The sequence below is a fragment of the Phoenix dactylifera genome, unplaced genomic scaffold, assembly GCF_009389715.1.
Source record: "Phoenix dactylifera cultivar Barhee BC4 unplaced genomic scaffold, palm_55x_up_171113_PBpolish2nd_filt_p 000502F, whole genome shotgun sequence".
Classification (NCBI taxonomy): domain Eukaryota; kingdom Viridiplantae; phylum Streptophyta; class Magnoliopsida; order Arecales; family Arecaceae; genus Phoenix; species Phoenix dactylifera.
Window position 1 is genome coordinate 12,570 of NW_024067919.1, and position 72,089 is coordinate 84,658.

At 45.4% G+C, this 72,089-nt stretch overlaps 1 protein-coding gene and 1 long non-coding RNA gene across 2 annotated transcripts in view; one reads left to right on the forward strand and one right to left on the reverse strand.

The window, feature by feature from the left end:
• Window positions 1-11,282: 11,282 nt before the first annotated feature.
• On the forward strand, window positions 11,283-13,801 carry LOC113462759. Its single transcript, XR_003385830.2, has 2 exons — window positions 11,283-11,852; window positions 13,036-13,801. It is a non-coding gene; the product is annotated as an uncharacterized LOC113462759 (long non-coding RNA).
• A 57,848-nt stretch (window positions 13,802-71,649) lies between these two features.
• LOC103707681 (50S ribosomal protein L3-2, mitochondrial) overlaps window positions 71,650-72,089 on the reverse strand; it is a 9,336-nt gene continuing 8,896 nt past the window's right edge. Inside the window, exon 5 of the mRNA XM_008792263.4 lies at window positions 71,650-72,089. This exon is cut by the window's right edge and continues 123 nt beyond it. Coding sequence (XP_008790485.1) covers window positions 72,039-72,089 — 51 coding nt within the window. The 3' untranslated portion in view covers window positions 71,650-72,038.

Below are 72,089 nucleotides of genomic sequence, written 5' to 3' on the forward strand. Positions count from 1 at the left end.
GCATCAGATCCTCTCCTCTGCAAGGCCTTCCCAGCGACCCTCCGTGGCCCGGCAAGGGCGTGGTTCGCCGGCTTGGAGGCTAACTCAATCCAGTCCTTCGACCAGTTTACTCGCCTCTTCATCACCCATTTCGCCGTCAGTAGCCGACGGCGACTGGTCTCCGACTCCCTCTTCGATATCCGGCAAAACGAGGGAGAAAGCTTGCGGGATTATCTTACCCGCTTCAACAAGGCTACGCTGGAAGTCCGGAACCTGAGCCAGGAGGTGGCTCTTTCAGCCCTGAAGCGTGGCTTCCGAAAGGACAGACTCACCTTCTTCCTGGACAAACGCCTGCCGCGGAGCCTCCCGGAGCTGTTGTCCCGGGCGAACCAGTATGCGGACGCCGAGGAGGCGGCCGCCCACCGGAGCAAGGAGGCCGCCGAGATCCCTCCAAAGCTCGGGAAGAAAAGGCGAAAAGAGGCACGCCAGAGGAGGAGCCCGATGCCTCAACGTCGGCGCAGAAGCCTGTCGCCGGCGAGGAACCACGGCGCCCTACGCCCTCGTTCTCCGCCCCGACGTTTCAACCGGTACACTCCTCTCCTGACTCCCCGGACCCAGATCCTCATGGAAATCAAGGGGCGGGAGGACCTCCCGGTCCCGAGACAGATGAAGAAGATCCTTGGGAGGAGGCCCTCTCGGGCGTACTGTGAGTACCACCGGGACCACGGCCACGACACCGAAGACTGCTTCCAGCATCGGGACGAGATCGAGGCTCTCATCCGCCGAGGGCGTCTCGGTCGATATGTGAACGACCGACGTCCCCCCGCAGACTCGCGTCCGGCCGACCCGGCCCCTCCGGAGCCTCGGGAGCAGAATCGACCCGTCGCGGGCGTGATTCATACTATCACTGGGGGCTGCCCCCGGCCCGAGAGGAACGCAGGGGGCTCGATTGAAGCATCAGGGGCAGCCGTCGCGAAGAGGCAGAGGGTCGGTAATGTAATCACTTTTTGTGATGAAGATGTAAAGGGGGTTCAGACCCCCCACGACGACGCCATGGTGATCTCCCTCACTATGGCAAACTATGATGTAAGGCGTGTTCTTGTGGATAGTGGAAGCTCAGCTGATATTTTGTTTTACGAGGCCTTCCAAAAGATGAGCTTGTCCAGACAATTGTTGCACAAAACATCCACCCCCCTCATAGGATTCACTGGAGACGCTGTCTCGGCCGAAGGTGTCGTTGAGCTGCCTGTGACTGCGGGCGTTGCACCCGCAGAAGCCACGGTGCGGCTCGGGTTCTTGGTCGTCCGTGTTCCCTCGGCCTACAACGCTATCCTCGGACGACCCGGACTGAACGCCCTTCGCGCGGTGGTCTCAACGTACCACTTGCTCATGCGGTTCCCCACGGCGGCCGGGATTGGAGAGGTCCGAGGTGACCAACTGACCGCAAGGCAATGTTTCCTAGCAACTCTCAAAGGGAAGAAGCCCGTAGAAGCCTTAAGCGTCGAGTCCCTCGACGCCAGAGACGAGGTGGCCTTGCGGCACGGGGAGCCGGCCGAAGGTGTGATCGAAGTTCCCCTCGAGGAAGGTCGCCCGGACCGGACGGTCCGGGTCGGCACCAATCTCGACCCGGGAGCTCGGGCTCGGTTGGTGGAATTCCTCCGAGCCAACGCCGATGTATTTGCCTGGTCGGCGGCCGATGTACCTGGGATCGACCCGGAGGTCATTTCTCACGCCCTCAACGTCGACCCAACCCACCGACCAGTAAAGCAGAAGAAGAGACACTGTGCCCCGGATCGGATCCGAGTGGTCGACCAGGAGGTAGACAAGCTCTTGGAGGCAGGATTCATAAGGGAGGTCAGCTACCCCGAATGGCTGGCAAATATCGTACTTGTCCGGAAGGCGAGCGGAAAGTGGAGGATGTGCGTCGACTACACCGACCTGAACAAGGCATGCCCCAAGGATAGCTTTCCGCTTCCGCGGATAGACCAACTGGTCGAGCGACTTCCGGATATCAGCTGCTGTCTTTCATGGACGCCTTCTCCGGCTACAACCAGATAATGATGGCTCCACAGGACGAGGAGAAAACTGCCTTTATAACAGACCGGGGGCTGTACTGTTACAAGGTAATGCCCTTCGGTCTGAAGAATGCTGGCGCCACTTACCAGCGCCTCGTCAACAAAATCTTCAAAGAGCAAATCGGCCGGAACATGGAGGTGTACGTGGACGATATGCTGGTGAAGAGCCGCCATGCAGACCAGCACATCGCGGATCTGGAGGAGACTTTCGCCACCTTGCGGAAGTTTTGCATGAAGCTGAACCCAGCGAAGTGCGCCTTTGGCGCTTCGGCCGGGAGGTTCCTCGGTTTCATTGTCAACCAGCGGGGGATCGAAGCCAACCCGGACAAAATCAAGGCCATCCAAGATATGTCCCCTCCGACCAAAGTGAAGGAGGTTCAGGAGCTCGCTGGGAGGGTCGCCGCGCTCGGACGATTTGTGGCAAAATCGGCCGAACGCTGCCAACTTTTCTTCAAGGTGTTGAAACGCCCGAAAGACTTTCTCTGGACGGCCGAATGTCAAGCAGCATTCGACCAGCTCAAGGAATACTTGGCGTCTCCTCCCCTGCTGTCCAAGCCGCAAGAAGGGGAGATGCTCTACCTCTATCTGGCGGTCTCCCCAACCGCAGTCAGTGCGGTACTGGTTCGGGAAGAGGCAAAGCTCCAGAAGCCTGTGTACTACATCAGCCGGGTCCTACGGGATGCCGAGACGCGGTATACGAAGGCTGAAAAGATCGTCTTCGCGCTGCTGACCGCGACCAGGAGGCTTCGCCCCTATTTCCAGGCCCATTCTGTCACCCTCTTGACCGATCAACCGCTGCGGCAGATCCTCAGCAATCCTGAGAATGCGGGACGGCTGGTGAAGTGGGCAGTAGAACTTGGTGAGTTCGACATCCGCTACCAGCCCCGACCCGCCATCAAGGCCCAGGCGCTCGCGGATTTCCTCGCTGAGTGCACGGTGCAGGAGGCGGAACCTAGGTCGCCGGAAACACCCAGCCTCGACCTCCCGATTTGGACGCTTCACATCGATGGGTCGTCAAACCCCGAAGGTGGAGGGGCCGGGCTGGTCCTCACCAGCCCTGATGGAGTGATAGCCGAGTATGCCTTGAGATTCGGATTTCCAGTGACCAACAACGAGGCGGAGTATGAGGCCCTAGTCACGGGACTCAAACTCACCAAGGAGCTCGGCATCCGGCGCCTGAAGGTCTTCACCGACTCCCAGCTGGTGGTCGGGCAGGTCCGTGGGGAGTTCGAAGCCCGGAACCCGACCATGCAGAATTACGTCCGGAAGGTGCAAGCACTCATTTCCGACCTCGGCAGTGTCGACATCCAGCAGGTCCCAAGAAGTGAAAATGCCAGGGCCGACAGGCTGTCCCGCTTAGTGAGCGCAGACGCGCACAACTTGTCGAGGGCGATCTACCTGGAGACCCTGGATGCCCCGAGCATCGGCGAGGCTGGAGCGGTGATGGCGATTGATCCGGAGCCGTCTTGGATGGACCCGCTTGTCGCCTACCTCGCCGAAGGGATCCTCCCTGAAGACGAAGATCAAGCTCGGCGACTTGTTATGAAGTCCGCCCACTACGTACTCAATGAAGGGAGGCTGTATCGGACCTCGTTCACCGCCCCCCTCTTAAAGTGCCTCCGCCCCTCGGAAGCGGCCTACGTCCTCGGCGAAGTCCACGAAGGCGTTTGCGGATCCCACTTGGGGGCTAGGTCCTTGGCGCATAAGATCATGAGGCAAGGCTATTATTGGCCTACCTTGTTGGAGGACTCAAAGGATCATGTACGGAAATGCGACGCCTGCCAGCACCACGCCAACGTCCAGAGAGTCCCTTCTATCCCCTTGGCACCAATCACTGCACCCTGGCCCTTCGCCCAGTGGGGAATGGATATCCTCGGACAATTCTCCATCGCTTCAGCTCAGCGGAAATTTTTGATTGTTGCAATCGACTACTTCACCAAGTGGGTGGAGGCAGAACCGCTGGCCACTATCACGGAGGTGCAAGTCCGGAAGTTCGTGAAGAAGAACATCATTGTCCGATTTGGGGTACCTCGGGTCCTCATCTCGGATAATGGCCGACAGTTCGACAACAAGCATTTCCGTGACTTCTGCGAGGAGTTCGGGATCGAGCATCGGTTCACATCTGTGTCGCATCCCCAAACCAACGGCGAGGCCGAGGTCACAAATCGGACAATCCTCCAAGGAATCAAAGCGCGAATCGGTCGGACGGGGCAAGCTTGGGTCGAAGAACTCGAGAATGTCCTTTGGGCGTATCGGACCACGCATCGGACCCCTACCGGGGAGATGCCTTTCAGCCTAACCTATGGCACGGAAGCCGTTGTCCCCGTGGAGCTCGGACTCCCCTCACCTCGGGTGGCCGCGCACCGACCCGAGGCCAATTCGGAGCAACTCCGAGGGAACCTGGATCTCTTGGAAGAAGCGAGGGAAATGGCGCAGGTTCGGATGGCGATGTATCAGCAGAGGGTGGCCCGATATTACAACTCCAAGGTCCGACCGAAGCTTTTCAGAATCGGAGATCTGGTGTTAAGGCGAGCTAAAGCATCTCAACCTGCGGAAGGTGGGAAGCTAGCGCCAAATTGGGAAGGCCCGTATAAGGTTCGCTGGGTAAACCGACCAGGCTCCTACCAGTTGGAGGCCCTAGATGGTCGAGAAATTCCAAGGAGCTGGAATTCCGCTAACCTGCGGATGTATTACCAGTAGAACGACGATGCCAGAAAGACAGTTCAAAAATGTATAACACTTTGCATTTCAACAATTTCTGGTTACAACGGCGTGCTCGTGTGATTACAAGGAATTCCCAGAGGGGAATTAGGGTGTAAAGAAAGTAAAGAAGAGGCGGAGACTCCGAGGAGCTGAAGATCTGGGATCCCGAAACCTCCATCCGAAGCGGCTGCAATTCCGCCGGAAGTGGGTGCTTCCAACCGGAGGCGCCATCGGCGTCTCACGAAAGAGACGAAGAGCCGGCGCGGATGAAGAAGAAGTGGACGAAGGAGAAGTCCACACTGCCTCCAACCGGAGGCGCCATCCACGCCCCACGAAGAGGACGAGGAGCCGCCGCAGACGAAGCTCCCGCTGCCTCCAGGGGAACGCCACCTCCAAGGGATATTCCGGTCCTCCCCAGTGTTAGGGGAGAGGAGGAATACAAGGGGGAAGAGCATATGGAGGCGCGGTCCCGGATCAGGCACCTGGTGCGGAGCTCAATCGGGAGGCCGAACTTCAAGGAGGGGAGACGTGATCCCGGATGAAACGCCTAGAGCGGGGTTCCGCCGGGGAGAACCTCCTTGTTGATCCCAAATGAAACGGCTAGTTGGCGGAAGTCGCGAAGGGCGCACCTCCCGTTCCTTCGGCAGGGGTCTCTCAACCATGCGCCGGAGAGGAGGCCCACGATCCATGGCATCCTGAACAGCTCCGACTTGGCAGGCTCCATCGCACCTGCACCTATATTTATAGCCAAACTGCGGCCCCCCGGTCGTTCCGATACGGGTGGCTCCAATAAATGCGGGCGCATTGAATCCGGAGCCGATCCGGCTCTCGAGGCGTATCCTCCCGCGATTTCCTAAGCGTCATTCTCCTTAATCGCATTTTTTGTGCAGGACACTCCGGGTGGCCTGTACCCCTAGGTCCACGTATCTCCGCTCGCGCCCCAGGCCGCATCCGCCTCGAAGAACGCGCGTATCGCGGCCGCTTAACTGACACTCCTCGCAAGCAGCAACTGGCGATCCGATTTCCCAGGTAACCCCTTAATTAGCACTTAATGCCCATCTGGTGTTCCCTAGGCGACGCTTGGAGAGGAGGAGAAATACAATCGCAGCTGGCCATGAAGAAATCCCGTCGGGCGGCAAGCGACAGGCGCACGACCAGCGAGCGAAATTTTCCGAGGCTCGGCCCTTGGATGCCAGGCTAACCCGATGATCATCCCGGGAGCAGACTAGCCTGAAGCCCCGACCGGTCGCCTCGGCTTGCGCCAGCCTTGGCCGACCAACGAGCGGAATTTTTCGAGGCTCGGCCCTTGGATGCCAGGCTAACCCGATGATCATCCCGGGAGCAGACTAGCCTGAAGCCCCGACCGGTCGCCTCAGCTTGCGCCAGCCTTGGCCGACCAACGAGCGGAATCTCCCGAGGCTCGGCCCTCGGATGCCAGGCTAACCCGATGATCATCCCGGGAGCAGACTAGCCTGAAGCCCCGACCGGTCGCCTCGGCTTGCGCCAGCCTTGGCTGACCAACGAGCGGAATTTTCCGAGGCTCGGCCCTTGGATGCCAGGCTAACCCGATGATCATCCCGGGAGCAGACTAGCCTGAAGCCCCGACCGGTCGCCTCGGCTTGCGCCAGCCTTGGCCGACCAACGAGCGGAATTTCCCGAGGCTCGGCCCTTGGATGCCAGGCTAACCCGATGATCATCCCGGGAGCAGACTAGCCTGAAGCCCCCGACCGGTCGCCTCGGCTTGCGCCAGCCTTGGCCGACCAACGAGCAGAATTTCTCGAGGCTCGGCCCTTGGATGCCAGGCTAACCCGATGATCATCCCGGGAGCAGACTAGCCTGAAGCCCCGACCGGTCGCCTCGGCTTGCGCCAGCCTTGGCCGACCAACGAGCGGAATCTCCCGAGGCTCGGCCCTCGGATGCCAGGCTAACCCGATGATCATCCCGGGAGCAGACTAGCCTGAAGCCCCGACCGGTCGCCTCGGCTTGCGCCAGCCTTGGCCGACCAACGAGCGGAATTTCCCGAGGCTCGGCCCTTGGATGCCAGGCTAACCCGATGATCATCCCGGGAGCAGACTAGCCTGAAGCCCCGACCGGTCGCCTCGGCTTGCGCCAGCCTTGGCCGACCAACGAGCGGAATTTTTCGAGGCTCGGCCCTTGGATGCCAGGCTAACCCGACGATCATCCCGGGAGCAGACTAGCCTGAAGCCCCGACCGGTCGCCTCGGCTTGCGCCAGCCTTGGCCGACCTACGAGCGGAATTTTCTGAGGCCTAACCCTCGGATGCCTGGCTTAGCGCCGGAAGAATTTTCTGAGGCCTAACCCTCGGATGCCTGGCTTAGCGCCGGAAGAATTTCCTGAGGCCTAACCCTCGGATGCCTGGCTTAGCGCCGGAAGAATTTCCTGAGGCCTGACCCTCGGATGCCTGGCTTAGCGCCGGAAGAATTTCCTGAGGCCTGACCCTCGGATGCCTGGCTTAGCGCCGGAAGAATTTCCTGAGGCCTCACCCTCGGATGCCTGGCTTAGCGCCGGAAGAATTTCCTGAGGCCTAACCCTCGGATGCCTGGCTTAGCGCCGGAAGAATTTCCCGAGGCCTAACCCTCGGATGCCTGGCTTGGCGCCGGAAGAATTTCCCGAGGCCTAACCCTCGGATGCCTGGCTTGGCGTCGGAAGAATTTCCTGAGGCCTAACCCTCGGATGCCTGGCTTAGCGCCGGAAGAATTTCCTGAGGCCTAACCCTCGGATGCCTGGCCTAGCGCCGGAAGAATTTCAAGAGTCGGGAGTCAGCGAGACGCTACCAAGAGTTAAAAAGAAGAAGGACGAAAGTGAAATGAAGAAACTCTATTTGCATTAACTTTCATTGTTTCAGGGCTGAGACCCATACAACTTGGCAAAACGCCAACACACAAAGAAAAGAACAAAATACAGAAGGTCAGCTTGGAGGAACCCCCGGGTCGAGAACGTCGGGCACGTCCGTAGGGGGTAGGGAGACGGTTGGAGAAGCAGCAGGCAATGGCGCCGGAGGGGAGTCGAGAAGGGAGATCCCACTCAGGTCAATTTCGGGGTACTTAGCCGACACCCTTGCCAGGCCTTCCTCGAAGCCTAAGACAAAGGAGTCGGACCCCGCGTCCGACATATCACGGACGAACTCGTCGGACTGACGATAGGCCTGTACCGCCTCCGACATATCACGGGTGAACTCGGCGGACTGACGATAAGCCTGTACCGCCTGACGCCCGATCTCCGCACTCTTCTCGGCCAGCGTCGCCTCTGCCCGTTCCATAATCTGAGCCTTCGCCTCCAAGACCTTCGCCACAATCCGGTCATCCGCCTCGGAGGAGACCCTCAGCAGATCAGCCTGAGCCTCCTTGTGCTTCGCCTCGGCAGCAATGCGAGCAGCCTCAGCCTCCTCCAGGCGCGAATGAAGCTCCTGGTCGCTCGCGCGGAACTTCTCCAAGGCCGACTCCAATTCGCCCAGCTTGGCTTCAAGAGACCGGGTTCGGTTGCGGGCGTTGTCGGCTGACCGCTGGGCCTTCTCCCACCTCTCCCGGTAGTCGGCAGCCTTCCGGGACTGCTTCTCGGCCCGCTCCTCCGCCTTCTTGATCTCGCCCTCGAGACCCGAGGCAACCTTGAGCTGCTCCCGAGCCTCCAACAGTTGCTTCTCGAGGGTGGCGAAGCCGAGTGCCCGCTCTTCGGCCACCTGGAGCCTCGTCTCGAGGTCCCTGGTCGTCCTCCCCGCCGCAGCCTGACCTCCCTCCTCTACAGCCTTCAGTTGGCTCTCGGCCCTCGCCAGAAGCCTCGCCTGTTCCTCGTAGCACTCCTCCAGGCGGACCATGTACTGGGCGAGCTAAGAGAGGAAAAACGAGGGCGTCAGGCGGGGATCAACAGAGCCTATAAATGAGGAAAGTGACCAAAAGAGCACTCACCGACATGAGACAAACGCAGCTGGCAGCCCCAACGTCAGGGACCCTCATCTCTCGGACCCGCCTGCGGTCCTTCTCCAGCAGCACCGTCTCGATGAGGTTTCGGGCGCCGGCGAAAGTGAAGGCCGACCCCGACTTCTCCCCGGAGTCGGACGGTGGTTCTGCAGCCTTACCCTTACCCATCGCTTGGGGAAGAGTCATGCTGACCATGTTCGGGGCGGGGACCGCCCCTGGAATTGACAGGGTCCCGCTCGGCCGGGGCCTCGGCGCGTCCCTCCTCGTATCATCCGGAGCCGACCGAGTCGAAGGCTGGGCTGGGGACCGATCACGTCCGACCCGTCCATCTCGGGCGCGCCCGGGTGATGCCTCCGGAGAAACGGTAGTCTCGGCATCGGAGGGCTGATACAGCGTCAACTCCCGGTCCGCGCCCGCGGCGTCCCCCTGATCGGTGGGTCCGGACCCGTCTGTCGGCGTCGGAGTCGCCTGCCGGCGGGACTTCTTCGCCGGTGGGGCCCCGCTCGGAGGAGCTCGTTTCTTCCTCCGGACAGCTTCCAGTAGGGACGTCCTACCAACAGCCGTTGCCTTGTCCGACCGCATGACGTCGTCGATCTCTGCAAAAAGGACGAGGTGGTCGGAGGTTGAGAAACTGAAGGAAAGAACGAGACGAAAGAGGAGAAAAGAGCTAAAAAAGAAATGGTGGCGGGCTCACGGTCAGCGGGGACCGAGCTCAGACCGACGTTCACCAAGGTATCCTCGGAAATAAGGCGAGCCACCGGGGGGAGCCGGCCCTCGGCAACCAACTCCTTCAAGACGGCGACGCCATCGGATTCCTCCCTTGACAACCTCGATAGGCCAATCGGGGACTTCATCGGCGTCTCCCAGGTTGCCCTGATTCCCCAAGAGGGATCTGCGTCAACGAAGAAGAAGCGCTCCTTCCAGCCGTGAATGGAGGTAGGAGCCTCCTTGACGAGGCCGCACCCTCGCCGCGCCGCAAAGCACCACCACCCTTTATCCTGGGGGTGGCCGCTCAGGCCGTAGCATTCCCAAAAGACATTCAGGGTGGCGGGAACCTCGTGCATGCGGCAGAGAACCTGAAAGGCCGTCAGGGCGCGCCATGAGTTCGGCACCAGTTGCGTCGGCGCCACTCTTAAACCCCGAAGCACCTGAACGACTAAGTCCGAGGGGGGAAAGCGGAACCCGGCCTGAAGAATGCCCTCATTGATGGCAACCTTCCCTGGAGGAGGATGGGACATCCTCTCCTCAGGCCCCGGGAGTGTAACATTGCAGGCCTCGGGAAGGTGGTATCGAGCCACGAACCTATCTAGGTCTTCGGCGACCAACTCCGACTTAATGCGGTCTGCTCTCACTTCGTCCATCCCTAATGGCCAGTGAATCTACGGTCAGGACAGGGTCAAGAAGGGGGAAAGGACCGGAACGACTGGTGTACACTAATACAAAAGGAGAGTATGGAGAGCCTTAAATTAAAGAATGGGGCAACTCACCGGAAGAGAAGGAAGAACGGCTCCGAGAGCGTCAAAGGAGGAGCAAGCGAACAGTCCGACGGCGATGACGGCAGCGCAAAGGAGAAACTCGAAGATGTCTGTAAAGAGAAAGGCGGACGGAGGAGGACCCCCGGTTAAATAGGCGGAAAGGTGGGTGACGCCCCGGTGACGCCAGAGGACGCCTGGCTGCCGAAGGGTCGCTCGCGCCCCAAAGGCGAATCGACGCCATTAAGGAAGGATGTCCGCCGAAATCCTCAGACTGCCAGGTCAACAACAACCGCCATACGCCATAAAGAAGACGGGGAGGCTCGAAGCGCGCGCGCCTCTCCGAGGGATGGCGGCAATCTCGAAGCATCACTTCCTTCACCCGTTCCCCTTCTGGTTCCAGGCTCGGAAGTGGGGGCTACTGTTACGGGGGAACTCAGCCACCATGCCCCACGTGACCGACACGCGCGCCCAAGAAGACTACAGCTGCCCCTTGATCCAGTAACCCGACCCCGAGTCGGATATCTTCGGCTTCGCAGCCCGACCCCGAGTCGGCTGCCCCTTGATCCAGTAACCCGACCCCGAGTCGGATATCTTCGGCTTCGCAGCCCGACCCCGAGTCGGCTGCCCCTTGATCCAGCAATCCGACCCCGAGTCGGCAATCTCTCGACAACGACAGGCTGTTCCCCTGAAGCACGCCACGACCCTCTGCTCCACTACTCCCTGCAACGGTCGTATCCGGCGCTGCTCCACGATCTCCTGTAACAGCCGTACAAAGCGGAGCTCCACTACGCCCTGTCACGGCCGTACCCAGCGCTGCCCCACGACGCCCCGTAACGGCCATGTCAGTGGCAACTCCATCGTGCCACACGATGACCAACCCCCCAGAAGGACCCCCCAGCCTGGTATATATGCTGCGGAGGGTAGAAGGGGGGAGGTAAGCAAGAACTTTCAGTGCATTCTCCTACTACCTGCAATTATCTCTCCTTCTCCTCCAATCTCCTCTGACTTGATCGTCGGAGGGCCCCCACTACCCCAGTGGTGGTGCGAGGCTTGCTTGCAGGTTCTCCGGTGGAAAGTGGAGCGTAATCAACACCAACCAAGGCGACTCAGACGGAACCCCGTTCACATCGCTGTGCCAATCGTTCTCGGTTTGGACCACCAGCAACAGTTTCCAAGTGTCGAAATCTGGCTGGCCCATCATCAACATCAGTGGAACGAGGACTCGCACTGCACTTGGAATCAATATTAATAGTTGATTGCAAAAACCTGATGGAGTTGCCCAAGTTACCCGCATCTTTGAAATTATTGAAGATCCTTTGCTGCCCCAATATGAAGGCCTTGACAGACCAGCTGGGACACCTCCCCGCTCTTGAGGATCTCGAATTTTGGGATTGCTCCAATCTAACATCTTGGTCGGAAGGGATGGAAGGGTTCACTACTATTCAGTACCTGCGCATCGTGAATTGCCCTCTATTGACAACGTTACCAAGAGCCCTACAACAGCGAATCCCCAGCCTTGAGAGACTGGCCATTAGGGGTTGCCCCGACCTGGAGAGACGATGCGAAAGAGGAGAGTATTGGGATCTCGTGTCCCTCTTGCCAGCTTCTGAAATAGGAGAGCAGCGCAGAGAACAACCACCATCCTTCTGCAGAAGCTCTTGCTTGGACTGTTTCTCTCCCATCTGAGTATTCGCTACCATCCCATTACCTCTCTCTCCTATATAATGTTAATTTACAATCTGTAGGCATGGTTAACTATAATAATTTTAGATGATTAGGCCATTTACATAGGCTATTTCTTTTAAGGTATAATGTGTGATTTGTACTGAACAGATGAATGGAAACCCAGCTTATCCCACAAATATGCTTGGATTAATGTCACAACATTTTAAACAATTTCAGATAGTTATTGCTACGGAACTTTTATGAACTATATATTTTCATTGCAATCTAATTGCAGAATATTGTCTAACAGATGCGTTTTTTCCTTTCTCTGAAATATATAGATATGCATTTTTAAAGCATCAGCTGCTCTTTGGAGAAATATATGATAGTTGGAGTCTTGTGTGGCGTACAAGTAGCAGATCACAAGTCCTTATGAATGATAAAGAAACAAAAATAATAGACACATACGCAAACACACGCACGCATGTGTGTACACATACACGTACACACAGATACACACATATATACATATGCATATATACATACACACACAAATATATATATATATATATATATATATATATATATATCACAATATTTTCCTCATTACCAATGTTTATTCCTTCTATAGAGCTATAGTATGAGAATATCAAAGAGCTAAAGTAGCACTCTTATAACTATAGGTGGTTTTCGAAGTAGAAATCATACCTAAAATGTAAGGGTTATATTCATAGCTTCGACAATATCGATCCTAATACTAATTCCTTTATCAAAATGTATCGATTTCCTTCAGTTAATTTCTCAAAAGGACTCTTAGGACTTGAAACACAAAGGGAAACAAATCAAAACAAGCCAAAAATAGGGAAAAAAACTTCATTCCTTCAACAAATGTATATGCAGCCAATTACATTAATAAGCAACTTCAAATGAATTACATACACATATATGTATGCATGTGAATATCAAAATTCCTCGGCACATGTTTGGAGATCATTTTGATTGTTACTGACATATTTTGTCATGAGATTGAGGAATATTGTATTGTATCGATACATCACAAAGCTGGAAACTGTAATGAAAAAGTTATTGCTGGTGTCTTACTAAATATTCTATTTATGTTTGATATTTCTACAATGTACATCAGAAATCTGGTTTCCACAAATTAAGCTTAATTCTATATTTCTGATCATAATGATGCTTGAAGGAACTCAAAGTGCACTTGGAGAATTAGTCATTCCAGGATTTGAAGAGTCAAGGAAGATATGATTGAAAGATGGCTTCTTGGGCAGTGAGCACAATCCCCTATATGTTTTTTATCCCTTGATTCTCAACATTTTCATTCGCATTTACAAACGAATGTCACTAGATGCCATCTAATCCCATTTGGTTTTGTGAATGAGGTTCTCTACTGATTCATTTTGCTTAGTTGTGTGTCTTTATGACTCTCGTAGCAAATATAGTGATGCTCCTATGGAGTGGTGTCACCATATTGCTGGTGTCTGAGGAGAAAGCGGTCAACAAGAAGGAAAATCAGTTCTGTATGCAATCCTCAACACCCTTGTGAAAGGCAACCACTAGAGCAAAAATTTGGGTGGCCCAGCATCTACAAAAGGTGTTAAACAAGCATTTTGCAATCATATCTTCTGAAACTATATTCGTATGGAAAGTTTCAAAGTTCAATTGCTTTGTAAGGACCCTATTTACTAAGTTGGGAACATATCATTTACAAAAAGAATTAAGCTATAGCAATTTTCATCAGTTTTTTAATATATATTTAAGTCCATTTGGCCCTCACATCTTTCCTAATTTATTTTTGTTTGGTCATGGAAATTTTTATCTATTACTAGGTATGTAATTGCTTCTAGCTATTTGCCTATTTGTAGAATCCTACTGGTAGGAATGCATGATTTATCTGGATAGGTCTTATCAACTTGATGGAAAATGCATTCTTATGGACCAAGGATATCTATATGATGCTTCACTTGGCATTTCTCTCCAGAGACCAAGAGGTCAATAAAATGCATGACTATTTTGTTTCAGATGACTATTTCTTCCATGGCTTGTTACTTTAGAACGATGATGCCCATTCACCCACTAGATCCTGAAGACAATCTTTCCTGCTTGCAACATTCAGACCAATCGTGCTTACTTTTGACCCCTATGAACTCATGAAAGGAAATAAAATCACCAGCAAACAAGAAAGATATAGGGGAATACGTTGATTCTAGTTGTTCGTTGGATTTATTTCAATGGAACCCACCAACATAATCTTCATGAAACAAGCTCAAAATCATTAAGCTGTGGTTGCTTCATTCTGGGTGCATTTGATCCCTTCGACGCTCATGTTTTCTTCCAACCTATACACACTTCCTTCTTTCCTATAATTAACTCCCTCCTTACGTCTGCTTGCCCTTTCATATGTGCTCCAGCATCTTCATTTCCTTAATGAAGCATGTGAAATTTGGTTCATCCTTCTTTTCTCAAGAAAAGACTCCAAATAGAACTACAAAACATCAGTGATGATAGATGAAGTTGAACTTGTTATCTTTTCATCGACGTGTATCTCTATATGTAGGCAAGGCTGCAAGTAGGCTGGTCCGGATGAAGGATTAGCAAACCTAAGTATGATTCATACTTGAATTGGGTCAAAAGCTTGAATCCAAGTACAATTGGTTATGAATAGTTCAAATATATACCATAAGAAATACATGTAAATTGATTGCTCAATTACATCTTAAACATAATTATAAAAAATAATCAAATAAAATATAGACTATTGGTTTATTAATTATATATTTAATTAAAATTTTGATGTTTTAGGAATAGTCTTGTAATTAATATATAACCAAACAAAACCTACTTAAAATAGAATCCTTATTTTAGACACCCAAATAACTTGATTTTTTTGAGTAGATAAGATTTAATTTTTATCTATATTTCTCTCTCCTCTATTAAATTTCAATGAACATGTCTCTAATTATTTCTCATGCATTCTATCTTAAAGAGAAATGTAAAGAGACGATTTCTCTCTCTTTTTATGCACTACAAGAATAGTATCTTTTACTGGCGTTTTTTGTAGCCTTTAGCGATGCTTATTAGCGTCGGTAAAACTCCAACCGACGCTAGAGAAAGCGTCGCAAAAGCGTAGCGATACCTGAGTGAAAATTTTTTTTGCCGATGCTAAAAGAAAGAGTCGGCAAAACCAAGGATTTATCGACGCTTATTAAAGCGTCGACGCACATTGTTTTGCTGACGCAAAAACGCGTCAACATAAAATACTACTTGGGCGTGCCGGCATAGTATAGGAGGTTTTTGCCGACGCTTATAAGCGTCGATGGGGGTTTTTTACCGACGCTTTAAAAGCATCGGCGAAAACGTTCCAGCTGAGTGTTTTTACCGACGCTTTAAAAGCATCAGCGAAAGCATTCCAGCTGAGGCTTTTTACCGACGCGTGAAAGCATCGGCAAAAGCGTGCCAGCCCGTGCCAAAGCTCTTTTTTAACGATGCTTTAAAGCGTCGGGAGTGGAATTTTTTTAAAAAAAATATTAAAAAAATGCATATCATAAATCACATTATAGCAATATGAACCTGCATTACATTTATATCAACACAAACATTCAGATCATTCGAAACATTCATATTGTTATATATGATTAAATTTACATAATAAGTTTAGAATTACAATGTACTTTGAAAAATATAAGAAAGATACATATAAAACTCCTTAAATAAAAGTCTAAAAAGTATCAGGGACCGGATTCAGCACCATCATCATCTCTACGAGCTGTTGAAGTATCATGAATCTACAAAAAAAGAAAAACTTTAGAAGTTAGGAATATGAAAATCATTAACTCGTGCAAAATAAGTGATAATTATGTAAAGTCATCAAATATATATAGTTATTTACCTGAGGAAGGAGAAATCGCTGTAACATAGATGAAATATGCTCAAGCTGAGATTACAAAGCTTGTTGGTTCTACTTCAGCTCCGCCAACTCTACCTGATGGCGATCCTTCATATCTTCAATTGTTGCCCGAAGTCTACTAACTTCCGCATTGCTACTACCTTCTCCAGCATTTCTTGTATACATGCCCACTGCAGGCAACTGAGTGGGGGTAACTCCAACGCCATAACCCCTCACTCGACCATAATGCTCTAAGCCCAATAATTCAGCGAGCACCTAAGCTTCGACATGACTGATTGCGTTGGATGATGATGACTCCCTGACACGCTTTGAAATAAAAGTTGTTGCCCTGTCCTATATCTCTTAAAAGAAAAGGTCATATTAATGTATGCCAATAATAGAACTAATAAAAATATCATTGAAAGATTCAAAGATAAATACATATAACTATATCTCTTGACTTCTTCTGAACAAAATTGCCATCTCAGTGGGTGTAAGTCATCTTATAAAACTCCACCTTACCAAGCTCCCTCCCATTATCATCCATCTATAACAAAAAGTATATTTGGCAAGCTAGTTATCATGATACATGCTATATGATAAAACAAATTAAAATAGTTTCAAAGAGTTTCAATATACTTACGAATTCAGCTCTACGCCTAGCATAACTCATCGAGCCTGAAGTTTATTCCAATATTGGAATATGTCTTCCCAAAAAAAGAGTAAACAATATAATATATTTAATGTATAAATTTGTAATCTATATTATTAGTAAATACAATCTAAGGTATTGAAAAAATATACACAACCTGAGCTTTCTCGGAAAACCAGTAAGTGGACAAGCTTCCTCCAGTGATGACGGATTACATCAGGAGGACAAACACTGGCAACCTCCTCTTCTGTCATACCATCGTGCTTCCAGTCCGCCTTTAACATGGCCCTATATTCTTTCCACTTACGGTTGATGGACTGCAGCCCCCAATCATGGCTCTCTTTAGGGAGTAAAAAACTTACACTACACCCAAAGTAATTAAAGAATGTTATAACAATGTTAAATCAAAAAATAAAATTGTGATAGATTTGTGATGAACAATAATACTTTCAGCTTTTTCCAAAAATCTTCCACCATATGAGAACTTGTACACTTCTGCATTCTGTACAATATCATAATTCCTTTGTGGTCGATTGAAAGCAGTTTCAACACCTTCAAGATACCTCGAGCAAAATGTCAAACATTCATCAGCAATATATCCCTCAGCAATCGATCCCTTGGAATAGGCTCGATTGCGTACATATTCCTTTAAGCGCACAAGATACTTTCAAGATTTAATTTTAATGTTCAATATCAACATCAAAAGATAATAGGATACATCCATATTAATAATAAATATGGACTTTCGAGTTTAGAAAAATCACCTCTCAATAGGATACATCCATCGATAGTGAATCGGTCTACCAAGTTTAGCTTCCGCAACTAAGTGAATGAGTAGATGAACCATAATATTAAAAATTTCAGGAGAAAAGATCTTCTCCATATGGTATAGTGTAAGTGCAACATTAGACTCCAATTGATCAAGCTTCTTAGGATCAAGAACTTTGGAACATAATGCCTTAGAAAAGATGATAATTGAGATAACAATTGCAAGAACTTGTTTCTGAGCTGACGATCTTAAAGCCAATAGAAAGATATCTTGCCTCAAAATGTAACCATCGTGACTTTTATTTGAAAGTTTTCGCTCTTTAAGATTAATGCATCTTGAAATATTCGATGCATACCCATCAGGAACCTTCATATTTTTCAGAACCGTTAGAAAAAGATCTTTCTCTTGAGTAGACAGTGTGTAATATGCAGAAGGTATAAAATATTTATCATTAGGAAGTTCATTCAGATTTATCGGGTATATAGTTAATGGCATGCATTTGTTTAGTAACTTCAGTTCCAGTTGATGGAATAGGAGCAGATCGCAACTCTATGGTACCATCAAACTAATTATTCTGAAATTTGAAATGGATGGTTTATTCTAACCATCGACGATGACCCATATAACAGAACTTTTCTTCATATTTTAACCAATATGAACGGGTTGATTCTCCACAAGAAGGGCATGCAATACACTCCTTAGTGCTCCAATCAGATAAATTAGCATATGCAGAAAAATCATTGATTGTCTAGATAAGAGCTGTACGCAATTTGAATGTTCGGCCAGTGAAAGCATTAAATGCATCAATACCCTCCCATAACTTTTTCAATTCATCTATTAAAGACTGTAGAAAAACATCTATATCATTACCTAGGCCCTTATCACTTGCAATAACCATTGACAGAATGAGTGAAGACTGTTTTATCACATCCATGGCGGCAAATTATATGGAACCAAAACAAATGGCCAAGTACTATATTGTAAGAACTCATCGTTCGAAATGGATTAATCTATCAATAACCAAACCCAGCCTAACACTATGAACATCAGAAGCAAATTCGTGATGCCTATCATCAAATCCTTTCCATGCTAAACTAGCTGCTGAATGTCTTAACATTCTATTCCCTTATACGGCCTTCATCATGCTTGTGGAGTGATTGGTTATACCCCTATTTGATTTTGATGAGCTCAAAGCATTTGAGTATATTTCATGTTGTACTAATTGAATTCAATCTAGTGTTTCAGGCAAATATATGTGAATTTATCTTTAAAAGCATCGAGCTGTTGTTTAAGATTATTTGGCTAAGTGTTGAACACAATTAAGCCAAAGCCTGAAGCTCGAGTCGACTCCGGAAGCTTGCGAGTTGGACTCCAAGTGTATCAGAGATTCTGGCACAAGCTCGAGTCGACTCCGGTATACTACGAGTCGACTCCGATTGAGAACAGACAGAAGGACAGAAAGATGAATTTCAGACCCTGTCACCGAGTCGACTCCGACGATTTCGAGTCAACTTTGATGCTTATCGAGTCGACTCCCGACGGTTCCAAGTCGACTCCAAGGAGTAACAGACAGAAAGACAGAGAGTGTTTTTTGGACCCTGTTACCGAGTCGACTCAGAAGGTTACGAGTCGACTACAACGTTTGGCGAGTCGACTCCTAAACAAGCAAGAGTCGACTCTTAGAGGAAAGTAGACTGAAAGGCAGAAAACCAAACAAAGTGACTCTGTGAACGAGTCGACTCCGAGAATATGAGAGTCGACCCCAAGTCAGCCGAGTCGACCCCAATAAAGTACGAGTCGACTCGAGGCAGTGCAGCTCGAAAGACAGAGGATCAGTTTGTGGACTCTGAGAGCCGAGTCGACTCCAAGATAATCCGAGTCAACTCTAAGGCAGTTCAACTCCAAAGACAGAGGATCAGTTTTCGGGCTTTGAGAGCCGAGTCGACTCCAAGATGATCCGAGTCGACTCGAGAAAGAAATGCAGAAATATAGATCTCTGGAACCCTGAGAACGAGCCGTCTCCAAAAGTGCCGAGTCATCTCCGGATATTGGCGAGTTGACTCCAGGTTTGGCAGAGTCGACTCCAGAACGGGGACAGCACTTTAATTCAAATCCGGAACAGTGGGCGAGTCGTCTCCAATGAAGCATGAGTCGACTCCAGCAACAGCCGAGTCGACTCCAGATCGAGCGAGTCGACTCCGACCCCAACGGATACATTGTCAGGAGTTGCAGACTGTGCAGAACGGCCACAAATAGTGTCTAACGGCTAGTTTTCAAAGGGACTGCTTAAATAGCCAAGTGAACAGTAGTAGACACAAGAGAGTATTCCATTCAAACAAAGGTTTTCCACCTACCAAGGTCTAGAGAGAAAGACAAGAAAAGAAGGAAGAACGCATTAACATCAACAAAGTCTTTCCTTCGCATTCAAGGCTTTCCTCTGACATCAGATCTTCAGCACATTCAAAGAGGAGACTCAGAGTTCGAGAAGCCCCTTCTTCCTCTTCCAAAATCTGTTTGAGGGCTTCTAACTCTACTCTTTCATATTGTTAATATTTGCTTATTAAGAAGCTTTCCTTGTAACTTTTTCCAAACTATTTTCTTACTTGATTCAATCAGGGGATTGAATCAAGGGTTGTAAGGTTTGTTGGTGAGCCAAGGTTAAAACCAACGGTGTAAGGGTTCGATTGTGATCCCGGAAAAACAATCGGGTGGTTCTAGTCGGTGAGCCTGTGAAAACCGACCGAGTTCGTTGTGATCTCGAAAACAACAAGTTGGGTTGTGAACTTGTAAAACAACCGGCTGTAATCCGAGGATTATAGTGAACTCCCAAGTGAAGCTTGGGGAGTGGACGTAGGAGCAAGGGTTAGCTCCGAACCACTATAAATTGTTTGTGTTTGTGTTGGTTGCTGCACTCTCTCTCTCTCTTCATCTTTCACTATATAGTTACTTAACGGAATACTTGCAATAGATTAGTTATTAACTAATCATAGTTTTTAATTGGTCGAATTTAATCAAACCCAATTCACCCCCCTCTTGGGTTGTCTTCTTGGGCAACAAGTGGTATCAGAGCAGGTGCTCTTATTTAAGAGTAAAAGATTAAAAAATGACAACCCCTTTTGGATCTTCTCTTAGTGAGGGGCAATCCACCAATAGGCCTCCATTCTTTAATGGAACCAACTACCTATTGGAAGGCTAGGATGAGGATTTATCCAAGCCCAAGACTATGATGTTTGGAGCATCATAGTTAATGGACCATATATTCTATCTATTTATGTAACATTGCTATACCCAAGCTTGAAAAAGATTGGGATGACAATGATAGAAGGAAGGCACAACTAAATGCCAAAGCAATGAATGTACTCTATTGTGCCTTAGACCATAATGAATTCAATAGATCTCTACTTGCAATTCTGCAAAAGAGATATGGGACAGACTTGAAGTGACCCACGAGGGCACGAATCAAGTCAAGGAATCTAAAATAAACATGCTAGTTCATAAGTATGAACTATTTAAATGGAATCTAATGAAACTATCACTTGCATGTTTACTAGATTTACTGATATTGTCAATGGCCTAAAAACCTTGGCAAAAGTTATACTAACAGTGACCTTGTCAGAAAATTCTTCGATCTTACCAAGGTCATGGGAAGCCAAGGTAACGGCGATCCAAGAAGCCAAAGACTTGAACAAGCTGGCACTCGAGGAGCTCCTTGGATCTTGATGACACGAGCTCACAATGAAGCAACACAGTGAAGAAGAGTCCTCCACAAGAAAAAGGTAATTGCCTTAAGTCTACTTCTTCTAACAAGATCCCTCTTGCAGCAGTAGCAGTGAAGAAGAAGACGAGATGATGAGGCTCTTCTCGTGAGAAAGTTCAAAATTCATCAACCGAAGAAGTCCTTTCATCAGAAGAGAGGTTCCTCAAGTTCCTACAACAAGGACAAAGGTAAGGAAAGGAAAGTGAGGGAATCGTTGCTATGAATGCAAGAAGCCGGGACATTTCAGAATCGACTGTCCCTTGCTAAGAAGAACAGCAAATACAAGAAAAGAAAGCTCTGTCTCCACTTGACAGACTCCGATCAATCATCATCATCATCGGATGAGGAACAAGAGGAAAAAGCAAATTTTTTTCATGGCAAATGAAATGAGGTAATATCTGAAACACATTTAGATTTTACCTTTGATGAATTGTATGATGCTTTTAATGAACTAATGGATGAATATAAGACAATAAACCTTAAAAATAAAGAATTAAAACTAACTAATCAATCTCACTCATAAGTACGATAAATTAATTAAGGACAAGGATTCTATCATCAAAGAAAATTTAGAACTTAAAACAAGCAACCAAATGCTAACTCAAAAAACTAATACCTTAATTAAAGATAACGAAAGACTAACTAAGGAAGTTTCAGAACTTAAAAACAGTAACCGAACTCTAAAAGATAACTTTACAAAAGATCTAAATTTACTAAAAACAGAAAAACTAAACTTAACAAAAGAACTTGAAAAGTATAAACCTATAGTTGAGAAGTTTACCTTTAGTTCTGAAAAACTAGACATGATACTTAATAGTCAAAGAGCTGTATTTAGTAAAGCTGGTTTAGGGTATAAGCCTAAGAATAAGCAAAAGTTTCTTAAAAACTTTTTGTAAAAGCTGGAAAAGTAAAACTAAAAATATAACCTTTTTTGCTGTGGAAAAGTAGGACATAAAGCTAATGTGTGTGACCATAGGAAAGTAGAAGCTAAAAGAAAAATTAAAAAGGTTTGGGTTCCAAAAGGAACCAACATTACTAACCTTGAAGGACCCAAGAAAACTTGGGTACCTAAAATTGTATGATTTCCTTGTGTAGGAGTGTCTTGCAGCCAAGGTCACAAAAACTGTTGGTACTTGGATAGTGGCTGCTCAAGACACATGACGGGTGACAAGGAGCAATTCTTCACCCTAGAGCCTAAAAAGGGAGGTGCTGTGACTTTGGAGACAATAACCAAGGTCACATCGTTGGTATAGGTAAAGTACAAATCACCTCTTCAACCTTCGTTGATAATGTACGATTTGTAGATGGTCTTAAGCATAACTTACTTAGCGTTAGTCAATTATGTGATAGAGGTTTTGATGTTCTGTTTAAGCCATCTCTATGCATCATAACCAACTCAATTGACAATAGCTTAGTATTCAAAGGAATAAGACGTGGCAATGTTTATGTAGTAGATCTTGAAGATCTCGCCAATAATAGCCGTTGCCTAGTAGCTAGTGATTCTAAAGTCAATGATGCAAGTTGGTTATGGCACCGTAAATTAGGTCATGCAAGTATGGATACAATATCAAAATTAGTTAAAAGAGATTCGTGATTGGTTTGCCAAAGCTAAAATTTGAGAAAAATAAAATTTGTGAAGCATGTCAATATGGCAAACAATCTAGAAGTTCCTTTAAATCCATAAATTGTGTCTCTACTGCTAGACCCCTTGAACTACTTCACATGGATCTTTTTGGACCAACTAGAACCACAAGCCTTGGTGGAAACAAGTATGGTCTTGTCATTGTAGATGATTTTTCTAGATACACATGGGTCATGTTTTTAGCTCATAAAGATGAAGCATTTTCAGTATTTAAGAAATTTCATAAGGAAGTAACTAACTCAAGAAATGCTTCAGTTATAGCTATTAGGAGTGATCATGGAACGGAATTTGAAAATCATCTATTTGATGAATTCTGTAGTAAAAAGGGATAACTCATAATTTCTCTGCACCTAGGACACCACAACAAAATGGAGTGGTAGAAAGAAAGAATAGAACCTAGAAAATGGCTAGACCATGTTGTGTGAAAGTAACCTTCCTAAGTATTTTTGGGGAGAAGCATTAACACATCATGTCATATATTAAATAGAGTTTTATTGAGACCAATTATAAAGAAAACACCTTATGAACTTTGGAGAGATAGAAAGCCCAAAGTAAACTATTTTCATGTTTTTGGGTGTAGGTGTTTCATTCATAATAATGGCAAAGATAACTTAGGCAAATTTGATTCTAAATCTGATGAAGGTATCTTTTTGGGATATTCTACATCAAGTAAAGCTTATAGAGTCTTCAACAAAAGAACCCTTGTTATTGAAGAGTCTATACATGTTGTTTTTGATGATACTAATGATGTCTCTTCTAGCAAGAGAGTAGCTCTTGATGATGATGCAGGATACTTGAGAAAAGATAGATGATATGACATTACAAGAGAATGAAAAGCAAATTGGAGAAACTTCAACAAGCCAAGAGGTAATTGTTGATCATGGGCTTACTAAGGCTTGGAGGTATGCTCATGGTCACCCTAAAGAATTAATTTTAGATGATCCATCTCAACCTGTTAGAACTAGAGCATCTCTTAGGAACTTAAATAATCATCTTGCATTTGTCTCACACTTTGAACCTAAAACATAGAAGAAGCTGAAAGTGATGTAAATTGGATAAATGCTATGCAAGAGGAACTTAACCAATTTACAAGAAATAAAGTATGGAACTTAGTTGAAAGACCCACTGAATACTCAATAATAGGAACTAAATGGATATACAAAAATAAACTTGATGAAAATGGAATTGTGATTAGAACAAGGCTAGACTAGTAGCAAAGGGCTATAATCAAGAAGAAGGTATAGATTTTGATGAGACTTTTGCTCCTGTAGCTAGACTTGAGGCAATTAGATTGTTACTAGCATTTGCATGCAATAAAGATTTCAAATTATTCCAAATGGATGTAAAAAGTGCCTTCTTGAATGGGTATATTAATGAGGAAGTTTATGTAGAACAACCTCCTGGTTTTGAGAATCATCAATACCCCAATCATGTTTATAAACTAAACAAAGCACTTTATGGTCTAAAACAATCCCTAGAGCATGGTATGAAAGACTTAGCAAATTTCTATTAGACCATGAATTTTCTAGAGGAAATGTTGATACAACTCTGTTTTTGAAAAAGAAAAAACAAAAATATGTTGGTAGTGCAGATTATGTAGATGATATTATTTCGGTGTACTAACAATCGCCTTTGCGAAAAGTTTGCTGAGTTAATGCGAGTGAATTTGAGATGAGGCATGATGAAGAATTGGAACTACTTCCTCGGACTTCAAATCAAACAATCCAAGGAAGGGATTTTCATCAATCAAGCTAAATACATCAAGGAAATGCTAAAGAAGTTTGATATGATGAAAATAAGGCAATTGGCACCCCATGAGCTCATCATGGCAAACTAGACAAAGATGAATCAGGTAAATCAGTTGATCAAAAGGCTGTATAGAGTATGATAGGATCTTTACTATACCTTACAGTAAGTAGACCTGATATTATGTTTAGTGTATGCATGTGTGCTAGATATCATCTAATCTAAAGAATCACACCTATGCAGTTAAGAGAATTTTTAAATAATATCATAGGAACAAAAAATATAGTCTATGGGTATTCTAAAAAATCAAGCATAAATTTAATAGGGTATACTGATTCAGACTTCGCTGGTTGTAAACTTGATAGAAAAAGCACCAGCGGGTCTTGTCAATTTTAGGAGAAAACTTAATTTCGTGGTTTAGCAAGAAACAAACTCGGTTGCACTATCTACGGCTGAAGCCAATATGTTGCTGCCGGAAGTTGTTGTGCTCAATTTTATGGATCAAGCAACAACTTGAAGATTATGGCATTAAACAATATAAGATTTCCATAAATTGTGATAATACAAGTGCCATAAATCTAACTAAAAAATCTAATTCAACACTCAAGAACTAAACATATTGAGATAAGACATCACTTCATAAGAGATCATGTGTTAAATGGTGATGTAATGCTTGAATTTGTTGCACTGATGATCAACTTGCTGATATCTTCACTAAACCCTTATGTGAGATCGATTTTGTATTCTTAGAAGAGGATTAGGATGATTGATCCATTCTTATGATACTTCTCTCTAATTATGATTGTTTTGATGATTAGCTTATGTTAGACATAGGATTTCTTATCTATGGTCATCAAATCAGTTCTTAAATCTTAGATATGTCCATAGCTCTCCTCCTTTGGCACGGTAATAACAAGTTTGTTGGTTATGTGCCAGAGTTCGAGTTGACTCGAATAGAGTTTAGAGTCGGCTCGTGGGCGAGTCGGACTCGCGCATATTTAGAAGTCGACTCGAAGTCGAGTCGACTCGCAACTTAACCGGAGTCGACTCGAGGTCGGAATCCGATTTTTAACCCTAATCGAAACGTTTACTCGTCACTTCTATTCTCGGGCCGCCACTGCTACAAAACCCTAGAGTCGTCTCCGGCCTCATATCCGACCCATTTAGGTCCTCTCCCTCGAGTTTTCTTCCATTTCTCTTGTCCATTCCCTCGGTTTGTCGGTCAAAATGCCTAGGAAAGTTGGTTGTCCCGAGCCGGAAGAGAACCTCTCTCCGCGAGCGGCGCCGAGCGACGGTCCAAGGCACGGAACGAACCCGTGAGGCCACCACCTCCGGTTCCTTCCCCGCCTAGGGCCGGTTCCCTCGCGTTCGTGCGCCGGGAGGGCAGTCTCTATCGGGAGGAAAGTCAACTTTGAACTTCCTCTCCCGCGAAAGGGTTCACCCTAGGGCATCATCTTAGGGCTCAAGAGTTAGAGTTGTTCTGTTCTTTAGACCTCCCTACTTACCCAGGGTTAGTTAGGAAATTTTATGGGACAGTAGCCCGAGGTAGTTGGTGGTATCCAGGGAACCGTAGCGGGTTGTCCCTGTATTTATCTCGGAGGACTTCATTGCTCGAGTCCTCCATCTCTCCTGAGAGGGATCTTTCCCACTCATCCCCATTGATAGGACTGAGGCCCCTTACGGCCGTCTTAGAGAGTCCCCCTCAGTCCCCTATAGAGGAGGTGTTTTGCAAATCAGCTTTCAGCTGAAATGCGGCTCCTCCTAAGTATTATTTCTAGGACTCTCTTTCCCAAATTGGTAGATTGACTTTATCTCTGAGAGAGACCTAAGCATTGATGTTCCACATTACTCCAAGACACTCCTATCAACTTTCCTAAACTCATCTACAAGTATATCTGTGAACCCCTAGGATAAACCTAGGTTGAGTCTCCCATATGGCATGCTATTCACACTTATCTTTAGGGAGTTAGAGGTCCCTATCCCTGAGAGGAAACCTGTCACGACCCTGCCCCGTTCCCGGCGGGCCGCCGCGATGGTCTAGGGGTGCGGGGTAGGCATAAGGCCACCAGCCACCGCGTAGAACCCTACTACCTATCAATCATCAATAAATCTTTGAAAAATTGGCATGATACATGCACAAAATGATCACTTTTCCTATAGTGACCTGTCGAGGATTATCTCAATACATACAACACTACCTGTCAGAGCAGCAATCACATAATCTATCACATAATAAACTTGGATAATATATATCAATACATCATCTCAGCATATAACTCATCTGTATAAAATCTGGTTCCCATTCCATCCATGGTCAAACCCATATCCACAACAGGATCTATGACTGTAACTATACACTATATACAATAGAAGGTTTATAATACACCAAATGTATAACCTTTATCTATTTTATACTATACTATGGAGCGGCACAGCTAGCAGGCAATCGCTAACCCTGCGTCCTCTCTATACAATACCTGCCCTGCAATCAAAAACATTAAACTGGGGAGTGAGTATATGAATACTCGGTGAGTGGAGTAAGAGAGTACTATGCATATGAGATAAGATATAATCATGGCTCGAGGTGAAATCTCAAGAGGCATATGAGCAGTCGTCAAGAACAGGATACACATACTCAACATAAGAAATAAGGAGTAAATCATGCACAATCCCAATCAACCCATCTGGGAGCATATATAGAATAATCAAATAAGTATGGTATATAATATGAATATGCTCAACAAGTCATAGTACTGAATCATATAAATCAGGTGTCAATAGGCTGAATCATCAACAAGACAGCTATCAGAAGGTGGGTTTTACGCCCCAGGCGAAACAGCAACAACTCCCCACTATCACATGCATATGCAGGATAAAACACATACCGATAATGTTAAATGCTAGACAGCTGTCGGGAGGTGGGTTTTACGCCCCAGGCGAACCAGCAACAACTCCCCCACTGTCACATGCATATGCAGGATGAGACACCATACTGATAATGTAAATGCTGGCCAGTATCCAGAACAGAAATTCATCTCACATCTATATACTAAACGGCATTCGCGAAAATTCTACATCCGCGGAAAGCGATACTGCACCTCGCGGGGTCTACTATGCCCGGCGGCAAGCAGAATATAAGTCGTAGGACCGGCCGATCCTACGCCTAGGGTCGTGTCCCCCAGGGAAGGGACTGGGCTCGCCCACCCAGAAAGCTACTGATGTGCACACAGGCCATGGTTCAACCCCCATCGACTATAGGTGTCCTGCAGATACTGCCAAGCTATGCATGAATGCCATAATGCACCCTTTCCAATACTCTACTAAAAAGGAGCATAATCAAGACTACCACTCATTCGCCACGACCCAACCATAACTAACATCAGGGTTGGGAGTGAGGAATCATGGAATGCAATGCAACTCAATATACCATGAGAAGGGCTCTACAAGTCTTTGAAATAGAGGAAATGAAATCAATTTACAAAAGAAATCATTTCACAATTTGGAACCAATTTAATTACTCATCTACCCCTCGTAATTTCTCTCAATGTTCCCTCAAATGCATGTACAGAATAATCAAGCAAGGAGAACAAAACATAGAGGAATCTACCACAACAACTAATCAATAAGCTCAGGTGGAATCAAGTCACACTTGACAATATTCATGAAAATGAATAAGGAATGTGCTCATGATGCAAAGTACATAACTCCCACTCACCTGTCAATCCGGCACGGGCCTCGATACACCTCAAAAAATCTACAGTAGGTAGTGGAAAACTTCTTCTTCTTGTTCCTTAGCTTCTTGCCCAACTGTGACATGCATTTATAATACATTTAGTCCTGTATCAAGGGTCATAATCTACGTGCCAATTATAACATAGGGAACTTTAATTGATTCAACTCCTCCGTTTTCTAAATCTTTTCTTTCCTTTCTTCTTTTTCTTTTTAATTAATTAACTCACTATTTTATGTGTATTAGGGACTCCCTTGTATGAGTACAAGGTCTCTTTTAGCTTGATCTAGGCTTAATACTCTATTTATAGCATGAAATCCCTTATTTTCCACCCGGATAAACAGTAACCCGGACTGACAGTGGGTTACTTCATCCCGATTTTGATCCACTTTCAGGACTCCAAATTTGATGAAATTTTTACCTAACATTCTACACTCATAGAGGATTCCAAAGAGATAACATGCATCATCATCGAAGGCCGTTTGACCCCCTAAATAATTTACCGAAGTTGGGACTTTGACATAGTTTTTCCGTAATGCGGAAAAATTTGTCGAAATCCGATTCTTCCTCTTTTAACCACCTCTACAACCCTTATCTGACCCCTCTAGACTACATCCACCCTTTGTATAGCCTAATATCATCAAAAGACTAGATAGGGATGGATATTTATCTTTTTCTTTTTGGAAATCAAGGTTCTTGCGTAGAGGGGAAGGTGATCTACATTTTTCCCTTCAGCTGGGCAACGCAACCGGGATCTCCTTCCTTTCCCTTTTCTTCTTTTTCTTCCTCTTTCTTTCTTCCTTTCCTTTCCTCTTCTTCTTTTTTTTCCTCTCTGTTGTCATCTAAGACTCCCTTCCTCTCTCTCTCTGTTTTATTCCGTCTGAGACCAACTCAAACCCTCCAATTAAGTCACATCAAGCACTATTCATCCTTTGTTTAATATTATTAAATTTCCATTTTGCCCCTAACACTTCAACATATCTACTATTATGCCATTAACTTTTGATTCCTTTCTAATTTTACCCTTACCACTTCAACGCATCTACAACTATGCCATTATCTTTTGATTCTTCCAATTTTACCCCTTATATTCAATTTTAAAGGACTATTCTATCCCTTTTTACAAACAAAAAAAACTTTTTTTTTTGGGTTATTACAGAACCCTCTCGCTCACTGTGTCATACAGATTGCATGGGTGAGGGGACTCTCCATTATATGGGTTTCCATAAAGTCGAGGGAGTCTGGGTTAGGAGACCATCCACATCCACACCATCTGACCCTACCACTCATCACTCACCCAGTCCTGATCATGACCAGGATCATGACATAGCTCCTCCCACTTTTCCTTCCACCTCTGGTCCTACCCCTACTGAGCCCTCCACCTCCACTGCCCCACCTTCTCAGCAGCAGCCCCTGGAGGTTCGGATATCTTCTGAGCAGCTCCGAGAGTTGAGGCAGGAGACAGTGAGGGAGCTGAGGGATGATCTGCTGAGGGAGCTACGAGGTCCTCAGACTGCTCCCTCCACCGAGATAGTCCCCTCCTTAGCAGTCGTGTCTAAGATGGTTGCAGACCTAAAGGAAGAAATCTACAACATCAGAAGCCTAGTTCAAGCTCAATACTGGAACATCAGCGATATAAAGGATGACACAAGGAAGATGTGAAATAGCATTAGAAATGAGCTAGGTCGCCAGAGTCAGGGTGCAGAAAGGCTAGCAATGCCTTGATCTCCAAACTTGACACCCTCCAAGAAAGTCTGACCCAGTTCACTTCAATACAGTCTAGGGCCACCTCGGAAATCATCGCACAACTAGGGAACGTCTCTGAGGGGCTAAGCATGGTCATGAAACACACTAGACTGAGTACGGGAAGCCACATCCTCCACTACAAAGAAAAATTAGTGTATTTTTTATCTGTTTTTTGTGATGTACAGTCCCTTGAGGATCTTTTTTATGTAATCACACTTGTACTTAACTTTGAATTTAATACAATGAGTAGAACTTTTCCTTTCAAAATTGTGCATTCTTAAGTTCTTATACTTTTCTGTGTTTTCTGCCTTTTTGCTATGATGACAAAAAGAGGGAGAAAATATGATGAATTGAAATGTAAAGGGAATCACTAAGAAGAGAAAATATGATGAATTGAAATGTAAAGGGAATCACCAAAAGTAATTTGTTCTTAGTGGATTCGATACCTCGAGGCTCATTATCTCTCTATTGGGGCTCCTCAAGGAGTAATCTCCAGAATCTATTCAAGGGATATTCAGAAATTAGTTGAATCATACTCAAGAACAAATTGTCAACTTTTTTCTCTGAAAGTAAGAATTTAAGATCAAAAGCTTCAAGATATTAAAAGAAAAATTCAGAGAACCCAAACAAAATTGAATGCATATGTTGAGGGGAAGAATCTGAAATCTTAAGAAAGCAAATTCATTAAACACATATAAGCCAAACAATTGATTGCATGATATGAAGCTTATATAATTCTAAATGAAAGGGAGAGCTTTAATTTCAGGATTTACTGATTCATACCTTTCAATTTTGGATAAATTAAATTACTAGACATTTGAATTGATTTCAAAAATTTACTATAAATCACCTTTTGGTTGAACAATTCACTTTACAAATACTCAATATTTTGTCATCATCAAAAAGGAGGAGATTGTGGAGTGATTGGTTATACCCCTATTTGATTTTGATGAGCTCAAAGCATTTGAGTATATTTCATGTTGTACTAATGAATTTAATCTAGTGTTTCAGGCAAATATATGTGAATTTATCTTTAAAAGCATCGAGCTGTTGTTCAAGATTATTTGGCTAAGTGTTGAACACAATTAAGCCAAAGTCTGAAGCTCGAGTCGACTCTGGAAGCTTGCGAGTCGACTCCAAGTGTTTCAGAGATTCTGGCACAAGCTCGAGTCGACTCCGGTACACTACGAGTCGACTCCGACTGAGAACAGACAGAAGGACAGAAAGATGAATTTCAGACCCTGTCACCGAGTCGACTCCGACGATTTCGAGTCGACTCCGATGCTACCGAGTCGACTCCCGACGGTTCCAAGTCGACTCCAAGGAGTAACAGACAGAAAGACAGAGAAGTGTTTTCTGGACCCTGTTACCGAGTCGACTCCAGAAGGTTACGAGTCGACTCCAATGTTTGGCGAGTCGACTCCTAAACAAGCAAGAGTCGCCTCTCAGAGGAAAGCAGACTGAAAGGCAGAAAACCAAACAAAGTGACTCTGTGAACGAGTCGACTCCGAGAATACGAGAGTCGACCCCAAGTCAGCCGAGTCGACCCCAACAAAGTACGAGTCGACTCCGAGGCAGTGCAACTCGAAAGACAGAGGATCAGTTTGTGGACTCTGAGAGCCGAGTCGACTCCAAGATAATCTGAGTCGACTCCAAGGCAGTTCAACTCCAAAGACAGAGGATCAGTTTTCGGCTCTGAGAGCCGAGTCGACTCCAAGATAATCCGAGTCGACTCGAGAAAGAAATGCAGAAATATAGATCTCTGGAACCTTGAGAACGAGCCGTCTCCAAAAGTGCCGAGTCATCTCCGGATATTGGCGAGTCGACTCCAAGTTTGGCAGAGTCGACTCCAGAACGGGACAGCACTTTAATTCAAATCCGGAACAGTGGGCGAGTCGTCTCCAGTGAAGCATGAATCGACTCCAGCAACAGCCGAGTCGACTCCAGATCGAGCGAGTCGACTCCGATCCCAACGGATACATCGTCAGGAGTTGCAGATTGTGCAGAACGGCCACAAATTAGTGTCTAACGGCTAGTTTTCAAAGGGGACTGCTTAAATAGCCAAAGTGAACAGTAGTAGACATCAAGAGAGCTATTCCAGTCAAACAAAAAGGAATTTCCATCTACCAAGGGCTCTCAAGAGTAAATACAAGAGAAAGAAGGAAGAAGCGTATTGAACTCCATCCAACAAACTCTTTCCTTCGCATTCAAGGCTCTCCTTCTGACATCAAATCTTTAGCGCATTCAAAGAGGAGACTCAGAGTTCGAGAAGCCCCTTCTTCCTCTTCCAAAATCTGTTTGAGGGCTTCTAACTCTTCTCTTTTCATATTGTTTAATATTTGCTTATTAAGAAGCTTTCCTTTTAACTTTTTCCAAACTATTTCTTACTTGATTCAATCAGGGGATTGAATCAAGGGTTGTAAGGTTTGTTGGTGAGCCAAGGTTAAAACCAACGGTATAAGGGTTCGATTGTGATCCCGGAAAAACAATCGGGTGGTTCTAGTCGGTGAGCCTGTGAAAACCGACTGAGTTCGTTGTGATCTCGTAAAACAACAAGTTGGGTTGTGAACTTGTAAAACAACCGGCTGTAATCCGAGGGATTATAGTGAACTCCCAAGTGTAGCTTGGGGAGTGGACGTAGGAGCAGGGGTTAGCTCCGAACCACTATAAATTATTTTGTGTTTGTGTTGGTTGCTGCACTCTCTTTTACACTCTCTCTAATCTTTCACTGCATATAGTTACTTAACCGGAATACTTGCAATAGACTTGGATATTAACCAAACGTAGTTTTTAATTGGTCGAAATTTAAATCATAACCCAATTCACCCCCTCCCCCCCCCCCTCTTGGGTTGTCTTCTTGGGCAACAATACCATCTCATCGAGAAAGCCGTCTTTGATGATGCATACATCCTTTTCAATCCAGGTATGAGAGGAAAATACCCTCAAAATTGTAGCCGGTTTTTTTAAGTCTATGTAGCATCCACTTCATTCGACAAATCACGCTCGTCTTCATTTTATTTTTTTCATAATGAAGATCCGCATGTTCGGCACGAATCTTCATTAATATTTTCACCACAGTATAAAATACAGCCATTTGAACAACTGTGTATCTTCTCATATCCAAGTTTCAAGTCTTTTACTAGTTTTTTCGCTTCATAAGAAGATGATGGCAAAGTAACACCTTCTAGAAATGCATCCTTTAATAATTAAAGAAGCATAGTAAAAGACTTACTAAACCATTCATTCAAATATTTCAAATGGAATAAATGTACCAGAAAAGAAATCTTCGTAAAATTCTTACAACTCAGATATAGTTCTTGATCACAATCTTTTAGCAAGTTATGATACCGAGTTGTATTATCTTCAGAGTCTATAGGTTCCTCATGTATATATATTCAGTAACAATATGCTCATCACCTATTGCAGCTGCTTCTTGCTCTCCACTGAAATCTGTTAAATTTCTAATATTATGTTGAAGAGCATCTCTTAATAAGCCCCTCATATTATCTTCTACAACAAGATTTATGTTCATATTACTATATCCAATACTAGCAGTATGTTCTATAATTAAGGGTTGGTTAGATGAAGACGAGGAAATAGACTCTCCATGAAATATTCATTCTTTATAACCCTTCAGAAGATCATTCCACACCAAATGTTTTTCAACAGTTTTTGGATTGACAGCAAAACAATTTACACATTTTTGACATGGACAAAAAATCTTTCCATTCATATCAGATTTCTCAGAAGCAAATTTAACAAAATTCTGAACTCCATTCAAATATTCGGCACTGACTCTCGACTTATTTATCCAACTTTTGTCCATTCTATTAAAAAACTGATTGAACTACAACTAATATAAAAAAATAAACAAAATTAGGGTATGAATTGAAGGATGGTGTTCAAATACTAGTAATGTGATCAGTTTACTCTTTTTAGAATCCCCATCCAGGTTTTTTTGGCTAAGGGGGGTGCAAGAGAACACGGCGGGTCCGGTTCAGGTGACTGCAATGATGGAACCTATAATCCATCGATATGCATTTTGGCTCTGTCCTCTAGGGGGGTAACGATGCTGTATTTGTTTGTTAACCAAAAACAAAGAAAGTCGCTCCAGCCCTTAGCCACCCTTGCAGTCGGAGAGAACACTCTAAAAGCTAATCCTTCAATTAGGGAGCTAGACACTGAGCAATTGAAATTGACCTTGTCAACAATTATCTTGCAAAGAGATCGTAGCAATCCTATAACCACAAAGAACCTTTCTATCGCCGACATGGCATACAGCAAATGGCACAAAGAGAGATTGGCACATTTCATAGTGTTAACAAGATTGGCACTTGTTTTTATTATTTTTTTTCTGAATATTCTGGCAATGATTGATTGCTAGGTGTTGTTTGATGGCATGGATATCAGTTTAGTCTATTAGGGCTCGTTTGGTTCGCGGGAAAAGAAAGGGGGAAAGTGTGGTCAACGGGAAAGTAATGAGATGCTTCTTGTTTGGTTGGAGTTTTCAAAGGAGAGAGATGGAAAAGTTGTATTCCCATGGGAATATGATTCCCACATTTCATGGAAAAGTCTTTCCCATGAGAAACATGGAAAAGTTACTTTCCCATGAGGTGGGAATCACTTTTTTTTATTTTTTTCCAAAAAGACCCTTCAGCATTAAAGAAGCATCAAAGAAGCATTAAAGACCTAATTTTTATTAAGGGCATAATAGAAATTATACATAACTTTCCCAGGAAAGTGGATAGCCAACCAAACATAAGCACTTTGGAAATTTATCACTTTCCATGGTCAACCAAACATGCCAAAAGTACTTTCCTGGACATCCTCTTCCTACGAATTTGTTTTTCAAGAATCATATTCCTAGGAGGAAAAATGCTTCCTGCGAACCAAACGAGCCCTTAGTTTATTTACTGGTTCTATTCTTTGTGGGAATTTGCAGTCTGAAGTGAATTTCTTGGCAAGGCTTTCACATCCCAACCTCGTCAAACTCTTGGGTTATTGCTGGGAGGATACGGAACTTCTCCTTGTCTTTTTGTAAGCATAAACATGGACAAAATGATCAGCAAGGATTTTCATCCTTGCACATAATTTAATAAGGAAGCTCGCACAGGATAAGGAAAGGCAAGTGAGCGCTGCACCTCATCCAATGAGACAAACATTATGTCCAGCAACCTTGGTTTCAGAAGAAGACAAGAGAGGAGACAAAAAGGAGGGGGAAGAGAAGAGTTAGTAAGGAACCTTTTTCCTTAGTTCATGAACAGAAAAGGGTAAAATAAATGGCTGCTCCCAAAAGAATGACTAGATGGAAATGATGATTATGATGAACCAAAGAACTCTTATCCAGTTAGTTCCTTTTTTTCCTTGCATTTTCCACCATGACAGAGCGTAACTCCACCAGATGGCTTGCACCAAAAAAATCAAACTGGCAATCATCTAGAACAGGATAAAAAGCTCAACTGCATGAAATAAACTTCCGAATGACCTACATACACTTTCTCACAGACAATATAGTTCATCTCGAGACAAAATGCAATCAGTAAGCACATTAACTTGGTCCCAGGCAAAGAACAACTACTACTGAACAGAATACTTTCCAAATGAACATTTACCTATCCAACCAACTAAAAGAGAAACAAAAGCATGCTGGGGATGATTAGCTATCCAAATGGATATCCCGTCAGAGCATCCCCAAAAAAGCAAGCACAATACCCTTTTGTGAGATTTGATTGTCTTTGCTAGCATACTTCCATTAGCATTACTCAAATTCAAGAAATGCAGTAATACCCATTAGAAACAAATAGAAACTGCCACCAAAACCGTTAATTTCAAAAGCACACTACAAATTCCTCCTAAAATAAGCATTCAACATACGAAGCATTAAGATATAAGGCTTCATTTTTGTAACCTATCTTTGCCTCTAAAAATCTTTTGAATTACCTGTTTCTCAGGCAGAGGAAGATGGGGTCGGCCGGTCGGCGCCGCAGAGGAGGGAGGAGGAGAGGAGGATGTGGATGGTCGCTCGACGCCGGAGAGGAGGGAGGAGGAGAGGAGTTTGGCGTCGGACGTTGCTCGGCACCGAAGAGGACAAGGGTCGATCGCTCGTCGTTGGAGGGAAGGAAGGAGGAGAGGAGCTAGGGCTTGATCGATCGGGATGCAAAATGAGGAGAAGGGGGCGGCCGCTGGTTTTGTTGTAAATTTGACTTTTGACGACGCTTATACGCGTCGTCTTAGGCCAGTGAGTACGACGACGCTAATAAAAGTCGTCTATTACCGATGCTTTTAAAAAGCGTTGGTTTTTTTTATAGGATTACGACGGCGCTTTTACACGTCGTCTATTCTTGAGAATTACCAACGCTTACGACGCTTAATTGAAGCGTCGGCAAATTTTGATGTGGTACCTTTTTTCCGATGCTTCTTTCTAGCGTCGGAAAAAAAAATGTCGGGAAAGGCCAATTTTCCTGTAGTGATATGACATTATAAGGAAATGCCTCGCAAATGGATGCCTCAGGAGATTCCCAATACGAAGAGATGAATCCTCTGCCACCGCCTTCCTTGCCGACTCAATACTCGGATCCCCCATCTTTCAAGCCTTCCAGGTGTTCAACGAAAATTATCAAGACTCGCACGAAGATTGATGCAAGATCTCTCCAATTGCACTAGGCATCCCTCGCAATAACCCCCTTAGGGAGCGGCCGCTCTCCCCCACCGTCGAAAGCCTTGGCCGCTCTCATCCTGCAACCCTCCTCCGCCTCTGCCTTCCTTGTGGACTCAGTACTCCGATCCTCCATCTTTCAGGCCTTCCAGGTGTTCGACGAAAGTCCTCAAGACTTGCGCACAGATTGATGCAAGAGCTCTCAAATTGCACTAGGCGTCCCCACTTCTTTTAATGGCAATATATTTCAAGGGAGACTGGCACGAAGATTGATGCAAGAGCTCTCCATATGCATTCATGTAAATGTTAATTAACCCTCATACTGCTGCAAAATTAATGATTATTACATTTTGCTTTACAAATTTCAAGGGCTAACATAATTGATACATTTAGTTCTGTTTTACCATCTGATTAACATTACTCTTATCTGTGGGTGCTTGAGATGGTAGAGGATTGTTGGAGTGCATTAGGGACAACAAGACTTGATGCTGATTCAAGTGAGAAGGCTTTGTGATAATATTAGAAAATAAACTAGCTCAGTACCAGTTAGGTATCACTTTTATTTCTTATTTTTTATTTAAAAAAATAAAATTATAACAATCAAAATAAAACATATGTTTGGTACCACTATTTTCATTTTTTTTAACTAAAAAAATGCTCTTTTGATCTATATTGAATAGTCTTAGGCATGCTCTTTTGATGAACTGAAGTTTCCAACTTGGATCCTCATACACCAGTGTGCTTCCATGTAAAACCGATTCTTCCTCCTTGTAAATATAATTGGTTTCCTCTTCCATAGGATATGCTATAATATACTATAGCTGAATGTATCGGCTTTCAACCACAGAGACAACATTTTTTAACCCATTCTGCTATCGAAGCCAAAGATGCTGTATATCACTCCAAAAGTGGCTTTGACATAGCATCTGCTTTTCCTACAGCTTCTTCCTTGATTTCTTTTGGCAATGGCATGATGGCAGCTATATAGCATCTTGCCAGAATCGATATGACAATGACCATGCAAGGTCCCACTAGGATCAGTGTGACAATGATTATGCAGTATCCCACATAATCAATACGATGATGATTACGTAGTGTTACTTCGAGTGTGCCACAATGCTTGTTGGCGCTCTTTTCATCCCATCCGGATGCCATGAAACCTAGAAAAGAATAGTGACAAGTCAAATGGTGAGCATAAATATGTGCGAGCATGCCACCAATGTCATATTAGTCGAAAAGGTAGTAATGATCGAAGGAAGGAGAGAGAATTGCATGAGTTTAGGTGCCTTGATCTTCAAAATTTTTTGCCACCGTCATACCATCTTTCAAAGAAGATGGATGTGGATAGAGATAAGAGATGTAGTGCTGAGCTACAGTAAGAGTGTAGCTTTAGGCTATGATAGTAGAAATCTAAGTTACTCCTACTCCTGAAGTAGAAATTAAGGCAAATTAAAATAAGATAAAAATGCATTGATTTGATTGTTGAATGGCTCTTACAAAGTACAATATTCACTTAATATTAAAAGATAATAACCGCACACTCTGATGATTGCCACTATATTTGGCCTCCACTCCTAGTATTTTTGATAAACGACGTTAGTTATTCTTCACTACGCATGTTTGTTAGTTTAGTTGCTCTGCACCAACTATCAGACTCATAATCATATCTTGTTAGTCATAACTTACATTTAAAGCTGATCATAGGCCGGTCTTGGGCATACAAAATGTCAAATTTTACATAAGCCTGACCTGAAGCCCAATTAAAAATGAATAGAGTTAAGGCCCGAGGCTCGGCTATGATCAGCCCTGCTTACATTAGTCGTCTCTTTTATTATGCTCTGTAATACATTTCTTTTCCTTAGGAATATCTTTGAGATTGTTTTGGTCTCTTTGATTTATTTCTGTGCATTGTGGTTGATCACAGCCAAGTCCTAAGTCTTCAGCCTGCTTATCAACATCATGATTGAACCTTCCTCCTTCAATCTATGCTTTCTTGGTGAAATTTATCGTGACTGAACTTTTGACTAGTTCAGCAAAATCACATGACCCTCATCTATTCCGATTTCATCAAACCTGATTCATATGGTGCTTGCTCTCAATTGTTAACTGAATTGCTGAAATAGAGTGTAAATAGATAGAATAAGCAAATTTTAATGATAGTTAACTGTGAATAGGATTCATCACAATAATATAATTTTACATGTGCTTTGTCGTTGGAAGGGAATAATATAATTGTTCTATTTTCTTCTCAACCTTGGCTTGCTCAGCAGGTGTTCCTTGAATGCCCTGACATCGTTCCTAGTGTTCCTGTTCTCTATTCAAGCGTCTCTTCCTCGAGCAGTGGATACGTTAGTATACGGTGAAATCTTTTTGGCTGGATTTAGACAGAAGCAAGTGGATGCCTAAAAGAAATTTAGTCGGGCTTTCGTCCAATGGTGCAAAGGCTAAGGTCCTCCTTGATTCTTTGTCTAAGTTAAATAAGAATAGCCAAGGTCATTCAGTTTTTAAATTCTAAGATATTAAGATCATCAATCCTATAAAAAAAAAAAGAACTGATACTTTTTTATATGATTGAAAAATAATATCGTTGTTTCAATAAATTATCATCTAGAATCTTTACATTTTATCATTGTGCTTTGGTTTTTTTCTTTTTAGATTTTTTTTTTTTCATGTTGCATTATTTTAATAGAACAATGCAAGTTTTGGGCCTTAAAACGACCCAACCGTTGTGGTCCATCTAAATGTGCAGTACAAGGGTCCTAACTTGTTATAGCCATGGCATAAGTAGAGTACAAAAGCCTGCCTAGTTATTGCAGTACATATGAGTAGTACAACTGAACAAGTCAAATCCTTCAAAATGCCAAGGTTTTGGTACAGCAGTACAAGAAACGTCTCGCATCACCAGGCTTCTATCGCGTTGTCTCTTCCACCATATGAGAGCGTCGTGGAATGTTTTCTTCCACACGTAGTCGACAGCAGAACGCAAATCGTCGCAGCCCGTTCCGCTAACACAGCGTTCAGATTCATCTTATTTTTCTAGATACTTCTACTTTTTGGTCACCTCAAAATTAATTTTGATGGCAGCAGATCAACGAATAGAGTTTACAAAAAAACAGACTTTATGATCAAAGATCACCAGAGCAGGCTGATTATGGCAGGAGGCCGATGCACCCCTAGTTTGACCACTATTGAAGCGGAGCTTCGGGTAGCCTGAAAGGGCGTCTCCTATGCGAGGAGGGTACTTGGTGCAGATGGGGTTTACTTGAAGGATGACTCCTTTACGGTGATTGACTGGATACGAGGAGTTGATAAATTTGGAAATGGCCATCCACTAATTCGAGAGACCCGCAGATTGGTTAGGGAGAAGATTCTTTTCATGCAGCACATGTGTATCAGGAGGCAAACAAAGCGGCCAATTAGGTTGCCTTCTTTGTTGCTCGGTATTCTGGAGAATTTAATTGGATTAGGGATATTGATGTTCCTGATGCTCTGTTTTATTTTCTTTCTGCTGATGTAGCTGGCTGTACTCATTTAAGAGCAATATGAAACGTCGTTTTACCAAAAAAAAAAAAAAAATATTTTGGCACGAGGGACCATACATCCCATCAATTGTTGTAGAGGGTGTTACTATACCCAAACTTGAAAAAGATTGGGATGACAATGATATTAGGAAGGCACAACTAAATGCCAAAGCAATGAATGTGCTTTATTGTGCCTTAGACCGTAATGAATTCAATAGAGTCTCTACTTGCAATTCTGCAAAAGAGATATGGGATAGACTTGAAGTGACCCACGAGGGCACGAATCAAGTAAAAGAATCTAAAATAAACATACTAGTTCATAAATATGAACTATTTAAGATGGAATCTAATGAAACTATCATTTGCATGTTTACTAGATTTACTGATATTGTCAATGGCCTAAAAAGCCTTGGCAAAAATTATACTAACAGTGACCTTGTCAGGAAAATTCTTCGATGTTTGCCAAGGTCATGGGAGGCCAAGGTAACGGCAATCCAAGAAGCCAAGGACTTGAACAAGCTTCCACTTGAGGAGCTTCTTGGATCCCTGATGACGCACGAGCTCACAATGAAACAACACAGCGAAGAAGAATCCTCTCATAAGAAAAAGGTAATAGCCCTCAAATCTACTTCTTCTAACAAGGATTTATCTTGCAGTAGCAGCAGCGAAGAAAAAGATAATGAGGAAGATGATGATGAGGCTCTTCTCGTGCGAAAGTTCAGAAAATTCATCAACCGGAAGAAGTCCTTTCATCAGAGGAGAGGTTCCTCAAGTTCCTACTGAAAGTGAATCCTAGGTTCTTCGGTGTTTAGCATGCTGAATTTTTTTTTTTTTTTGAAAACCATGGCTGAACCTGATCGGGTTGCCTACGTACCCCTTCATAAGGGGGATCAAGCCATACGTAGTTCTTTTTAAGTTTTAAAACGCAGCGGAAAAACCGAATCAAATAATTTAATTCATGCATGCTTACAAGATCAAATCTAGAAATCAGCACCTTAAGAACACATAGGATTATGCCGGAATCGTTTAAACAATTATGCTAAAACTTTTATGCATGATTAACTATCAGATCTGAAACTTAAGAACTCTATTCCAATTAATTTCCGAATATCTATCGAATGGATTCTGGAGATATCTCCGTGAGGAGCCCCAAAAGAGGGTAAAACCTCGGGAAATTGGACCTAGACCTTGACACCATAATAAATGATTAATGCTAGATTAATACCTTTTATGATGGATGAAAGTTGTGAATCTGATTCTTGACTTCGCAGCCACGCACACGAATGGCCTCTACGAGAAGTACACGCGAAGTCCTGAAGGATCTTCTTCCGCAACAGTGCTAGCAGCTGCAGAACACTTGAAAGCTGAAATCTGCCCGCCGGGATTCAATCAACTCTTGATCAATCGTCTTGAAGCAGATAGAGATGAGGTTTGTAAGGAAAGTAGAGGACTCAGATCTGATCTTGAATCTTCTAGATATTCACCTTGAAAACCCTATCTAAAATGGAGAAGAAGAGGAGGAGGAGGCGGGTGAGGAAGAAGGCTGCAATGGATGTGTTTTTGGTGCCCATGTTTGACCCCTTTTAATGGCCTCCGAATTTTCATTCAAAATTCAAAATTTATTTTCAGAAAACCTCTTTTAGTTGGCACATGCAAAGGAATAGGAACAACCCAAATCAGATCTCAACCAAATCTGATTTAAATTCAAATTTTAAACACATGTGCAAGAGGGAAGGAATTTGAAATCCATGCGGTAAGGTAAAACACTTCATAATTTCGAAATCACCTCTTGAAATTCGAATTTAATCCATTCAAAAACTCAGACGCCACCTTGGCTGATGGTTTGAGTGATTAAAATCATTTAACACATTGCTTAATGTTTGAATTTAAATTCAAATAACAAACAATGTCGCCATGTGTCAAGCAATGGGTCCATGTGCCATGCAATAATTTTGGTTTTTTTAAAATTCATGAAATCCAATTCCATGTCACCAATAATTGCCACATCATCTGAGCCTAATCCCCTTGGGTTGCACCTAATCAAATTTGGTCAAACCCGAATTAAAACAAAGCAATTTGGTTGAACCCAATCTAATCAGGTCAGACCCTGATTGAGCTCAAATTGAATCCAATTCAATTTTGGCTCATGCAAACTCAATCAAATTGAATTATTACTTTGTGTTGGACCTAATTCAATTAGGTCAATCCCCAATTAAGAACAAATTAATTTAAAATTAATTTGATCAGCTTAAGTCCTTTTTGGTTCTGACCTAATCCAATCAGGTCAAAACCCTGATTGAGCCCAAACTTGAATCCAATTCAATTTGGCTCATCCTTAGCACAATTACTCAATCAAATTGAGTTTATTAGTAATTTAATTACTAATTAATCCTTCAATAATTACTTTAATTATTTTATAAGATAATTTGCCAATCAAATTGACCAAATTACCCCTGAATGATTCTTAATCATTCATCGGCTTTCTTGATCAATCAGGAATCTTCTATGCGTGTGACCTCATAGGTTCGAACCTAAGCCGGTAGTATAGGAACAATTTTCTACACTAATCGATGTGACCATCTAGCAATGGTATCCGACGTCCGGATAGGTCGAATATATGCGAAGCAAATATTCTGGAACCCTGAACTATGGTTACTGTATAATTCAATCCCTTTGACTCCTAATGCCAGGATGACTTAGAGCTCACTGTCAACCCTATAATTAGTACATCCATTATGTGATTAACTTTAGATATCCCGTGACTCCTCACTGGGATTACCCTGGCCAAGGTTTTGCTAAATTAATCACAAGACATTATCTTCTGTTTTCAAGAGGGGTCAATTCCATCTTGACTCACAACTGACTATGCAAGTACTTGACTGCACCCAGTGACCTTCCGTCACTGAATTAGAAATTCAGGTAGTCCGGTACCAAAGTACAGTGAGTTGCTTGCTAGTCACAGGTTGCGGTCTCAGGTCAGAGGGCCAAACTTATACCCATATCCACTCGGAACATCTCTCGACGGTAGAGCGTTCCGGAATTGGTCACATTTAGTGAAATGTACTTCTACACTTCACTTGTGTGGCATACCAGTGTCTCCACACTCCTTGGTTAAGAGGACAACCAACGTATATGTCACACAACGACCTAATCTCGATAATATTGTCGTCCTAGTAACAACATATCATTTCGTCGCAAACAAGTTTAAGGACTCAAAGATAAATCCTCCTTTATCATAACATAAGTCCTAAGGACTTCATCATATAAGAGTTCATTTGAAGATGAAATGATGAATAATGCCAAATAACACTTTATTAATTTGTCAATTCATTTACAAAATTCAATCATCAATATGCTGACGATTGACATTTAGGATACAAATTCCAACACCTACAACAAGGATAAAGGTAAGGAAAGGAAAAATGAAGGAATCGGATGCTATGAATGCAAGAAGCCGGGACATTTCAGAGTTGACTGTCCCTTGCTTAAGAAGGGCAGCAAATATAAGAAAAAGAAAGTCCTCGTCTCCACTTTGTCAGACTCTGATTCATCATCATCATCATTGGATGAGGAACAAGAGGAAAAGGCCAACTTCTACTTCATGGCGAATGAAAATGAGGTAACATCTGAAACGCATTTAGATTTTACCTTTGATGAATTGTATGATGCGTTTAATGAATTAATGGATGAATACAAGACAATAAATCTTAGGAATAAAGAGCTAAAACTAACCAATCAATCTCACTTCCATAAATACGATAAATTAATTAAGAATAAAAATTTTATCATTAAAGAAAATTTAGAACTTAAAATAAGCAACCAAATGTTAATTCAAAAAACTAATACCTTAATTAAAGATAACGAAAAACTAACCAAGAAAATTTCAGAACTTAAAAACGATAAACAAACTATAAGAGATAATCTCACAAAAGACTTAAACATACTAAAAACAGAAAAACAAAAGCTAACCAAAGAACTTGAAAAATACAAATCTTTTGTTGAAAAGTTTACATATAGTTTTGAAAAATTGTAAATGATACTTAATAATCAACGAGCTGTGTTTAATAGAGCTGGTTTAGGGTATAAACCTAAGAATAAGCAAAAGCTCCTTAGTAACTTTTTTGTGAAAGCAGGGGAAAGTAAAATTAAGAATATAACCTGTTTTTGCTGTGGAAAAGTAGGACATAAAGCTAATGTGTGTGACCATAGGAAAGTAGGAGCTAAAAGAAAAATTAAAAAGATTTGGGTTCCAAAAGGAACCAACTTTACTAACCTTGAAGGACCCAAGAAAACTTGAGTACCTAAAATTGTATGATTTCCTTGTGTAGGAGTGTCTTGCAGCCAAAGTCGACAAAAACTGTTGGTACTTGGATAGTGGCTGCTCAAGACACATGACGGGTGACAAGGAGCAATTTTTCACCCTAGAGCCTAAAAAGGGAGGTGCAGTGACATTTGAAGACAATAACCAAGGTCACATCGTTGGTATAGGTAAAGTACAAATCACCTCCTCAACCTTTGTTGATAATGTACGATTTGTAGATGGTCCTAAGCATAACTTACTTAGCATAAGTCAATTATGTGATAGGGGTTTTGATGTTCTGTTTAAGCCAACCCTATGCATCATAACCAACTCAATTGACAATAGCTTAGTATTCAAAGGAATAAGACGTGGAAATGTGTACGTAGTAGATCTTGAAGATCTTGCCAAAAATAACCCTTGCTTAGTAGCTAGTGATACTAAGGTTAATGATACAAGTTGGTTATGGCACCGTAAGTTAGGTCATGCAAGTATGGATACAATATCAAAACTAATTAAAAGAGATTCTGTAATAGGTTTGCCAAAACTAAAATTTGAGAAAAATAAAATTTGTGAAGCATGTCAATATGGCAAACAATCTAGGAGCTCTTTTAAATCCATAAACTGTGTCACTACTACTAGACCCCTTGAACTACTACACATGGATCTATTTGGACCAACTAGAACCACAAGTCTTGGTGGAAACAAGTATGGCCTTGTCATTGTAGATGATTTTTCTAGATACACATGGATCATGTTCTTAGCTCATAAAGATGAAGCATTTTCAGTATTTAAGAAATTTCATAAGTGTTACGGGGGAACTCAGCCACCATGCCCCACGTGACCGACACGCGCGCCCAAGAAGACTACAGCTGCCCCTTGATCCAGTAACCCGACCCCGAGTCGGATATCTTCGGCTTCGCAGCCCGACCCCGAGTCGGCTGCCCCTTGATCCAGTAACCCGACCCCGAGTCGGATATCTTCGGCTTCGCAGCCCGACCCCGAGTCGGCTGCCCCTTGATCCAGCAATCCGACCCCGAGTCGGCAATCTCTCGACAACGACAGGCTGTTCCCCTGAAGCACGCCACGACCCTCTGCTCCACTACTCCCTGCAACGGTCGTATCCGGCGCTGCTCCACGATCTCCTGTAACAGCCGTACAAAGCGGAGCTCCACTACGCCCTGTCACGGCCGTACCCAGCGCTGCCCCACGACGCCCCGTAACGGCCATGTCAGTGGCAACTCCATCGTGCCACACGATGACCAACCCCCCAGAAGGACCCCCCAGCCTGGTATATATGCTGCGGGGGGTAGAAGGGGGGAGGTAAGCAAGAACTTCCAGTGCATTCTCCTACTACCTGCAATTATCTCTCCTTCTCCTCCAATCTCCTCTGACTTGATCGTCGGAGGGCCCCCACTACCCCAGTGGTGGTGCGAGGCTTGCTTGCAGGTTCTCCGGTGGAAAGTGGAGCGTAATCAACACCAACCAAGGCGACTCAGACGGAACCCCGTTCACATCGCTGTGCCAATCGTTCTCGGTTTGGACCACCAGCAACAGTTGGCGCTAGAGGAAGGGACCGAATCTCAGAGCGATCGTAATGGCACGGCGAGGTGGTCGTGGAGCTTCCAATGTCTCCGGTCGCGGGGCCTCTCGCGCCTCCGGCCGGGAGGCCGCTGCGTCTCCAACACATTCTCAGCAACACTCCACCGTTCCACCCCCCATTCAGATGGTCGAAGCCGCTCAGTTCGACCAGTTAGCCCAGCAGGTTCGCACCCTCGCGGAGGCAGTGCAGAACCTGCAGGGTGTGATGTCTCGAGCGCCGCAGCGGGCCCAGGAGCCGCTGCTCCCTGAGCGCTCACCTGTCCTCCTCAACCCGCGCTCCTTCCTCTCCCATGGGGAGGAGCGCCGGCGCGAAGAAGACTCTCGAGCACGGTCCATTCGGCCGGGACCTTCCCATCGGAGCTGCGCGGGGTACGAGAGGCGGGCCCGGGCGCGTTCCCAGACCCCCCAATCCTCAAGGAACCCGCGCTCCAGTCGGTCCCCCTCTCGGTGCTCCTTGTCTCCCACCCATCGGTCGCGTTCTCTGGACCGGCGGGTAGACGATCTCCACCGACAACTCCAGGTCCTGAAGGGCCACTCCAAAGATCCCTTCGCCGACTTGGAGATCTCCTCCCAGCCGGCGCTTGCCTCGAGGATCCTGCGGACCCCGAATCCGCCGGGGTTTAAAATGCCGGCGATCGAGCCCTATGACGGGGCGGCGGACCCGCGAGATCACGTCGAGAGTTTCAGGACTCTTATGCTCCTCCACGGAGCATCAGATCCTCTCCTCTGCAAGGCCTTCCCAGCGACCCTCCGTGGCCCGGCAAGGGCGTGGTTCGCCGGCTTGGAGGCTAACTCAATCCAGTCCTTCGACCAGTTTACTCGCCTCTTCATCACCCATTTCGCCGTCAGTAGCCGGCGGCGACTGGTCTCCGACTCCCTCTTCGATATCCGGCAAAACGAGGGAGAAAGCTTGCGGGATTATCTTACCCGCTTCAACAAGGCTACGCTGGAAGTCCGGAACCTGAGCCAGGAGGTGGCTCTTTCAGCCCTGAAGCGTGGCTTCCGAAAGGGCAGACTCACCTTCTCCCTGGACAAACGCCTGCCGCGGAGCCTCCCGGAGCTGTTGTCCCGGGCGAACCAGTATGCGGACGCCGAGGAGGCGGCCGCCCACCGGAGCAAGGAGGCTGCCGAGATCCCTCCAAAGCTCGGGAAGAAAAGGCGAAAAGAGGCACGCCGGAGGAGGAGCCCGACGCCTCAACGTCGGCGCAGAAGCCTGTCGCCGGCGAGGAACCACGGCGCCCTACGCCCTCGTTCTCCGCCCCGACGTTTCAACCGGTACACTCCTCTCCTGACTCCCCGGACCCAGATCCTCATGGAAATCAAGGGGCGGGAGGACCTCCCGGTCCCGAGACAGATGAAGAAGATCCCTGGGAGGAGGCCCTCTCGGGCGTACTGTGAGTACCACCGGGACCACGGCCACGACACCGAAGACTGCTTCCAGCTTCGAGACGAGATCGAGGCTCTCATCCGCCGAGGGCGTCTCGGTCGATATGTGAACGACCGACATCCCCCCGCAGACTCGCGTCCGGCCGACCCGGCCCCTCCGGAGCCTCGGGAGCAGAATCGACCCGTCGCGGGCGTGATTCATACTATCACTGGGGGCTGCCCCCGGCCCGAGAGGAACGCAGGGGGCTCGATTGAAGCATCAGGGGCAGCCGTCGCGAAGAGGCAGAGGGTCGGTAATGTAATCACTTTTTGTGATGAAGATGTAAAGGGGGTTCAGACCCCCCACGACGACGCCATGGTGATCTCCCTCACTATGGCAAACTATGATGTAAGGCGTGTTCTTGTGGATAGTGGAAGCTCAGCTGATATTTTGTTTTACGAGGCCTTCCAAAAGATGAGCTTGTCCAGACAATTGTTGCACAAAACATCCACCCCCCTCATAGGATTCACTGGAGACGCTGTCTCGGCCGAAGGTGTCGTTGAGCTGCCTGTGACTGCGGGCGTTGCACCCGCAGAAGCCACGGTGCGGCTCGGGTTCTTGGTCGTCCGTGTTCCCTCGGCCTACAACGCTATCCTCGGACGACCCGGACTGAACGCCCTTCGCGCGGTGGTCTCAACGTACCACTTGCTCATGCGGTTCCCCACGGCGGCCGGGATTGGAGAGGTCCGAGGTGACCAACCGACCGCAAGGCAATGTTTCCTAGCAACTCTCAAAGGGAAGAAGCCCGTAGAAGCCTTAAGCGTCGAGTCCCTCGACGCCAGAGACGAGGTGGCCTTGCGGCACGGGGAGCCGGCCGAAGGTGTGATCGAAGTTCCCCTCGAGGAAGGTCGCCCGGACCGGACGGTCCGGGTCGGCACCAATCTCGACCCGGGAGCTCGGGCTCGGTTGGTGGAATTCCTCCGAGCCAACGCCGATGTATTTGCCTGGTCGGCGGCCGATGTACCTGGGATCGACCCGGAGGTCATTTCTCACGCCCTCAACGTCGACCCAACCCACCGACCAGTAAAGCAGAAGAAGAGACACTGTGCCCCGGATCGGATCCGAGTGGTCGACCAGGAGGTAGACAAGCTCTTGGAGGCAGGATTCATAAGGGAGGTCAGCTACCCCGAATGGCTGGCAAATGTCGTACTTGTCCGGAAGGCGAGCGGAAAGTGGAGGATGTGCGTCGACTACACCGACCTGAACAAGGCATGCCCCAAGGATAGCTTTCCGCTTCCGCGGATAGACCAACTGGTCGACGCGACTTCCGGATATCAGTTGCTGTCTTTCATGGATGCCTTCTCCGGCTACAACCAGATAATGATGGCTCCACAGGACGAGGAGAAAACTGCCTTTATAACAGACCGGGGGCTGTACTGTTACAAGGTAATGCCCTTCGGTCTGAAGAATGCTGGCGCCACTTACCAGCGCCTCGTCAACAAAATCTTCAAAGAGCAAATCGGCCGGAACATGGAGGTGTACGTGGACGATATGCTGGTGAAGAGCCGCCATGCAGACCAGCACATCGCGGATCTGGAGGAGACTTTCGCCACCTTGCGGAAGTTTTGCATGAAGCTGAACCCAGCGAAGTGCGCCTTTGGCGCTTCGGCCGGGAGGTTCCTCGGTTTCATTGTCAACCAGCGGGGGATCGAAGCCAACCCGGACAAAATCAAGGCCATCCAAGATATGTCCCCTCCGACCAAAGTGAAGGAGGTTCAGGAGCTCGCTGGGAGGGTCGCCGCGCTCGGACGATTTGTGGCAAAATCGGCCGAACGCTGCCAACCTTTCTTCAAGGTGTTGAAACACCCGAAAGACTTCCTCTGGACGGCCGAATGTCAAGCAGCATTCGACCAGCTCAAGGAATACTTGGCGTCTCCTCCCCTGCTGTCCAAGCCGCAAGAAGGGGAGATGCTCTACCTCTATCTGGCGGTCTCCCCAACCGCAGTCAGTGCGGTACTGGTTCGGGAAGAGGCAAAGCTCCAGAAGCCTGTGTACTACATCAGCCGGGTCCTACGGGATGCCGAGACGCGGTATACGAAGGCTGAAAAGATCGCCTTCGCGCTGCTGACCGCGACCAGGAGGCTTCGCCCCTATTTCCAGGCCCATTCTGTCACCCTCTTGACCGATCAACCGCTGCGGCAGATCCTCAGCAATCCTGAGAATGCGGGACGGCTGGTGAAGTGGGCAGTAGAACTTGGTGAGTTCGACATCCGCTACCAGCCCCGACCCGCCATCAAGGCCCAGGCGCTCGCGGATTTCCTCGCTGAGTGCACGGTGCAGGAGGCGGAACCTAGGTCGCCGGAAACACCCAGCCTCGACCTCCCGATTTGGACGCTTCACATCGATGGGTCGTCAAACCCCGAAGGTGGAGGGGCCGGGCTGGTCCTCACCAGCCCTGATGGAGTGATAGCCGAGTATGCCTTGAGGTTCGGATTTCCAGTGACCAACAACGAGGCGGAGTATGAGGCCCTAGTCACGGGACTCAAACTCACCAAGGAGCTCGGCATCCGGCGCCTGAAGGTCTTCACCGACTCCCAGCTGGTGGTCGGGCAGGTCCGTGGGGAGTTCGAAGCCCGGAACCCGACCATGCAGAATTACGTCCGGAAGGTGCAAGCACTCATTCCCGACCTTGGCAGTGTCGACATCCAGCAGGTCCCAAGAAGTGAAAATGCCAGGGCCGACAGGCTGTCCCGCTTAGTGAGCGCAGACGCGCACAACTTGTCGAGGGCGATCTACCTGGAGACCCTGGATGCCCCGAGCATCGGCGAGGCTGGAGCGGTGATGGCGATTGATCCGGAGCCGTCTTGGATGGACCCGCTTGTCGCCTACCTCGCCGAAGGGATCCTCCCTGAAGACGAAGATCAAGCTCGGCGACTTGTTATGAAGTCCGCCCACTACGTACTCAATGAAGGGAGGCTGTATCGGACCTCGTTCACCGCCCCCCTCTTAAAGTGCCTCCGCCCCTCGGAAGCGGCCTACGTCCTCGGCGAAGTCCACGAAGGCGTTTGCGGATCCCACTTGGGGGCTAGGTCCTTGGCGCACAAGATCATGAGGCAAGGCTATTATTGGCCTACCTTGTTGGAGGACTCAAAGAATCATGTACGGAAATGCGACGCCTGCCAGCACCACGCCAACGTCCAGAGAGTCCCTTCTGTCCCCTTGGCACCAATCACTGCACCCTGGCCCTTCGCCCAGTGGGGAATGGATATCCTCGGACCATTCCCCGTCGCTTCAGCTCAGCGGAAATTTTTGATTGTTGCAATCGACTACTTCACCAAGTGGGTGGAGGCAGAACCGCTGGCCACTATCACGGAGGTGCAAGTCCGGAAGTTCGTGAAGAAGAACATCATTGTCCGATTTGGGGTACCTCGGGTCCTCATCTCGGATAATGGCCGACAGTTCGACAACAAGCATTTCCGTGACTTCTGCGAGGAGTTCGGGATCGAGCATCGGTTCACATCTGTGTCGCATCCCCAAACCAACGGCGAGGCCGAGGTCACAAATCGGACAATCCTCCAAGGAATCAAAGCGCGAATCGGTCGGACGGGGCAAGCTTGGGTCGAAGAACTCGAGAATGTCCTTTGGGCGTATCGGACCACGCATCGGACCCCTACCGGGGAGACGCCTTTCAGCCTAACCTATGGCACGGAAGCCGTTGTCCCCGTGGAGCTCGGACTCCCCTCACCTCGGGTGGCCGCGCACCGACCCGAGGCCAATTCGGAGCAACTCCGAGGGAACCTGGATCTCTTGGAAGAAGCGAGGAAAATGGCGCAGGTTCGGATGGCGATGTATCAGCGGAGGGTGGCCCGATATTACAACTCCAAGGTCCGACCGAAGCTTTTCAGAATCGGAGATCTGGTGCTAAGGCGAGCTAAAGCATCTCAACCTGCGGAAGGTGGGAAGCTAGCGCCAAATTGGGAAGGCCCGTATAAGGTTCGCTGGGTAAACCGACCAGGCTCCTACCAGTTGGAGGCCCTAGATGGTCGAGAAATTCCAAGGAGCTGGAATTCCGCTAACCTGCGGATGTATTACCAGTAGAACGACGATGCCAGAAAGACAGTTCAAAAATGTATAACACTTTGCATTTCAACAATTTCTGGTTACAACGGCGTGCTCGTGTGATTACAAGAAATTCCCAGAGGGGAATTAGGGTGTAAAGAAAGTAAAGAAGAGGCGGAGACTCCGAGGAGCTGAAGATCTGGGATCCCGAAACCTCCATCCGAAGCGACTGCAATCCCGCCGGAAGTGGGTGCTTCCAACCGGAGGCGCCATCGGCGTCTCACGAAAGAGACGAAGAGCCGGCGCGGATGAAGAAGAAGTGGACGAAGGAGAAGTCCACACTGCCTCCAACCGGAGGCGCCATCCACGCCCCACGAAGAGGACGAGGAGCCGCCGCAGACGAAGCTCCCGCTGCCTCCAGGGGAACGCCACCTCCAAGGGATATTCCGGTCCTCCCCAGTGTTAGGGGAGAGGAGGAATACAAGGGGGAAGAGCATATGGAGGCGCGGTCCCGGATCAGGCACCTGGTGCGGAGCTCAATCGGGAGGCCGAACTTCAAGGAGGGGAGACGTGATCCCGGATGAAACGCCTAGAGCGGGGTTCCGCCGGGGAGAACCTCCTTGTTGATCCCAGATGAAACGGCTAGTTGGCGGAAGTCGCGAAGGGCGCACCTCCCGTTCCTTCGGCAGGGGTCTCTCAACCATACGCCGGAGAGGAGGCCCACGATCCATGGCAACCTGAACAGCTCCGGCTTGGCAGGCTCCATCGCACCTGCACCTATATTTATAGCCAAACTGCGGCCCCCCGGTCGTTCCGATACGGGTGGCTCCAATAAATGCGGGCGCATTGAATCCGGAGCCGATCCGGCTCTCGAGGCGTATCTTCCCGCGATTTCCTAAGCGTCATTCTCCTTAATCGCATTTTTTGTGCAGGACACTCCGGGTGGCCTGTACCCCTAGGTCCACGTATCTCCGCTCGTGCCCCAGGCCGCATCCGCCTCGAAGAACGCGCGTATCGCGGCCGCTTAACTGACACTCCTCGCAAGCAGCAACTGGCGATCCGATTTCCCAGGTAACCCCTTAATTAGCACTTAATGCCCATCTGGTGTTCCCCAGGCGACGCTTGGAGAGGAGGAGAAATACAATCGCAGCTGGCCATGGAGAAATCCCGTCGGGCGGCAAGCGACAGGCGCACGACCAGCGAGCGGAATTTCCCGAGGCTCGGCCCTTGGATGCCAGGCTAACCCGATGATCATCCCGGGAGCAGACTAGCCTGAAGCCCCGACCGGTCGCCTCGGCTTGCGCCAGCCTTGGCCGACCAACGAGCGGAATTTCCCGAGGCTCGGCCCTTGGATGCCAGGCTAACCCGATGATCATCCCGGGAGCAGACTAGCCTGAAGCCCCGACCGGTCGCCTCGGCTTGCGCCAGCCTTGGCCGACCAACGAGCGGAATCTCCCGAGGCTCGGCCCTCGGATGCCAGGCTAACCCGATGATCATCCCGGGAGCAGACTAGCCTGAAGCCCCGACCGGTCGCCTCGGCTTGCGCCAGCCTTGGCCGACCAACGAGCGGAATTTTCCGAGGCTCGGCCCTTGGATGCCAGGCTAACCCGATGATCATCCCGGGAGCAGACTAGCCTGAAGCCCCGACCGGTCGCCTCGGCTTGCGCCAGCCTTGGCCGACCAACGAGCGGAATTTCCCGAGGCTCGGCCCTTGGATGCCAGGCTAACCCGATGATCATCCCGGGAGCAGACTAGCCTGAAGCCCCGACCGGTCGCCTCGGCTTGCGCCAGCCTTGGCCGACCAACGAGCGGAATTTTCCGAGGCTCGGCCCTTGGATGCCAGGCTAACCCGATGATCATCCCGGAAGCAGACTAGCCTGAAGCCCCGACCGGTCGCCTCGGCTTGCGCCAGCCTTGGCCGACCAACGAGCGGAATCTCCCGAGGCTCGGCCCTCGGATGCCAGGCTAACCCGATGATCATCCCGGGAGCAGACTAGCCTGAAGCCCCGACCGGTCGCCTCGGCTTGCGCCAGCCTTGGCCGACCAACGAGCGGAATTTCCCGAGGCTCGGCCCTTGGATGCCAGGCTAACCCGATGATCATCCCGGGAGCAGACTAGCCTGAAGCCCCGACCGGTCGCCTCGGCTTGCACCAGCCTTGGCCGACCAACGAGCGGAATTTTTCGAGGCTCGGCCCTTGGATGCCAGGCTAACCCGACGATCATCCCGGGAGCAGACTAGCCTGAAGCCCCGACCGGTCGCCTCGGCTTGCGCCAGCCTTGGCCGACCTACGAGCGGAATTTTCTGAGGCCTAACCCTCGGATGCCTGGCTTAGCGCCGGAAGAATTTTCTGAGGCCTAACCCTCGGATGCCTGGCTTAGCGCCGGAAGAATTTCCTGAGGCCTAACCCTCGGATGCCTGGCTTAGCACCGGAAGAATTTCCTGAGGCCTAACCCTCGGATGCCTGGCTTAGCGCCGGAAGAATTTCCTGAGGCCTGACCCTCGGATGCCTGGCTTAGCGCCGGAAGAATTTCCTGAGGCCTAACCCTCGGATGCCTGGCTTAGCGCCGGAAGAATTTCCTGAGGCCTCACCCTCGGATGCCTGGCTTAGCGCCGGAAGAATTTCCTGAGGCCTAACCCTCGGATGCCTGGCTTAGCGCCGGAAGAATTTCCTGAGGCCTAACCCTCGGATGCCTGGCTTAGCGCCGGAAGAATTTTCCGAGGCCAAACCCTCGGATGCCTGGCTTGGCGCCGGAAGAATTTCCTGAGGCCTAACCCTCGGATGCCTGGCTTAGCACCGGAAGAATTTCCTGAGGCCTAACCCTCGGATGCCTGGCCTAGCGCCAGAAGAATTTCAAGAGTCGGGAGTCAGCGAGACGCTACCAAGAGTTAAAAAGAAGAAGGACGAAAGTGAAATGAAGAAACTCTATTTGCATTAACTTTCATTGTTTCAGGGCTGAGACCCATACAACTTGGCAAAATGCCAACACACAAAGAAAAGAACAAAATACAGAAGGTCAGCTTGGAGGAACCCCCGGGTCGAGAACGTCGGGCACGTCCGTAGGGGGTAGGGAGACGGTTGGAGAAGCAGCAGGCAATGGCGCCGGAGGGGAGTCGAGAAGGGAGATCCCACTCAGGTCAATTTCGGGGTACTTAGCCGACACCCTTGCCAGGCCTTCCTCGAAGCCTAAGACAAAGGAGTCGGACCCCGCGTCCGACATATCACGGACGAACTCGTCGGACTGACGATAGGCCTGTACCGCCTCCGACATATCACGGGTGAACTCGGCGGACTGACGATAAGCCTGTACCGCCTGACGCCCGATCTCCGCACTCTTCTCGGCCAGCGTCGCCTTTGCCCGTTCCATAATCTGAGCCTTCGCCTCCAAGACCTTCGCCACAATCCGGTCATCCGCCTCGGAGGAGACCCTCAGCAGATCAGCCTGAGCCTCCTTGTGCTTCGCCTCGGCAGCAATGCGAGCAGCCTCAGCCTCCTCCAGGCGCGAATGAAGCTCCTGGTCGCTCGCGCGGAACTTCTCCAAGGCCGACTCCAATTCGCCCAGCTTGGCTTCAAGAGACCGGGTTCGGTTGCGGGCGTTGTCGGCTGACCGCTGGGCCTTCTCCCACCTCTCCCGGTAGTCGGCAGCCTTCCGGGACTGCTTCTCGGCCCGCTCCTCCGCCTTCTTGATCTCGCCCTCGAGACCCGAGGCAACCTTGAGCTGCTCCCGAGCCTCCAACAGTTGCTTCTCGAGGGTGGCGAAGCCGAGTGCCCGCTCTTCGGCCACCTGGAGCCTCGTCTCGAGGTCCCTGGTCGTCCTCCCCGCCGCAGCCTGACCTCCCTCCTCTACAGCCTTCAGTTGGCTCTCGGCCCTCGCCAGAAGCCTCGCCTGTTCCTCGTAGCACTCCTCCAGGCGGACCATGTACTGGGCGAGCTAAGAGATAGGAAAAACGAGGGCGTCAGGCGGGGATCAACAGAGCCTATAAATGAGGAAAGTGACCAAAAGAGCACTCACCGACATGAGACAGACGCAGCTGGCAGCCCCAACGTCAGGGACCCTCATCTCCCGGACCCGCCTGCGGTCCTTCTCCAGCAGCACCGTCTCGATGAGGTTTCGGGCGCCGGCGAAAGTGAAGGCCGACCCCGACTTCTCCCCGGAGTCGGACGGTGGTTCTGCAGCCTTACCCTTACCCATCGCTTGGGGAAGAGTCATGCTGACCATATTCGGGGCGGGGACCGCCCCTGGAATTGACAGGGTCCCGCTCGGCCGGGGCCTCGGCGCGTCCCTCCTCGTATCATCCGGAGCCGACCGAGTCGAAGGCTGGGCTGGGGACCGATCACGTCCGACCCGTCCATCTCGGGCGCGCCCGGGTGATGCCTCCGGAGAAACGGTAGTCTCAGCATCGGAGGGCTGATACAGCGTCAACTCCCGGTCCGCGCCCGCGGCGTCCCCCTGATCGGTGGGTCCGGACCCGTCTGTCGGCGTCGGAGTCGCCTGCCGGCGGGACTTCTTCGCCGGTGGGGCCCCGCTCGGAGGAGCTCGTTTCTTCCTCCGGACAGCTTCCAGTAGGGACGTCCTACCAACAGCCGTTGCCTTGTCCGACTGCATGACGTCGTCGATCTCTGCAAAAAGGACGAGGTGGTCGGAGGTTGAGAAACTGAAGGAAAGAACGAGACGAAAGAGGAGAAAAGAGCTAAAAAAGAAATGGTGGCGGGCTCACGGTCAGCGGGGACCGAGCTCAGACCGACGTTCACCAAGGTATCCTCGGAAATAAGGTGAGCCACCGGGGGGAGCCGGCCCTCGGCAACCAACTCCTTCAAGACGGCGACGCCATCGGATTCCTCCCTCGACAACCTCGATAGGCCAATCGGGGACTTCATCGGCGTCTCCCAGGTTGCCCTGATTCCCCAAGAGGGATCTGCGTCAACGAAGAAGAAGCGCTCCTTCCAGCCGTGAATGGAGGTAGGAGCCTCCTTGACGAGGCCGCACCCTCGCCGCGCCGCAAAGCACCACCACCCTTTATCCTGGGAGTGGCCGCTCAGGCCGTAGCATTCCCAAAAGACATTCAGGGTGGCGGGAACCTCGTGCATGCGGCAGAGAACCTGAAAGGCCGTCAGGGCGCGCCATGAGTTCGGCACCAGTTGCGTCGGCGCCACTCTTAAATCCCGAAGCACCTGAACGATTAAGTCCGAGGGGGGAAAGCGGAACCCGGCCTGAAGAATGCCCTCATTGATGGCAACCTTCCCTGGAGGAGGATGGGACATCCTCTCCTCAGGCCCCGGGAGTGTAACATTGCAGGCCTCGGGAAGGTGGTATCGAGCCACGAACCTATCTAGGTCTTCGGCGACCAACTCCGACTTAATGCGGTCTGCTCTCACTTCGTCCATCCCTAATGGCCAGTGAATCTACGGTCAGGACAGGGTCAAGAAGGGGGAAAGGACCGGAACGACTGGAGTACACTAATACAAAAGGAGAGTATGGAGAGCCCTAAATTAAAGAATGGGGCAACTCACCGGAAGAGAAGGAAGAACGGCTCCGAGAGCGTCAAAGGAGGAGCAAGCGAACAGTCCGACGGCGATGACGGCAGCGCAAAGGAGAAACTCGAAGATGTCTGTAAAGAGAAAGGCGGACGGAGGAGGACCCCCGGTTAAATAGGCGGAAAGGTGGGTGACGCCCCGGTGACGCCAGAGGACGCCTGGCTGCCGAAGGGTCGCTCGCGCCCCAAAGGCGAATCGACGCCATTAAGGAAGGATGTCCGCCGAAATCCTCAGACTGCCAGGTCAGCAACAACCGCCATACGCCATAAAGAAGACGGGGAGCTCGAAGCGCGCGCGCCTCTCCGAGGGATGGCGGCAATCTCGAAGCATCACTTCCTTCACCCGTTCCCCTTCTGGTTCCAGGCTCGGAAGTGGGGGGCTACTGATACGGGGGAACTCAGCCACCATGCCCCACGTGACCGACACGCGCGCCCAAGAAGACTACAGCTGCCCCTTGATCCAGTAACCCGACCCCGAGTCGGATATCTTCGGCTTCGCAGCCCGACCCCGAGTCGGCTGCCCCTTGATCCAGTAACCCGACCCCGAGTCGGATATCTTCGGCTTCGCAGCCCGACCCCGAGTCGGCTGCCCCTTGATCCAGTAACCCGACCCCGAGTCGGATATCTTCGGCTTCGCAGCCCGACCCCGAGTCGGCTGCCCCTTGATCCAGCAATCCGACCCCGAGTCGGCAATCTCTCGACAACGACAGGCTGTTCCCCTGAAGCACGCCACGACCCTCTGCTCCACTACTCCCTGCAACGGTCGTATCCGGCGCTGCTCCACGATCTCCTGTAACAGCCGTACAAAGCGGAGCTCCACTACGCCCTGTCACGGCCGTACCCAGCGCTGCCCCACGACGCCCCGTAACGGCCATGTCAGTGGCAACTCCATCGTGCCACACGATGACCAACCCCCCAGAAGGACCCCCCAGCCTGGTATATATGCTGCGGGGGGTAGAAGGGGGGAGGTAAGCAAGAACTTCCAGTGCATTCTCCTACTACCTGCAATTATCTCTCCTTCTCCTCCAATCTCCTCTGACTTGATCGTCGGAGGGCCCCCACTACCCCAGTGGTGGTGCGAGGCTTGCTTGCAGGTTCTCCGGTGGAAAGTGGAGCGTAATCAACACCAACCAAGGCGACTCAGACGGAACCCCGTTCACATCGCTGTGCCAATCGTTCTCGGTTTGGACCACCAGCAACAATAAGGAAGTTACTAATTCAAGAAACGCTTCAGTTATAGCTATTAGGAGTGATCATGGAACGGAATTTGAAAATCATCTATTTGACGAATTTTGTAGTAAAAAGGGGATAACTCATAATTTCTCTGCACCTAGGACACCACAACAAAATGGAGTTGTAGAAAGAAAGAATATAACTCTAGAGGAAATGGCTAGAACCATGTTGTGTGAAAGTAACCTCCCTAAGTACTTTTGGGGAGAAGCCATTAATACATCATGTCATATATTAAATAGAGTTTTATTGAGACCCATTATAAAGAAAACACCTTATGAACTTTGGAGAAATAGAAAGCCCAAAGTAAACTATTTTCATGTTTTTGGATGTAGGTGTTTCATTCATAATAATGGCAAAGATAACTTAGGTAAATTTGACTCTAAATCTGATTAAGGTATCTTTTTGGGATATTCTATATCAAGTAAAGCTTATAGAGTTTTTAACAAAAGAACCCTTGTTATTGAAGAGTCTATACATGTTGTTTTTTATGATACTAATGATATCTCTTCTAGCAAGAAAGTAGCTCTTGATGATGATGCAGAAATTCTTGAAGAAAAGATTGATGAGATGACATTACAAGAAGATGAACCAAAGCAAATTGGAGAAGCATCAACAAGCCAAGAGGTAATTGTTGATCATGGGCTGACTAAGGCTTGGAGGTATGCTCATGGTCATCCTAAGGAATTAATTTTAGATGATCCCTCTTAACCTGTTAGAACTAGAGCATCTCTTAGAAACTTAAATCATCATCTAGCATTTGTCTCACACTTTGAACCTAAAAACATAGAAGAAGCTAAAAATGATGTAAATTGGATAAATGCAATGCAAGAAGAGCTAAACCAATTCACTAGAAACAAGGTATGGAACCTAGTTGAACGACCCACTGAATACTCAATAATAGGAACTAAATGGATATATAAAAATAAACTTGATGAAAATAAAATCGTGATTAGGAACAAGGCTAGACTAGTAGCAAAGGGCTATAATCAAGAAGAAGGTATAGACTTTGATGAAACTTTTGCTCCTGTAGCTAGACTTGAAGCAATTAGATTGTTACTAGCATTTGCATGCTCTAAAGATTTCAAATTATTTCAAATGGATGTAAAAAGTACCTTTTTGAATGGGTATATTAATGAGGAGGTGTATGTAGAACAACCTCCTGGTTTTGAAAATCATCAATACCCCCAATCATGTTTATAAACTAAACAAAGCACTTTATGGTTTGAAATAAGCTCCTAGAGCATGGTATGAAAGACTTAGCAAATTTCTGTTAGACCATGAATTCTCTAGAGGGAACGTTGATACAACACTATTTTTAAAGAAGAAAAACAAAGATATGTTAGTAGTTCAGATTTATGTAGATGATATTATTTTCGGTGCTACTAACAATCGCCTCTGCGAAGAATTTGCTGATCTAATGCAGAGTGAATTTGAAATGAGCATGATGGGAGAGCTGAACTATTTCCTTGGGCTCCAAATCAAACAATCTAAAGAAGGCATCTTCATCTGTCAAGCAAAATACATCAAGGAGATGCTTAAGAAGTTTGATATGGAAGGAAACAAGTCAATCAGCACACCCATGAGTTCATCATGCAAACTAGACAAAGATGAATCAGGTAAATTAGTAGATAAAAAAATGTATAGAGGTATGATAGGATCTTTATTATATATTACTGCAAGTAGACCTGATATCATGTTTAGTGTATGCATGTGTGCTAGATATCAATCTAATCCTAAGGAATCACACTTAATTGCTGTTAAGAGAATCTTTAAATACCTAATAGGAATAAAAACTATAGGTTTATGGTACTCTAAAGATTCGAGCATAAACTTAATAGGGTACACTGATTCAGACTTCGCTGGTTGCAAACTTGATAGAAAAAGCACCAGCGGGTCATGTCAATTCTTAGGAGAAAACTTAATCTCTTGGTTTAGCAAGAAACAAAACTCGGTTGCACTATCTACGACTGAAGCCGAATATGTTGCTGCCGGAAGTTGTTGTGCTCAAATCTTGTGGATTAAACAACAACTTGAAGATTATGGCATTAAACAAGATAAAATTTCCATTAACTGTGATAATACAAGTACCATGAATCTAACTAAAAATCCAATTCAGCATTCAAGAACTAAACACATTGAGATAAGACATCACTTCATAAGAGATCATGTACTGAATGGTGATGTGACACTTCAATTTGTTTGTACTGATGATCAACTTACTGATATCTTCACAAAACCTTTGAGTGAAGATCGATTTTGCATACTTAGAAGAGGGTTAGGAGTGATTGATCCATTCTGGTGATACTCTCCTCTAGTTCATTGATTTTGAGGATTAGTTTATGTTGGACATAGAATTTCTTATCTATGATCATCAAATCAGTTCTTAAATCCTAGATAAGTCCATAATTCTCTCTTTTGGCACAAAAATAACAAGATTTTTGGTTGTGTGCCAGAGTTCGAGTCGACTCGGATACATTTTAGAGTCGGCTCATGGGGGAGTCGACTCGCGCATATTTGGGAGTCGACTCGGGGTCGAGTCGACTCGCGACTTATCGGAGTCGACTCGAGGTCGGAAATCCGACTTTTAACCCTAAGCGGAATGTTTTTCTTTTTACTTCTATTTTCAGCCGCCACTATTCAAAAACCCTAGAGCCGTCTCCGACCTCATCTCCGACCCACTTTAGGTCATCTCCGTCGAGGTTTCTCCCTATTTTCCGTGTCCTTCCCCGTTTTTAGGTCAAAAATGCCTAGGAAGGTCATTGTCCCGAGCCGAAAGAGACCCTTCTCCGTGAGTGGGGCCGAGCGACGGTCCAAGGCTCGGAACGAACCGGCGAGGCCACCACCTCCGGTTCCTTCCCCGCCTAGGCCGGTTCCCTCGCGCTCATGCGCCGGGAAGGTTGTCTCTACCGGGAGGCAAGTCAACTTTGACTTCCTCTCTCGGAAAGGGTTCAACCTAGGGCATCACCTTAAGGCCCAGAGTTTAGAGTTTTTCTGCACACTTGACCTCCCTACCTATCCAGGGTTAGTTAGGAAATTCTATGGTACTGTCGCACGGGTTAGCGGGGGTATCCAGGGAACTGTTATGGGTGTCCCTATTTTCATCTTGGAGGACTTCATTGCTCGAGTCCTCCATCTCTCGAGTGAGGGGATTGTTCCCACACACCCCTTCGATAGGACAGAGGCCCTTACGGCCATCTTAAGGAGTCCACCTCTGTCCCCCATAGAGGAGGTGTTCGCAAATCAACTTTCGGCTGAAATGCGGCTTCTCCTTAGTGTCATCTCTAGACTCTCTTCCCAAAGACTGGTAGGTTTGACTTCATTTCAGAGAGAGACCTAGCCTTGATGTTCTACCTCCTCCAAGATACTCCCATCAACTTTCCTAAACTCATCTACAAATACCTTTGTGAACCCCTAGAAAAACCTAGGTTGAGTCTCCCTTACGGTATGCTATTCACTCTCATTTTTAGGGAGTTAGAGGTCCCTATCCCTGAAGGGGAACCCTCTCGCTCACTGCGTTTTACAGATCGCATGGGTGAGGGGACCTTTCATCGGATGGGATTCCACAAGGTCGGGGGAGTCTGGGTTTGGAAACCATCCACTTCCACACCATCTGACCCTACCACTCATCACTCCCCTAGCCCTGACCATGACCAGGAGCACTATACAGATCTTCCCACCTATCCTTCTACCTCTGGTCCTACACATACTGAGCCCTCCACCTCCACTCCCCCACCTTCTCAGCAGCAGCCCCTGGAGGTTAGAATATCTTCTGAGCAGCTCCGAAAGTTGCGGCAGGAGATAGTGAGGGAGCTGAGGGATGACCTACTGAGGGAGCTCCGAGGTCCTCAGACTGCTCCCTCCACCGAGCTAGTTCCCTCCTTGGCAGCAGTGGCCGAGATGACTGCGCACCTGAGGGAAGAGATATCCAATGTGCGCAGCCTGGTCCAAGCTCAATACTGGAACATGAGTGACGTCAAGGACGACACGAAGAAGATGCGAGACGGCATCAGACAGGAGCTAGGCAGCCAGAGCCAGGGCGCCGAGAGATTAGCCCATGCCTTGATCTCCAGGTTGGACACACTTCAGGCGAGTGTGACCGAGCTTGCCACTATCCAGGATAGGACCACCTCGGAGATCCTAGTTCAGCTAGGAAATGTACAAGAGGGGCTCAGCTTAGTCATAAAACACACAAGACTAGGCTCAGGAGGATCACCCTCCAAGAAACCCTAGAGTAGCTTTGTTTTCTATCTTATGATGTATTTGCTCTATACTTGTAGTTTTCTCTACAATTGTACTCAAATTAGCATCAATACAATGAGTAGGCATTTTCTTACAAAACTGTGCAATACTTTTCTGTGTTCTGCGCTTCTTTTTGCTATGATGACAAAAAGGGGGAGAAAATGTGATGAATTGAAAATGTGATGATTTGAAATGTAAAGATGAAATGTAAAGAAAGAAAACCCTTAAAGCAAAACGTAATTTATTCTAAGTGGATTCGATACCTCGAGGCTCATTATCTCTCTGTTGGGGCTCCTCAAGGAGTAATCTCCAGAATCTATTCAAAGGATATTCGGAGATTAGTTCAATCAATCTCAAGAACAAATTGTCAGATTTTTCCTCTAAAAGTAAGAATTTTAAGCAAAAAAAGATTCAAGACATTAAAAGAAAATTCAAAAATTTAAACAAAATTGAATGCATATGTTGAGGGGGAGAATCTGAAATCTTAAGAAAGCGAAATCATTAACTATATATAAGCCAAACAATTGATTGCATGATATGAAGGCTTATATAAATCTAAATGAAAGGGGGAGCTTTAATTTCAGGATTTACTGATCCATACCTTTCAATTCTGGATAGATTAAAATAACCAGATATTTGAATTCATTTCAAAACTTTTACTGAATGATTGAGCAATTCACTTCAAAAATATTCAATGTTTTGTCATCATCAAAAAAGGAAAGATTGTGGAGTGATTAATTATAACCCTATTTGATTTTGATGAGCACAAAGCCATTGAGTATATTTTATGTTATACTAATGAATTCAATCCAGTATATCAGGCAAAATTTGTACGAATCCTCTTTTGAGTGCATGTGGAAAACAACTTAAGTCAAAGGCTGAAACTCGAGTCGACTCCGGAGGATTTCGAGTCGACTCCAAGTGTTTCAGATGTTCTGGCACAGGCTCGAGTCGACTCCGGCACACTGCGAGTCGACTCCGACTGAGAACAGACAGCAGGATAGAAAGATGAATCTCAGACCCTGTCACCAAGTCGACTCCTGAAGAATTCGAGTCGACTCCGATGCTTGCCGAGTCGACCCCCGATAGTTCCGAATCGACTCCAAGGAGTAACAGACAGAAAGACAGAGAAGTTGTTTTTGGACTCTGAGAGCCGAGTCAACTCCAGAAGAACTCGAGTCGACTCCAACGGTTGGCGAGTCGACTCCTAAAAAAGCAAGAGTCGACTCTCAGAGGAATGCAAGACTAAAAGTCAGAGAGCCAACTTCGGTGTCTGAGAGCCGAGTCGACTCCAGCAAAGTCAGAGTCGACTCCGAGGCAGTTCAACTCCAACGACAGAGGAGCAGTTTTTCGGTCTCTGAGAGCCGAGTCGACTCCAGCAAAGTCCGAGTCGACTCCGAGGCAGTTCAACTCCAAAGACAGAAGACAAGTTTTTCAGGCTCTGAGAGCCGAGTCGACTTCAAGAGAATCCGAGTCGACTCGAGGAAGTAAACCCGAAAGAAAGACCTTTGGATTCCTGAAAATGAGTCGTCTCCAGAAAGCAGAGTCATCACCGGATATTGGCGAGTCGACTCCAAGTTTGGCCGAGTCGGCTCCAGAACGGGACAGCACTTTATTTCAAATTTTGAACAGTGGGCGAGTCGTCTCCAGTAAAGCATGAGTCGACTCCAGCAACAGCCGAGTCGACTCCAGATCGAGCGAGTCGACTCCGATCCCAACGGACACTGTGTCAGGAGTTGCAGATTGTGCAGAACGGCTCTAAAAGTGTGTCTAACGGCTAGTTTTCGATGGGGATTGCTTAAATAGCCAGAGTGAACAGTAATAGACATCAAGAGAGAGACTCCACTCAAAGCAAAAGGGATTTCCACCTACCAAAGCCACTCAAGAGTAAATACAAGAGAAAGAAGGAAGAACTGCATTGAAGTCCATCCTCCAAACGTCTTCCTCGCATTCGAGGCTCCCCTTTTGATAGCAAATCTTCAGCACACTCAAGAGGAGTTGCAGAGTTCGAGAAGCCCCTTACTTCACATCCAAAAATCTATTTGAGGGCTTCTAACTCTTCTTTATTCATATTGTTTATATTTGCTTTTCAAGAAACTATCCTTGTACTCTTTTCAAACTGCTTTTCTTACTTGATTCAATTAGGGGATTGAATCAAGGGTGTTAAGGTTGGTTGGTGAGCCGAGGGTAAAACCAACGTGTAAGGGTTCGATTGTGATCCCGGAAAAACAATCGGGTGGTTCTAGTCGGTGAGCCTGTGAAAACCGACCGAGTTCGTTGTGATCTCGTAAAACAACAAGTTGGGTTGTGAGCTTGTAAAACAACCGGCTGTAATCCGAGGGATTATAGTGAACTCCCAAGTGAAGCTTGGGGAGTGGACGTAGGAGCAAAGGTTAGCTCCGAACCACTATAAAATCTCTTGTGTTTATGATTGTTTCATTGTCTCTTCCATTCCCTTCATTCACTGCATATAGTAAACTAATTAATCCACTTGAAATAAGGTTTAATTAGTTACTCATTAAGTTTTTATTTGCAATAATTACTTAAAACCTAATTCACCCCCCCCCCCCCCCTCTCTTGGGTTGTCTTTTTGGGCAACAAGCTCCAAGGTCTGGCTCTCTGGTGCAGTATTCCAGAGGGTTAGAGGCTAAGAGGGTATAGTAACAATGGGTTAGCAAGCTTAAGGGTTTATATAGTATGGATTAGGATTTGACCCCTTGGAGAGGTGGCATCCTCTCCTTCACCCTTGCTCCGGGAGCCACCAGCTGCCCCCCCTCCTCAGGCCAGCTCAGCCCTCCATTACCCGAGAGTGAAGAGGTGGTGGGCTCCCGTTTTGCATGGTTAAGACCTTCTCTCTGATGGCCAGTTGGGGTCCTATCCTTTCAGCCCTTAGGCGGAAGATGGCAGCCCTCCATGGGCCAGTATGGCCCACCAACCATCTGGCCCAAATACTCTCCAACTGGGCCCTAAAAGCATTGGGCCCGGTTTTTATTGGGCCCGAACATTACACATGAAGAAGTAGAGCAAGTCAGTGGACAAAAAGGCGAAACATTTCACTATATCCTAATTTGTTGTTGGAAGTTTTGAAACATAGAAACATGTCAATATGTTCCGATTATTCTAATTCATATCTCGCTGCTACTTGGTCTGCAACAGCTTTCTTCCATTGTTGCTACAACGAAATGAAGGTAACAGAAGGGACGCCTCCCAGAATGCATGAAAATTGAAGCTTTGCAGCTTTCTTAAGACAAGGGAAATGTGGAGCATCTGTAAGAGGAGTTGGGTTTCAGCTGCTTTTGTTCTCTGTTGTCCAAGGCAGCATTTGCCTGTTTGACATCTCCACACCTTATGTCAGAAGCTGCAAAGAATAAATTTTTTTAAAAACAAGGAAGGGAAGTGATCCTGTCTGCAGAATGCCACAGTAACTGGAAATACTGATTGATTCCCACCAACATTGAAGCTGTAATGCAGTCAGTCAATACGTTGTAGTTTAAAGCACTTGATGCATATTGTGATGTCTTATGAACCTACTAGATTTTTTACTTTTGAGGTTCTGCATCATTTCAAGGATCAGCCTCATTCATCGCACCAAAACAACACCACCTTTTTTAACATACCTGCGAAGCCTTGTCTAATGTCTCGCTGACGGTTGTCAGGTTGGGAGCTGTAGAGGAGTTTGGTTTGCAGTAGTGTTTGAGTTCTTTCGGTCAAGAATATCATTGTTATCAACATCTATTTGAGGATATATCATAATGTTTCAGGCTTGGCTCTGGCTCACAACCCTCATTGGATAACAGTGTGTCTCTCACGTAAATAAACAGAGGCACATACATATGGAGAAATGGATTTTTCTGAAGAGGATGGGGCATCTACTCTTCTCAGGTTGAAAATTAATAATTGAATATCCAAATTAAAAATCTATACTTTTAAAGTACTTCAAGATCAAAAATCATATGTTTTGATGGTCTTTAATCGATTTTTTGACTAAATGCAGAAATGTATGTTTAAAATTATATAAGATAGGGTTTCGCTTTGAACTAAGCGATTTTTAATTTCTACATGTTTTAGCATATCTAGATAATAATTAATAAGATGGATTTTTAATTAGAATATTCTATCAAGTACTTTAGGATAAATATTTTATCAAGTACTTTAGGATGGCAATACAATGGAAACCATCTATTTTTTTTCTACTTGATGTTTATGTTAGAAACCAGGATTTTAGTGATATATATTGAATTCAATGATGTTGATTTTTGATTTGAATATTTGATTGTTGATTTTGGACTATAGAAGAATAGATGCCTTCTCCTCCTAAGATGGGCACAATCCATCCTCAAAAGAGATGGATTTTGTTTCTGGCTCCTCTCAAGAGAGAACTTCTACTCTTTTTAACTCCAAAATTAATAATAAAATATTCAAATTAAAGATCCATACTTTTGCATAGTTTATATCATTAAAATATTCAAAAATCATAAATCATATATTTTGGTTGTCTCCAACCTATGCATTAAGTGGACATAAGGATAAATGATAAATATAATGTGAGACCATATTTTGCTATGATCTAAGCATTAAAATCTATTTATTTTTAATATATACACACACCTATGTATGTATACACCAAAAGGCTTTACTACACTCTTCCTAGCGAACCTAAAAAACAATTTTATCACATCAAAATAACTCAAAGTAGGACTAGATAACCATTCCTAAAAAGTTGAACTTTGTCTCAAGTTATTCAACCCAATCTTGCCTAGAAACTAAGGTTGTAGAAAGCTCAAAAGAATATGTTAAAATTTGTTTCTCTTCTAATAGAAAAATATATCTAAAATCTCACTCAGTTTTGTTCTCTACATCATCTATGCCTCAAACAAAAAAGAGAAAAATCAGAAGAGGCCTACAAATATTGCCTATGCTATTTATGGATCTACATATATACAACTTTTGAAATAAATATTATACAATTAGAAGAAGAATTTGAAATTGATAAAGAATTCTTATAGAAGACTTTAATTATGAAGAAAACAAAGCGGTGATTCTTATAAAAACAAAAAGTAATTTCTTGAAGCCTCCAATGAGAAAAGAACTCACTTATGAGGATTATGGTAAAATCAAATGAAAAGTGAAGAAAGAAATATACCCTTCTTTAAGTGGTATGAGAATTATTTCTAAAAATAATTAGATCGATGCTTTAATAGTTGCCTGAGGAAAATCAACTTATGGCAATGAATAGGCCCTTTAACACCTAGAAGACAGCTAAGGATGTAGAGGTTGAATCTATTTATTCACCATTTGAACTTATACAATTTGAAGAAACTTTAAAAGCAAATCCATTAATAATACTATCATCATCTGAAAGCTTAGAAGAAAGAGTTAAAGTCAAACACCTCTTCAAACTATAGGGAAAAGAGACTAAAAGAATAGAAACATTCTATTACAAGAAAAGAATGAAGAAAATGAAGACGGAAAAATTGGATCTAAAAAATGAAATTATTCAGAGGTCACCTCAAGTAAAAGGTGTGTTAATATCCCATCAAGCAGTAAGAAATACATATCTTCTAAGGAAGTTCTCCTATGATTGTTGCCCATGGGACTGGTCTAAAAACAATTAAAAAAACCATGTTCTAATGAACCTGTAAAAAAATTAGTTTCCAAATTTTAGTTCATACAAAAAAAGTATAAATAACATATATGAAGAATATGAAATAAAATGAATAATAGACTCTAAAATTAATAAAAAAGATGAATAATAAAAACTATTTATATAGATCAGTTGTTCAAACTTCGAAAATTAAAAGCTGTTATCCTAGACCATAAAATGCTGGTTTATTATTTAAGGAATAGCAGATATTCCTACCGTAGTTTAATTTGATGGAAAATCCTTCGTCAAATACAATTTAGATGGTTGTACTTAATATCAAATATTTACTGTGTGTCAAGAAATTAATTTTGTATGCAATGCATGCCAAGATCAAGGAAACTCTGCAACACAAGTAGCATTAATGATAACCTTTAGGTTTTTAGGACAATTAAAAGATTTGTCGAATAATTATTTAATTGAATAACATAAACAAGAAATTCTTAATTCTATTAAAAGAGATCCTAATGCAAATTTTTTACCTAATAATTCAACTGATGCTTTTAGCATATAATAGCATACATCATTTTTATCTAAATTCTATTAGCTTTCAGATTCTGGTTAGGAATTCTCGAAACAAAAGCTCTATTTTCCAGACTTCCACCACTTTTTATTGAAAAAGTTAGGGCACACTCATTAAATGAAGGGGACAAAAGCATATACTAGTGCCAATTAGACAATAGACAGACTGGCATAAAAAGTTTAGATTGTAGGTGCTTAGTTATGTGATGGCCTAAAAATAAGAGATCATTCAAAAAGGCAAAAAATGTTACAGGGAAAAAGAATTGGAGATTTCTATTATCAATTTGGATTTCAACTTTAGAGAGTAGAGATTATGAGAAGATGAATTTAAAAAATCCTAAAAAGAAAAGGATGTATATAAAATAAAACCTTAAAAATCAGAAAAAAACCCTACTTGCTAGAAATGTAAGAAGAGAAATGTTTGTAAAAAGGCATCAAAAAACAAAATCCAAGAATTATAAGCAAAACTTTAACTTGTAAATAGTCTAAAAGTAAATTCTAATAGTAGCAATAATAAAGCTAAGTGTTCCACTAATAATGGATGTTCCTAGTATGGAGAGAATTCTACATAAATGACTCTAGTGACAAAGAAGTCTTAGTCTTGTTGTCTGAATAACAATTCATTATAGACATGATTTGCAATTTAAAGGACCTAGAAAAAGGCAACAACTTATAAAGTATGTTAACATGGTTGAAACAAGTAGCTAGAATTAAAAGAATCCTAAAAAGATTGAAAAGAAATAAGAAAAATTTGAAGATACTAAAGAAGAATTTATTGAAAAAACTACTGAAAGGATAGAAGAAACTTCTTAATTCATAAACCAAATTGAAAGATTTATCAAGCAAACATGGTATGGTGAGATTCACTATAAAATCGAAGGAGGGTTCTAAGTTTGCCCAAAACAAATAGTTTGATGAACAAAAAAATTCCAACTAAGTCTAAGCCAATTTAGATGAATAAAAAATATTAGAAATATGTTAAGAAGAAATCAAAACTTTATTAAATAAAAATTGAAGTGGGAAAAGACTCTCTTATTGGAGTTGTGTAGCTGTCTATGTTGAAAAAATCGCTGAAAAAAAAAAAGAAGGGCACTAAGACTAGTCATTAATTATAATGCATGAAAAAAAGTCTGACAATTGATAAAATATCCAATTCCTAATAAGCAGGATTTAATAAAAAATAATTCAAGGAGCAAGAATTTATTCAAAATTTGATGCGATATCTGGTTTTTAGCAAATCCAAATAAAAGAAGAAGATAGGTATAAAATTGTCTCTACTACACCATTCAAACATTATGAATGATTTTTTTTTATACTGATTTTATAATAGTTTACAACAACAATGTTTTAATCTTTTCAAAAAATATTGATCAATATTGGGAACGGTTGAATATATTTCTAACATTACTTTAAAAATGGAGTAGTTTTTTTTGCTATAAAAAAAGAGAAACTATTTCAAATTGAAAAATTCTGAGATTTGAAATAAACTATTATCAAATTTCTCCAATAACTGAGTTATTCAACTTGCTAACACTAGTTTATATTAGTTCACATCAATGAATTAAAACTGTGCCTTTCAGATTTTAGAAAATTGTGAATGATTTTTTTTCTTTTTTATACTGATTTTATAATAGTTTACATCAATGATGTTTTAATCTTTTCAAAAAAATTGATCAATATTGGGAACACTTGAATATATTTCTAACATTACTTTAAAAATGAAGTATTTCTTTCTACTAAAAAAAAGAAACCATTCAAATTGAAAATTTATAGGATTTCAAATAAATTATTATCAAATTTCTCCAGTAACTGACTTATTCAACTTGCCAACAAATTTTCTGCCGAAACAAAAAACAAAAAAATAATTGCAAAGATTCTAGGGATGTGTTAGGTATGTTTCTAGTACTTATAAATCTCTTATTAAGGACAGAAAAATATTGACCAAGCAACTAAAAAAAATGCTCCAACTCAATCTCAAGTAAATATAGTGAGACGATAAAAGAAAATAAAGACGAGGTTAAACATTCACCAAGTCTTAATTAATACTGTTCACCAAAATACATTTAAAATTTTTGAAACAAATCTAACTCATTACGGATATCAAGGAATCCTAAAGCAAGTTATCTGGATAATTCAAAAGAACAATTAGTAAAATTTACTAATGGAGTCCGCGATGGTACCTAGAAAAATTACCCCACAATCTGGCAATAGTCAAAGTTATTTCAAAAATTCCAGAGAATTTGTTAAACCAACAATTTCTTCTCAGAACTAATTGCAAGGAAGCCAAAGTTTTCTGCAAATAGATGTAGAGACTCTTATGGCTAAACAATATTTGTTAAATAGCAATTGATATTATCTTACTTAATTCTTAAATTCTTTGATAGGGAGATGGTGCTAAAAAGAGAGAACTCATCAAAGAATAAAGTTATCCAATGTGGTTCTCCTAGGTCTTCTCCGAGAGAAAATATGAGCCTCAAGAATTCTCCATCAACTCCTTTATTTAAGGGAGAATCAAGCCCATATATACTCAGGGCAGAGGAAACATCTTTCCTATGGAATGGCTATAATGCTATCCAAGATCAATTATTTAAGAAATATTTACCACACGATGGATATTCTAACCCTAAATCAAGGGCCAAAAATCAAATGTCTCATGAGAAACTTCCGTTTGAAACCCATAAGTGTCCAAATACGGCACAATTAGACTCAATTAGAGACAACACAGCACATTTATTCTCCAAGTTCTAAATTTACAGAATATTTACCCTAAATACATGGGAAGATTCCTTAAATCCCAATGCCACAAAAAGTTTGGTAACTAAACCCAATAAGATGGAAACTTACAATTATTAGGATTATCAAACTGCCTGGACTTACATGTTTTAGGTACGAAATAATCAATTCAAACATTCATGGTTCATAAAATTCATGGACCAAATAAATCCTATACCCATATGGTTCTGACAAAAATTAGTGGCCAAAATTTGGAGCAAGCCTAGAAATATATAGGCCAAAGATCCATAAGGCAAGTGGAAACTCATGAATGGCTTTACATATTTTCTCTATCAGATGGCTTTTAAATCTTAAAATTCAAGTGCAGGCTTAAGCACCCTTTTACCTAGCAAGAAATGAATAAATGAACAAAGAACAAGCAACTCATTCAAGTATCACTGGTGAAAAAGGGGGAAAAGGTTAAGACAAAAATAGAAGGTTATCCAACATTAATCCATTAAAAAGTCAAGCAACAGAATTTTCATGCAATGTTCACCAGAGGCTGTCAAGTTACAGAGGAAAACTTATTGCTTATTTTCCTTTTGGTTACAATAAGACTGTAGGGAACAGCAGGATTGGTAGCTTTGTTGTTATAGTGCATGACTGCCCAAGGAAAATGCCAAGTTGCCACCAATCTATTTGCTGACGAGTGACCAACAAAAATCTGTCATGATTGATGAACTTCAGTGAAGGGATTGCTATCAAAATTTTCATTATCAAACAATGGCACGATATTTGGAATGAAAAGAAATAAAAACTCATCAGAACTCCAAAGTAAATAATCAACAACATGCAAAATCCTGAATCCTTTGAACTGCCAGTTAATCTGCTGCCATGAAAGGATCAACATCGCCAAGATCAGCCACTAGCGG